Source organism: Nicotiana sylvestris, chromosome 5 (assembly GCF_000393655.2).
Source record: "Nicotiana sylvestris chromosome 5, ASM39365v2, whole genome shotgun sequence".
Taxonomy (NCBI): Eukaryota; Viridiplantae; Streptophyta; class Magnoliopsida; order Solanales; family Solanaceae; genus Nicotiana; species Nicotiana sylvestris.
In genome coordinates this window covers 3,133,841-3,205,929 of record NC_091061.1, presented here as the reverse complement: position 1 = coordinate 3,205,929, position 72,089 = coordinate 3,133,841, and the positions used below count along the sequence as shown (strand labels likewise).

Sequence of the window (72,089 nt, the reverse complement as noted above, 5' to 3'; positions counted from 1 at the left end):
GTAAACACAGAAAGAAATAAGGCTCAACACCAAAATAACAATTGGGGATCTCCCAGGATACCGTCCTGTAGTCCCAATTAAACATATTCAATGGATCTCCTGGGGTCCTGTCCCGTAGTCCAACTTATAGTGAGCGAGGATCTACCGGAATCCCGTTCCGTAGTCCCAAATGTAAATACCTAGTATTGGGGGAATCTACCGAGTGCAGTCCCGTAGTTCCATATAACCGTACAGGGGGATCTACCAGAATCCCACATCCATAGTCCCAAATAAACAGACAAGGGGGAGCTATCGGAATTCCATATCAAGACAAACAAGTAATTCTAGCCTAGCATGCTGCACGGAATTAAGGTAAAGTAGCTTGAGCAAATAAGGCAATTAAAACACTTAGACATGCTTTCCTAAGCTAACAACAGGCTTTAAATGTAGGTAATATAAATAGGAAAAGAAACATACTAGTAATTACTTAATGAAAATCGGATTTTCAACAATTAGCACAAGTACACAATCATCACCTCACGTACAAGGTATTTCAATTAACAGTAATACCAAATCCTAAGGGGAATGTCCTCTACACAAGGTTAGGCAAGCCACTTACCTTGAACCAGCTCAAATCAATCCGAAAACCACACTCTTGCCACGAGTACTCGACTCCAAATGGCCCAAATTTATTCAATTCAATTGCATAATGTAAATAACACTTTAAGTAACTGATTCTACAAAGAAATTCTAAGCTAATACGTGAAATTAGGTAAAATGACCAAAATTCCCCTCGGGCCCACATCTCAGAATCAGGTAAATTTTACATTTACAAAATCCTTACACTCTCACGAGTTCAGTCATACCAAAATACCAAAATCAGACCTCAATTGGTCCCTCAAATCATCACTCAAATGCCTCTAATTAGTCAACCCCTAACCCCCAAATTACCACTGATTTTCCTTAATATTTCATGCTTATAATGATAAAAATCACTCCAATAACGTGTTTAGGGACCAAATACCTTACCCCAATGAACTCCTCTAAAAATCCCTCTTGCAAAATGCTCCCCAAGCTCATTCCCGTTTGAAAAGAGGTGAAAAATAGCTAAATTTCGCGAAGGCAAGCATTTATATGTTTCTTCCCAGTGATTACTGCATCTGTGGTCAAGGGAGCACACCTGCGGTCCCGCACCTACGGAAGAATGCATCGCAGGTGAAAAACGTCACTTAACGGGCTGGGTCCGCATTTGCGATCGCTTGGCCGCATCTGTGACACCGTATTTACGAAAACCTAGCCGCACCTGCGGATCCTGGAGCCCTGGGTCAATCTCGCTTTTGCGGCCTCACAGCCTCTTTTGCGGCCTCATAGTCACTTTTGCGGCCTCATAGCCGCTTCTGCAGCGCCACACCTACGGTCCCACACTCGCAGGTGCGGTTATGACAAAAACCAGCAGCTGAAACTACAACTCCAAACTCCAAAATCCTTTCGTAAACCATCCAAAATCATCCTGAGGCCCCCGGGACCTCAACCAAAGGCACCAACAAGTAACATATTTGGTTTGAAGTGATTCCGACGTTTGGTTGTTAAAATTAAGGTTTTAAAGTTTTCTAGAAAATTTCATTTGATTTGGTATCTGATTCATAGCTCTAGGCGTTATTTTGGTATTTTGATCATGCGAATGAGTATGTAAGAGATTTTTGGACTTGTGTGCATAATTGGTTTTGAGCCCCGAAGGCTCGGGCGAATTTCGAATAAGCTACGGATGTTTTGAAACTTTGAAAATATGTTTTTTGGACTTCAGCTGGTGTTTGGTGTAATGTATTTCGCGACCGCGATACCATCACTGCGATCACGAAAGGGGAACTAGGCAGGGTAGATTTTTACCCTACACAAACGTGAATGGCTGTACGTGAACGCGAAGAGAGGGGTTGTCCTTCGCGAACGCGGGAAATGTATCGCGAACACATAGCATAAGGGACATGGGGGATGGGAACTGGCTATACTCTATGAACGCAAGCACTGGCTCACGAACGCGGAGGCTTGGGAGGAGTAGCCTTTGCGAACACGTGGGTTCACTAGCAAACGCGTAGGTCTTTTGACCGTTGCCTTTTGCGATCGCATCAGGCCCTTCGCAAACACGAAGAAGGCATGACGCCTAGTGATTAAAACAGAACCAGTTACAGGATTTTGCCATTCTTTTAAAATTTCAAAACTAGAAAACACTAAGAAATCTTAGATTAGAAACTGATACAAAGAACCCCTCCGTAATGTGCGACAAAATTAAACAGTAGTCCAGAACCGGTGATATGGCCACCACGCCACCGTCCGTCGGTGGAAAACCACCAGACTAACCTCAAAATACAGATCCTTCCACAACGCACAACCCGCAAATGGTTTCACATCCCAATTCGAACCCAGCTACCCCAAATATCCAAAATACAGTTGGGTTAAGTTTAGCAAATCTTAGCCAGGACATTTCAAAAAATACCCACCCCGAATTAGGGCCAAGTTTCACGATTCAAAGCAGCGGAGAGTGTTCTCCAAGTCAAATACCAGTTTCTAATCAAATTTCAGTCCCCCCACTATACCAATCGTCTTCCCAGATGCATCGCAATACTGTGCAATGCTCCAGATCACCGAAAATGTAGTTTCGGTGGACCAAATTGATAGCAATAAATGCAAACGGATTTCTGATGCTGTCGAGATTGTGTCTGATATCTCAAACCACAACATCAATAGCCCAATTGTACCAATTCTACAAAAGTCTATCTCTGTAGAGTCGAGCAAGTCAGGTGCTCGACAAAATGCCACAGCCGTCTCTAAGGTCCAAACTGTGGGGCAACCCTTTGTTCATGCTTCCAAAAGTCCTCCAAAAGATAGTCGTCAAGTCAATTTACAAGTACCAAATCAAAAAAAAATGATGATCATTTGTTGTCTTTTTCACCAGTTACACAAGGGGTCGACATTAGTGTCCCAATTGTCCAAGCTGAGAAAATCTAAAAGGATAGCTTTCCTGTTGCCACAACAAATGCTCTTGCCACTACTTCTAACCTCCACAAAGAAGCACAACTTCAAAACCCTCAACAATTGGCTGCGGGCAATAATACTATTCCGTCAGTTCCTATTGCAGTAGTGCAGTCCAACCGAGGTAATCAAAACCCCTCAAATGCTCAAAACTCCAATAAACTAATCTATACTCTATCCCTCAATGTGTATTCAAACTTTGAGAGACCAAACATTCCAAAAAGGAACCAAAAGAATAACACAGAACCACAGGAAAGAGTTGTGCAACCTTCCTAGGCCAGCATAACTATAGTCACCAATCCACAACCCAATACCTGCCAGAAGAAAAAACAAACAACCTACTAATATCCCAATCCATTACCACCAACAGTCACACACTCATATGTCAATAGGTTGAGAGCTAGGCATGAAGCAGAGATAGCCCTCATTGAATTCTCCCCTCCTATTATCACTACCAAGCAAGGCAAACCGGTAGTTATCTTCAAAAAAGAGGATTATATGGTGAAATTTGCTGACATATACAAATATACAGTAGTGGGCAAATTTGAAAACACCATGCCCAAGATGGAAGTGATCGGAAAAATTTTATAGCTCAAACTGAACTCAAAGGTGGTGTCAAAATAGATTATTTCAATGCAAAAACAATATACATTGACTTGGACAACAAATATGACAACTCCATAGTATGGACCAAGCAGTACATGTACATCCAAGGCCAGATGATAAATTGAAGCATGGAATCCAATGTTCAATCCTAACGAGGACTCCCCTATTCTTCCAGTATGGATTGTAATTCCTGAACTCCCCTGACACCTTTACTATATGGAGATACTCACCCCTTTGTTATCTCTTATTGGTAAGGATCTCTTTCTAGACTTGGCAACCTTTCAAAAAACAAGAGGTAGTGTGACCAAAGTAAAAATACAAATTGACCTCGCTAAAGAAAGACCTAGTCATGTTTGGCTAGGTTATGATGAAGACCAAGATGTTAATGGAGATGGTTAGTGGCTTGAAGTCAATGTTCCTGCATATTGTACCTACTATAGACACTAGGGACACTCTCTATATGCATGCTAAGTCAGAAGTAGAGATGAGGAAATGAAAAGAAGAAAGGAAGAAGAAGCTGCTGAAGTTAGTAAATACCAAATCAGCAACCAAAACAAGGCCAAAAAGGATGCAGATACTATCAAGAACCATAAGAAGATACAAGGAGAAAAATCAAAGGCAATTGCACAAGATCAAAACAAGCAAAATGCAACAGAGCACCAAAAGAAAACAAATCAATAGAATGCAGTTACTAAAATATCAAAAGATGAATGGCAAACCCAAAAGAAAAAGAATTTCAAAGGCACTAACCAAAGCAAGAAACAACAGCAGGCATACATACCAAAACAACCATCTCAATAGAAGGTTAGAAATGCATCCACCATGTAGAACAAGGAGTCAAATATGGCTTCTAGTTCTCAATTGGTAACTCCAGGTGTCCAGGAACAAGTCATCTAGGCTATTGATCAATTCATTATACCTAATGTTAATATGTCTAAAAGGATAGTCAAGGAGGAATGAAGTATTGTTAGGAGAAACTAATAGATAAACATGAAGGGGTACCATCGGGGGGTTGCGATTCCTCATGTTTTGCATGAGTGTGCTTATGCACAAGTGAATGACCATAGGATTGACCAATCAACTCCTGCCACCACAGTTCCAAATTCAAACAAACAAATGGCACAACAGTCAGAAAATGTGGATAATGAGGAGGGTTCTGAGAACTTCATCTCTAAAGAAGATCACTCTGCTCAAATGAGAGCCTTGCTTAAAGGAAAAGCTCATGCTATAGGTGATTTCCAAATTCAGCCACAAAAATCAAGGAACAAACCTAGTCAGAAAAGCTATGAGAAAACAGAATGCAGGAATCAATATTAACGAACCTCCTGAACCTCCTGATGTCAATCCTTTTTGAGCCCCGTTGCCCAGAAAAGATGTATCCTTGTTCCCAATGAATCAGAGGAAGCCCCTACTTACCAACATGTTGTAATTGCCAATTCTTCACTTTCCCAACCTCTCTTGTCCAAGAAAAGAACAACCTAAGGTGGACCAACCAACAATGATAACCACTCATCCAGAACACATAAAATCACTCATGCTCCCCTCAATAATCTCAAAGAAAGCCAACATCTGCATCCAGTGGAAAATGTCCTAGAGGAATGGCCACTCAGCAGCTATCCTCAACAGGAAGATGAATACAGGCCAATACAATCAGAAGATGACATAATGGGGAATCAAGATGATAAAAAAAGATCTGGTAAGGAAGATCATGAAGTAGAACTTCAATGTAATCTTCTGATTGCTGTAGTAAAGAGATATCCAAAGGAGGACACTATCGCACTTACAAGCATTCCAACTAGAAAGAGACCTTCACCAAAGATCACCAGAAGCAAAGCTACTAGGAGTAGCAGTGTCCCACCAACCCACAAAACCTTCTTCTTATTCCAATGATTAGTACAATCACTTGGAATGCAAAAGGCATTAGAACCTTTGGAGCTATTGAAAGGCCTAGAATTCTGAAACCTATTCATAAATTATCCTTTATTGCAGTCTTAGAACCTTTTCTTCAAACTCCATCTCTCCATATCAACCATTTTAAAATCCAACTCTCCATGCACCAAGCGGCACCCAATGTTAATAATAAAATCTAGGTTTTCTGGGACAAAGAGTTCACTGCCTCAGTGACTGATCATGACGAACAACAACTCACCCTAGAGATGAGACATGTTGAAAATAATAACTCTTTTTTCCTCATAGTAATCTATGCCAAATGTACTTCAATTCTGAGAAGACCTCTTTGGGAGGTGTTGAGGCACAAATTTGCCATCTATTACTCTCCATGGTGTGTAATTGGAGACTTCAATGGAATTTACTCAGTTGAAGAGAAGATAGGGGCATTCCATACTAAATGAGCAAGAGTATGGACTTTCTCTGCATGATTGAAGACTGTGGACTAGTCGATCTGGGGTTTTATGGTCTTAAATACACCTGGTCCAATGGTAGAGGGCAAGGCTCTATTGTTTGGAAAAGATTAGATAGAGGTCTTGTGAATGATCAATGGTTATCTGCATTTCCCTCTACATCTATCTCCCATTTAGTTTCAACTGGGTCAGACCAAATCTGCTTCTTATGGAAATCAATGTTAGACAGGACACTGGCAACAAGTACTTTAGATTTCTTAATTTCTGGGTTGATAATGTTAACTTCAAACAATTTGTTAAAGACATCTGGGACAAACAAGTGAATGGGAGTGCTATGTGGGTATTTCATCAAAAGCTTAAGGCATGATGTACTGGTCTAATAGATGGTAAAGACAAGAATATGATGACATCTTCCAAAAAGCAAAAGAATTTGAAGAACAAGTGAAGGTAGCAGAAATGTTTCTGCCTTAGACCAATGATGAACCTGATAGAATAACACTGCATGATATCAAAGCTCAGTATATCAGATACATGAAGTTAGATGAGAAATTCTTGAAACAAAAACACAACTTTAGTGGTTTAAAGAGGTGAGGCCAACTCTAAATACTTTCACAGTCTTATTAGAGGCAGAAGAAGAAAACTCTATATCCATAAAATCAAAGAAGAGAATAGACAGTGGATCCAAGGTGATGAGGTTATTGGTAAAGCAGAATGTGAATTTTACCAAGAACTTTTCACAAATCCAAGAAGAGCCATCAGGGAAAATCTACTGTCATGCATCCCCTCCATGATCACTCTTGAAGATAATACTATTTTGTCAGCAGACCCAACCTTCAGTAGTTCAAAGAAGGTGAAGCCAACTCTAAATACTTTCACAGTCTTATTAGAAGCAAAAGAAGGAAACTCTATATCCACAAAATCAAATAAGAGAATGGACAGTGGATCCAAAGTGATGAGTCTATTGGTAAATAAGCATATGAATTTTACCGTCATCAGGGAAGATCTACTGTCATGCATCCCCTCCATAATCACACCCGAAGATAATACTATTTTGTCAGCAGACCCAACCTTACAGGAGCTCAAAAAAGTTGTTTTCTCTATGAACACCACCAATGCTGTAAGGCTAGATGATTTCAATGGCAAATTTTACCAATCTTGATGGGACATCATTAAGAATGATCTTCTAAATATTGTATTAGCTTTCTTTGGCGGCTGCAATATGCCAAAATACATGACTAGTGCATGCTTGGTTCTTCTCCCCAAGGTGGAATTTCCAAATTCCCTATCGGAATTCAGACTCATCAGCCTCAACAATTTCATAAACAAGATCATCTCCAAAGTCTTAGGTACTAGACTAGGGCTTATACTTCCCAGAATCATCTCTGCTAACTATTCTGGTTTTGTAAAAGGAAGGAACATTTATGAGAATATCATGCTTTCTCAGGAAATTGTCTATGGCATCAAGAAACCAAATGAGGGATCCAATGTAGTCATCAAGTTAGATATGGCTAAAGCATATGATAGGGTCTCCTGGAGCTTTACTTGCATAATGTTGAGGAGAATGGGTTTTGGTGAGCTAGTCATTGATATGATATGGAGAACCATGTCCAACAACTGGTACTCAGTCATTGTAAATGGAACTAGGCATGGTTTCTTCCACTCTACAAGGGGATTAAAGTAAGGAGACCCACTTGATCCTTCTCTCTTCATCATTGGGGCTGCGCTTCTATCCACAATGCTTAACACCCTCACCCATAATTAGTTTTTCAATGGTTTTTATATGGAAAGAAGGGGCCATCAAGTCAATCACCTCAGCTTTGCAGATGATATCATCATATTTTTTTCTGGGAAAAGGTCATCACTTCAAAAAATCATGTGGATATTGAATAAGTACGAGGATACTTCTGGCCAACATATCAATAGGCACAAAATTCATTTCATGACCTCCCCCTATGCATTCCAGTCAGCAGTTAGAAGAACCCAAGCAGTTATAGGTTTCTCCAGGAAGCTATCCCATCTCACTTACCTTGGATGTCCATTGTATACTGGCAAGTTGAAAATCATCCACTTCAATAACCTAATCTCCAAAATTGTAGGAAGAATCAGGGGCTGGCATGGCAAAATGTTCACATGGAGGAAGGGCTATTCTGATAAAGCATGTTCTACAATCTATGCCAATCCATCTGCTGTCAGTAGTCTCTCCCCCTAAGGCAGTCATGAAACAAATTGAGAAGCTAGCAGCAAACTTCTTCTTGGGCATGGAAGATAATAAAAGGAATACTATTGGGCATCATGGCACAAGCTATGTTTCCCTGTGAATGAAACGGGTCTTGGATTCAGAACCATAGAAGATATTTGCAAATAAATGGAATATAAAAAATGGTGGCATTTCAGATCTACTCAATCCTTGTAGAGTAGCTTTCTTAAAGCCAAGTATTATCAAAGATCTAATCCCATCTACAAAAATGGGACACAAGACAATCACAAGCATGGAAAAGATTGATGGTTAACAAGATAGAAGCAGAAAAGAACATCCAATAGAGACTTCACTCTGGAAAGTGCAGTTTTTTGTGGGATAACTGGTTGGGGTCAGGCCCTCTAGCAGCTCATAGAAATGAAAGAGGCAGACCTAGGAATGTTTCTGCCTCCTATTTTTGGAACAATGGCTAGTGGAATCTTCAAAGACTCAATGAGAGTGAACCACCTCACATGATCCATTTGATCACTCAGATCCCTATCCTTTTCCATAACAACTTTCAAGATGAAATTATTTGGACCCCTACTACTGATGGTAGGTTCACTTGTGCTTCTGCATGGGAACTAATCAGGAAAAAAGAAGCAACCCAACCTCTCCAATAAGATGACATGGCACAAAAAGATTCTATTTAAATAATCCTTTTGTTTGTGGAGAGCCCTCAGAAATAAACTTCCAACTGATGACAGGGTGCTAGTTTTTAGCAATCCTACTATTTCTAGGTGTGTTTGTTGCTCTGTTCATTCCAATGAAATAATCGACCACCTCTTTAGTATGGGTAACTTTGCCAAAATTGTGGACAAAATTTGGAGGGCCGGTTGGAATTCAAACTGAAGACATGCCACTCAGAATACTTTTGAGGAAGTGATGGTTTCTCAATAGTCACAATAAAGTACAAAGACTCATCTTAAACACATCGCCTATCATAATATATTAGAATTTGTGGAAGAATAGGTGCAGTGCCAAATATGGAGCCAAATCATCCTCCTTGACCAGAGTTTTATTCTCCATTAACCATGACATCAACCTTTTGCTTCGAGCCAACTATACAGAAATCAAATGGCCTATCAGATGGTAGGATTTATACTTCTTCATTGAGAACCTCCAACATGAAACCATCTCCACCCAGGTAGCTTGGAAGAAACCAATCTATGGATTTGTGAAGATCAACAGTGATGGGAGTGCTCTCACAAACCCAGGAAAGATTGGTGCATGGGTGATTATTAGAGATTACAATTGTGCATTCATCCATGCCATTGCTGCTCCTCTAGGGAAAGACACCAACAACTCTGCTGAAACTGAAGTAGCTCTCTTAGGAATCCAATGCTGTTTGAATAATGGATTCACTAAGATTTGCCTTGAATCTGACTCTGCACTCCTAGTTCAGTGGCTAACCAATGGAAAAAATTTCCCATGGTCTTTGAAGATGAAACTTCAACAGCTTTCAACTCTAAGTAACTAATGTGAAAGCTTTAGATGTTCACACACATTAAGAGAGGCCAACTACGCTGCTGACTCACTGTCAAAGCTCAACCATGAACTTACAACTCTAACCAAATTCATCTCTGCTTCTGCACTTCAATCTCATATCAGAGGCCAAATCCTTCAGAATTATTTGGGTACCCCTGCATTTGGAAACAACAAAACCAGCAGGCTGCTGGTACCTTCCCATAATGCCAGTGTTTCTGCTTTATCTCATGGTTATTGATGAATTTATTTCAATGAGTGGGCACAATATCATTCCAAATGAGATACACTAAGCAACAGTTGGAGCCAATGCCTGCCCCTGCTAACCACTTTTTCTTTTTTGCAGGTACCATCCTTTTGGGATTTCACAACCCATTGGCCTCTCCTCAGAGTGTGGTATTAATAGCAATCCTATTCAATCTTATGAGGATTGATCAATAGACTGGAGCACATCTCAACAAACACCATGCAATCATGAACAAAAAAACACAATACCAGCTTCCACATCTGTAGGAAAAAAGGCATAAAAGTCCAAAAAGAAATGCAATCCAAAAATGCATCACCATACACCTTCTGCTCTATCCCTACATTTGTTCCGAGAACCCATAAGGACCTAGGAGAAAACCTCCCTAATCTGAAACACAAAAGCATGTATGCAAACAACAGAAGCAAGAATTTGGGCAGAAATGTTCATTTTTTCTCTAACTCTGTTTCCTTTTTAGCAGGTGTCACCCCATCCTTGATGCTCATTCAACTGATGTACTCCTAGAGAGTGGTATTAGCATCTATGATGCTCATTCTCTTGGAAGCATATCAGTTGGATGCAGTAGAAATTCTAGCTTCAGAATCCTGCTTTCTCAGCAGGCTAAGTAGACAACCCTTCACACTTACATGGTTTTGGGAACTCCAAGCTTCTGATTCCCATACCTTTCATACCTAGACACATATGTCCAAAAAAATACCCATTCAACACAACAAATGAAGCAGCAGATCCCAGTCCAAGTTGCACTCAATCATCCAATGACAACCACCACTGCTTCAATCACCACAAAAATCCTAACAACATGCTTTCTACATCCACATTCCCATGATACTACAATTCTAACAAACCTTCAGCAGTCACAACCCAAATCCCTCTGTTCACAATCCAAATTCCCATGATGCTACCAGAAAACACAAGAACCTGGAAGCAGAAATTCGTCTTTCACTAGGCTGTTACACTAGCTTTCATTTTTACAAGCCAACATCTCTCAACACCTAATTTCATACTCCCACTAAGGAGCTCTGCTCCTCACAACATGCTTTCTATCAGTGCTCCCAGTACACATAAGAACCTAGGAGCAAAAGGTTTTTCACTAATCTGTTTGTTTTCTTTTGCAGGTACCAAGGATGCTTAAAATATTGAGGCAATTGCAAGAAGTGGTATTAGCTTTTCAAATGCTCAACCTCCTGCAATTTTATCAATTTTTATGGGCCTATCACAGCTTACCTGCTAGAACCTGTAGGAACCATCACATGCTCACCTTCAGTTACAGACACAACAATACAAACACCATTAAAGATCCACATGGGACAACTCTGGAAGCATGCAACCACATCCACAGTAGCCCAATCTATCAGCAGCTACCACTTCACCTTTGAACCTCTCTGCAGCAAGCCAAGCAAATCATCACCTGCATAGATCATCAACAGCACACCTCTAAGGGCCCAGATGTAGTTCATCTGCTCAACTTTACCTTCAGTTCTTACCAACAAAGGAGAAAATATTGCATAAGTTTTAGCATCCAGAATCTACAAGTACAAACTGTGTGCTTCAAGCTTCACTAGATGCAACAAACATCCCAATGCTTACCCTCTTATGTCAGCAATAATATACATCAATTGTCACAATGTCTACTTTCTAGGATTTTCATGGTGAAAATTGGGGGTTTGGGTAGAATTAGAGATTTTTGTAAAATTAAAATTTAGACCTCAAATTGGGATCGGATTTCAAAATAAATTACATAATCGAGATCGATAGTTAATGGATAAATGGATTTGGGTCCGAACCTCAAGTTTTGACCAAGCGGGTCCGGGGTCGATTTTTGACTTTTTGGGGAAAAGTTTGAAAATTCTAAATTTATGCATTGTTAATGATCCTTTAGCAATATTTGATATTATTGAGTCAATTGTGGCTATATACGAGTGGCTTGGAGGCGGATTCTAGGGGAAAGGCCCCGATAGAGCTCTGAATTGACTGCGGAGTGAGGTAAGTGTTGAGTCTAACTTTGACTTGAAAAAATTATAAATCCTTAGACTATGTGCTATGTGAATTTCATGTGAGCTACATATATGCGAGGTGACGAGTGCTTATACGCTGCCAAATTACTTGTTTTCCCTGATTTTCTGCTGTTTTTTAATCATTTCCTTCCCTGTCTTAAATTTTATATGCCCTAAATGTTTTTCATGCTTATTTGCTACCTATTAATCAATGTCCTTTACTTTTAATGATGTTAGATCTTTTCATAGTTTCATGATTCCCTGCTATTTGCTTAAACTAGCTTACTTGCACCTTCTAATTGTGAATTACTGGGCTGGTCTCGCTATGTAGTACTCCCTCCGTTCTAATTTATGTGAACCTATTTTATTGGGCACAAAGTTTAAGAAAAAAAGATGACTTTTGAAATTTGTAGTCTTAAACAAGTCAAAAAGGGCTCCATAGTATTTGTGTGGTTACAAAAGTTTCTTATTAAGGATAGAATTGTAAGTTTAAGCTAAATTTTTTTCAAATTTAGAAAGGGCTCATTCTTTTTGGAACGAACCAAAAATGAAATAGGTTCACATAAATTAGAACAGAGGGAGTATTACTTATGTAGATTCCTATATTGTACAAGGTTTCCTTTTTGGTCCTTTTTGGTATTTATTGATTGTAAAAGTTTTCATGGTTTGAATTGTTAATTTAACTATGCACATTGAGTACTTGGTATTGGTATGGTGGGATCACATTGCATGCCGCAACAGGTGAAATAAGGGTGGATTGATATGGTGGAATAAGGGTGAATTTGTACTGTACGGTGGGATCGGGTTGCGCGCCACAATATATATATATATATATATATATATATATATATATATATATATTATTTACTATTGTTGATGTTATTATGGTAAAATAAGAGAGGAGTATGTGTTGTACGGTAGGATCGGGTTGCGCGTCGCAACAACCTATATGTTTTTATTCCTTGATTTGTGTGGGAACTCTAAGGATTTTGTAATTCTAAACAACACTGGCTTATTTCTTGAGGCCGTAACTATTATTTTCAGTTGACTGTCTTATTTTATTTCGTATTTCCATTTCTGTCTTTATTATATGCTACGTACAGTTTGTAGTGTAGGTGACTTACCTTAGCCTCATCACTACTTAGTCGAGGTTAAGCTCGACACTTACAAAGTACATGGGGTCAGTTGTACTCATACTACACTCTGTACTTCTTGTGCAGATTTTGGAGTCGGTCCCAGCGGCGGTTATTAGCGAACTCGGATTGGATAGCTTGCGGAGACTTGAGGTACGGCTGCTCAGCGCCCACAACTCCTGAAGTCCCCGTCTCTTTTTATTTAGTTGTGCACCTTCTTTTTAGATAGCTTTATGTTATTTCAGACCATTTTATGAACTATTCTAGTAGCTCGTGCACTTGTGACACCTGGTCCAAGGATTTTAGCAAACATTTGGCTATTTTAGCTTCCGAATTTTTACTTTGGATTTCTGCAATTATTTCAGTTCTTCTCTTTATTTAATTTACACTATTAAAAATGGATAAACTATTCTAACATTGGCTTTTCTAGCAAGTGAAATATTAGGCTCCGGTCCCGATGGTAGGAATTCTGGATTGGGACAAGTTTGTATCACAGCAGTAGGTTGAATAGGTCTCACGAGTCACGAGGAAACTTAGTAGAGTCTAGAGGATCAGTTTGGAGACGTCTGTACTTATCTTCAAGAGGCTATAGAGTTAGGAACAATTTCACTTCTTTTCTTCTCTATTGTACGATTTTATGCTATTATTGCTGATTGAACCCTTCTATTCTATTTTCTTGCGGATGTTGAGAATACGCACCGCATCTTCAGCTAGATAGTAGCAGATCCTACGAGGGGCAAAGGTCGAGGCCAAGGTCACACCAGAGGCCGAGGCAGGGGCAGAGCTCACCCCAGAGCTCGAGCAGCAGCACTAGCGGTGGAGCCTCAGGTGGAGTTTGATGAGGAGGCTCCATCCTAGATTGTGCCTGTCAAACTAGCTCAGGTCCCGGAGGGGTTAATCGCCACCTAGTGCATTAGGACGCTTTGGTCCGTTTGGTGGGCATTGTCGCACCTCCTTCTTCCGCCCCCGGGGGGGGGTGAAGGGAGTTTTTCCAATTAAAGGACAATCGAAACGGGATTTGTTTATTTATTTTTAGAGTCGCCACTTGGGAGATTTAGGGTGTCCCAAGTCACCAATTTTAATCCCTGAATCGAGGAGAATATGACTCTGTTTATTATTCTGCAAACCAGAAATCCTGAGTAGGGAATTCTGTTAATCCGGAAGAAGGTGTTAGGCATTTCCGAATTCCGTGGTTCTAGCACGGTCGCTTAACTGTTTTTATTCTTGGCTTAATTATCTCGATTTTACATTTTTATTGCATGATTTTGTTACCGCTTCTGTTTAGATTGTTTATAATTAAAGACCCTTCTTCGAATCGAATCACGCGTACGTGTATTCGTTTTATATATTATATATTTTTTAACGTGAGAAATCGTGTCACGCGTACGTGTACACAATGATATTGATAATATATTTATTATAAAAATAATTATTTTTTCGAAATTGTGTTTAAAAATAAAATTAAGAACATTCGCCTATCTTAAATAGTGAACCGCACATCTCGGGTTTTATAAAATTAATTTAATATCCCCCGACGAATTCAAATTTTGGCTCAAAGTTGCGCGAACGCATAATCCGAATTGCCTTTAGAAGTATAATCAAGTCACGCGAACGCATCCTTAATTATGCAAATATTCTTGACAGTAATATAAATTCTCTACAAATGTTTATTGCATCCATCTATTTTTAAATGTAAGAGTCATGAGAAATCACTATTTGAGATGCCTCTAAATTCCTTGAAAAGAATTCACAATTCATTAAGTGTTGACCGCAAATTATATTTTTACGTGTGAATTATATTCCTCAAAAACCATGAGTTTAAAGAGTAAAATAAAAATAAAATAAAAATAAACAACGTGTGATTAATACTACCATTTTTATGGTAAATACAATATTTATCTACCCAAAAAGCGAATTGCGTATAAAACTTAGGAAAACAATTGATTTAATAAATGAAGTAATATTTTTTTGAAGAATTTTCATTGTTATATTTGGAGCAAACGCTATTTACACATTTTTTGACTTAAAATGTTACAATCTATAAATCCCATCCTTCTTTTACACCACTTGTTTTTAGTCCGAGGTTATAATTGTTTGGTTAATTTTGCTTACGAAGATTGAGTTTGAGATAAATAAACCAATTCTTGTTCCTTGCTGACTATACCATTTGTATGTATTAGTCAGATCTTATCTTGGAAAGCTAATGGCCTATTTTGAAGTCATTTCCCACTGGTTCTGACCAAACAGACTCTACTGGGGAAATTTCTATGAAAGGAAAAGATAAAAGGGAACAGAATAAAAGACAACGGAAAAAGATGACTCTTTAACAAAAGAAACTATAAATAAAAACCTATCAAACGCAAATACCGACTCTAATGGTCATGACATGCACATGTGGCCTATCCTTCGTCATCAATCGTCTTTCGAGATCGTCCCTTGACTGGGCGATTCCCCATCTGATTCCCAATCTTATTCGACTTGTAGTGCCCGAAGGGTTTTCACTATCAAGCCTCTCTCATTTTGGTTTTTCTCTCAGCTTGCGTCGCCTTATGGTGTCCGTAAAGATTTTCACCGATAAGACTCTCTCATTTGTATCACTTTCCAGCTGGGGATTTGGAGTGTTGCCGGTATGACTCTCTCTGCTGGAGATTAGAGTCCTTTCTGCTGTGGAACAGAATGTTATGTTCGCCGGTAAGACTCTCATTTGTCTGACTTGGCATCTTTTGCAGACTGATCAGAAGGTCTTTCTTTGGACCGTAATGTGGGTTTTTTGGATAGGCTTAGAAATAAAGGGTATTAAAGGCTCAAAAACAAATCAATTTGGGGTTCAAAATTACAACCTTCGAAATCATATTTGTTTATAACAAGCGCAACCCTTGCCCCAGTTTCTTGCTTGGGGATTATTTATTTATTATATATATATTTTTAAATTTTTTGGTTACACTATGCATACTACGTACATTATGCGCACTATGCACCCTATGACCGAGCCGTGAAGCGCCTACGTATCCTCTTTGAGGAATCAGGTCAAACGTAGTTCCCAATTCTTTTTTTTCATTTGACTTTCTTTTGTTTTTTTTTTCATTTTTCTTTTTCTTTTTCGTTTTTTTTTTGATTTTTTCTTTACCTTCCAGGCTCGTATTTCCTAGTCATTGCTATTGATTCCGAACGAGGGTATGAAAGAAAATAAATAAGGCTCAAAAGGGGTAACGAAGGATAAAGTGTTTGGATAGTAGAACAAAATGCCTTCGTCATTCCAGCCTTTAAAACATGCCAAGTGCAAACAACACAATTGAACATAGATTTATAGTCTCTTCCGATGGTGCTGGACTTGACAATTATGTTAAACACTTGCTTTTTCATTTGTCATTTCTAAAGCACTGCTGGGCGACACTCTCACTCTCATGCACGACCCTCATGCCAATTTGGCGAATCTTGCATTTAACGGTTTTCTTTATGTTTTACTTGCCCCAGTTCCACATGACTCGGGCTTCAAATAATCTCAAACCGTTCTTATTTCCTTTAAATGCTTTGATCACCTTCCCAGGGTTTTATGATTAACTTTATAGACTAGGCCCAAACTGTGTGCGCATGTCATGTCCCTAGAATCGGCATTGAACGAAAATGACAAAAGGACTAAATAAAAAGATGACTGGAAATAATAAAAGACCGGCTTTTGTATTAGACTACTGGCGAAATGGTTTGAATAATAAAACAAACAAAACAAGCAGAATAAAATCCTAACACAGCCTTGACAAAACTTAAACAAACTGATATGACAAAATGGAAAGATAAGAAGGTTTGACACAAGACAATATTCGGATTACAACCCTAAGAATAATCCGGACAACAGAAATGACAACAAAATAAGCCACCACAAGCTTCTCTCTTGCTAACCAAGGAACGGAGCGTCCTCCCATTTTATCAAAATTGGCATCTTTAGCCACTGAGCTTTGCAGTATTGTCCAGACCATTTCCAACTTCGATATCATTATCATCAGTTAGCGGCTTTCCGGGATGACTCTAAAATCCCATGTTACCAGGCATCCTCCCCATAAAGTGTGCATCATGATGTGCAGGTAAAGGATTCTGCGCGATATTCTGGGTGTCATTACCTTGGATCACAATCAGATTTTCCTGGATCATCCTTTCTATTTCTTTTTTCAAATCCCGACAACTTTCAACATTGTGCCCCTGGGCATTGGAATGGTATTCACACCTTTTAGAAGGGTCAAAGCTTCTTGCACGTGGGTCCAGATGATTTGGAGGAATAGATGCAATCATGTCGTGATGCTTTAACCTCTCAAATAAGCTTTCATAGGACTCTCCTATTGGTGTAAAATTATCTTTCAACCTTCGTTCCCCTTTATACTTCTGGCTTGGATGTGGGTTATAGGGCACCTGAAAGTTATGTGGAGGCTTCTGGAGATTTTGTGACGCTCGTGCTCGCCTTCTGGGGCGTTTTGGTGGCCGGGCAACATACTGAGGTGGAACAATAGAGTGTTGTGGGTTCTGAGGGGGATAATATTGCTCAGGGGATTCATAGATAACTTTAGGAGGCTGCTCATACCTTCGAGATGTTCTCCTAGGACCTCTTCTTGACCCTGATGTCATCATGATTTCTTCAATCTTCTCATTTGTGTCGCAAAAATTATCAGACTCAACCCGGACAGCGTGAGTTGCAGCTTTAAAAACTGCTTGACTTATAATTTTTCCTGTCTTAAGACCATTCTCTATTATTTCTCCCATTTTGATTGCTTCCGAGAAGGATTTGCCAACTGCGGACATCATGTTCTGAAAGTAATCTGGCTCTTGCGCTTGAAGGAAGACAGTTATTAGCTCGTGGTCATCCATGGGTGGCTTAACTCGAGCTGCTTGCTCTCTCCATTTAATGGCATATTCCCTGAAACTTTCACTTGGTTTCTTTTTCAGGTTTGAAAGGGAAATGCGGTCTGGGGCAATGTCGACGCTGTATTGGAACTGTTTGACAAATGCTTGTGCCATGTCGTCCCAGACATACCAGCGAGACGTGTCTTGATCCATAAACCATTCGGAAGCTACTCCCGTAAGGCTTTCCACAAAATAAGCCATCAACAATTCTTCATTTCTTCCCGCACCTCTCAGTTGATTGCAATACCTTTTCAGGTGGGCAATGGGATCTCCATGTCCATCGTACTTTTCAAATTTGGGAGTCTTGAAACCAGGCGGCAAGTGGACATCGGGGAACATACATAGATCTTTGAAGGCAACACTCTTTTGACCAGACAACCCTTGCCTGTTTTTCAACCATTGTTCTAAGTTTTTCACTCTTTGGGTCATTTCTTCTTGTACCATCTTTCGGGCAGGCTCTTCAATCTTTGCAGGAAGATCAAACGAGTACGGGTGGTACTTAGGAGAGTGGTACTGCTCTTGTTGTGTCGCAAATTGTGACTCATGACGAGGCTGTCCTTGCCCACTGGCCCATGCTTGACACCCTCCGGTCATTTGCTGTTTCAGTATTCTATTTTTCCCGGCCCAGTAGACTCTTGTTGAACCCTCTGAACAAACCGACCAACTCAACTTTCTTCACAATTCAAAACAAAACATGTTAGAATGGACTCAGTCGGTTCTTATTACTAGCAACATCTTTTTACTTTTTTTTTTCGATTTTTTTTCAATTTTTTTTTCTCATTTTTTGTTGTGGTCGAATCTTATGGAGATTGCCTACATATCATGACCCCGCATGAATCAGACCTTGAGTAGTTCGGACCAATAAAAGATTAACAATACTAATCATTTTTTTCAATTTTCATATTAAAATAAACTGGGTTTCAATGGTTTGAAGATGACCTACAAACTCGAAAATCAAACAACCTACATATTTTAATCAAAAGATTTACAAACTCAAAAACAAACGGCCAGCTTCCTTTCCCCGTTTGACAAATGCAATCAAACGGCTATTTTTGCAAATGTGGCCCCTTCCAAATTTTGAGGCCGGAGAGGATTATTTTATGACACTTTAAAAACTTGTCCATTCTTTTACGAAAATAGCCTTTCGACAACTAAAAGATACTCTAAGGCTATTTCGGCAAGAACGGTTTAAGACACTGTCGAAGCTAGCTCGGCTTATTTTTTACTAAAAAAAAATTCACCTGACCGTTGACTCTTTGTTTTTTTTTTCAAATTACAATAAAAACCAGGTGGTGCAACACGGCCCTTCAGCGCCTCGGGACGAAGATTTTTTAAGGCTGTGTCGGTCAACTGAACCAAATTTTAAAAAATAACCCAAAGGTGGCTGTTTATGCAAAGTCAGCCTTCCAGCGTCCCTTTCGGGAACATTCGGCTATGTCTTGATAAAACAGCGTCACCCGACTTCTTTATGACAAAACTAAAATTTGACATATTTTTTTGGCTATTTTGTTTTAGCAAAAAGTGGAGGCTGGACACTGCCCGACTTATTTATGAAAAAAATTAAAATTTTGACATGTTTTTTATTTATTTATTGATTTTTGGCTATTTTAGCAAAAATGGGGGTTGGACCCGATGAGGGTTGCCTACGTATCTCACATCCGGTGAGAATCAAACCCGCGTAGTTCGGGCCGGCCATGAATAAAATAAGTAAACTAATTTTAAATTATTATTATTATTTGATTTTGTAAAAGAACTGCTTTAAAAAAAAAGGAAGTATATATATATATTTTTTTTTATTTTGGATTGATTTTCTTTTTGAAAGAAAGACTTCTAAGAATTCCTTTTCTTTTGATTTGAACTTTGAGAATTTCAAAAGTAAAAGGAAGATATTTTTTTTTTGTTTTTTCTTATTCTAAGAAGAAAGAAAATATTTTTTTTAGAAATTTTACCTTTAATAAAATAAATGCTTTCTAAAAAAAAATATTTTTTTGAATTTTGAATTTTCTTTTCAATTTTTAAAGAAGAAGGAAAATATTTTCGAATTTGTTTTATTTTATTATATATATATATATATTTTTTATAATTAAAAAGACTTTCTAAAGAAGTCAATAGTGGAAAATATTTTTGGATGTTTTGTTTTGAAAATTGAGAGTCTAAAAAAAACTTTTCTAGACTTTTTGGCAGGACAAATATTTTTGCAACAAATAAAGATATATATACATTTTTGGAAATAAAGAGAAACTTTTTGGATTTATATATATATATATATATATATATATATTTGCAACAAATAATAAAACCACTTTCAACGCGACTCTTTTTATTTTATTATTTTTATTTTTATTTTGGTATCTAAACAAATAAATAAATAAAAACCCATTTTAAAAACAAGACTCTTTTTCATTTTCATTTTTTATGGCAAGACAAACTATTTTTTCTTTTCTAATTTGTTTTTTTTTAAAAACAAGACAGAACAACGACTCTTTTTTTTTCTGTTTTTCCTTTGCTTTTAATAAAACAAACTAATAAAACATTTTTTTTCATTTTCTCAAAATTTCGGCAGAGTTTTGACAGTTATTTGGGCATTGGTTTTTTTTCAAAAATAAAAAGTCAATTCCCTAACCGCTATTTCTTTTTTTCAATTTTAAAATATTATTCCTGATATTCAAAAGTCAGTCAACACACAAATCCGGATCAAATAAATGCGCAAGTAGCAGCAAGTAAGATGCATCAGGATGGTCATTTTTTTTTGGTACACCTGTCCTAGACAGACCCAACCCCTGTGTTGAGTCTCCAAAGTCAAATGCACGTGATGCAAACAATCGCTCCTACTAGGGATCCGGCATGAAGCTGAGTTATTCTAAGTGAAAAAACCTGAGGCATATTGATCTAGCCCTGGCTTACCCAAACGGACAGTTTGAGCCGAAGCGGGGGCAACGTACCGGGAGCACGAAAGTCTACCCGGCCTAGTTACTTGTCCCAACTTCGTCTTATTTGGTATGACTTTAACAGAAAGGTGGGCCACGCGCACGTGTGCACCATAAATTTAGAAGACTCAGAAAGAAGGGGGTTTCGTAGCAGTTGTATATATTCATAATTCAAATAATATTAAAGCGGTAAAAGTGTCATTTAGCACATTGGGCATATATCATGTAAAAAAATCAGATAATAAATAAAGCCAACTATAACAATTATTTTAACCTCGAATTTCTAACCCTGAACCAGTGGTTCTGGGTTAGTTTTTTCCCCAGCAGAGTCGCCAGAGCTGTCGCACCTCCTTTTCGCCGCGCCCGCAGGGCGCGTGGGGAGTTTTCTCCAATTGAAGGACAGTCGAAACGGGATTTGTTTATTTGTTTTAGAGTCGCCACCTGGGAATTTTAAGGCGTCCCAAGTCACCAATTATAATCCCTGAATCGAGGAGAATATGACTCTGTTTATTATTCTGCGAACCAGAAATCCTGAGTAAGGAATTCTGTTAATCCGGAAGAAGGTGTTAGGCATTTCCGAATTCCGTGGTTCTAGCACGGTCGCTTAACTGTTTTTATTCTTGGCTTAATTATCTCGATTTTACATTTTTATTGCATGATTTTGTTATCGCTTCTGTTTAGATTGTTTATAATTAAAGACCCTTCTTCGAATCGAATCACGCGTACGTGTATTCGTTTTATATATTATATATTTTTTAACGTGAGAAATCGTGTCACGCGTACGTGTACACAATGATATTGATAATATATTTATTATAAAAATAATTATTTTTTTGAAATTGTGTTTAAAAATAAAATTAAGAACATTCGTGTATGATTAAATAGTGAACTGCACATCTCGGGTTATATGAAATTAATATTGATGATCTCCGAAGAACCCCTTTTTATTAAAAATTTGCTCGAAGTTGCGCGAACGCATAATCCGAATCGCCTTTAGAAGTATAATCAAGTCACGCGAACGCATCCTTAATTATGCAAATATTCTTGACAGTAATATAAATTCTCTACAAATGTTTATTGCATCCATCTATTTTTAAATGTAAGAGTCATGAGAAATCACTATTTGAGATGCCTCTAAATTCCTTGAAAAGAATTCACAATTCATTAAGTGTTGACCGCAAATTATATTTTTACGTGTGAATTATATTCCTCAAAAACCATGAGTTTAAAGAGTAAAATAAAAATAAAATAAAAATAAACAACGTGTGATTAATACTACCATTTTTATGGTAAATACAATATTTATCTACCCAAAAAGCGAATTGCGTATAAAACTTAGGAAAACAATTGATTTAATAAATGAAGTAATATTTTTTGAAGAATTTTCATTGTTATATTTGGAGCAAACGCTATTTACACATTTTTTGACTTAAAATGTTACAATCTATAAATCTCATCCTTCTTTTACACCACTTGTTTTTAGTCCGAGGTTATAATTGTTTGGTTAATTTTGCTTACGAAGATTGGGTTTGAGATAAATAAACCAATTCTTATATTCTGCCTATGCGAATATTTGCAAACACTAACTCTATATTTTGTAAAAAATCATTGACATTATTTCATATATTAAAAGAAATGAGTTGATCGCGTTCCTAAAATAACTAAGCCATTTGTTATTAAGAAAGAGAACTAATCTACCAATTGATTTAATACTATATTAACCAACTAAAACAAAACTGAAACTTAAACTAATAAAATTTAAATGAGTAGAAGACATCCTTATAATTCCAAACTTCATTTACTTGCCATGTTGAAGCTCTTCACAACATGAGTTTAAAAGATATGTACCTGATATTGGAAGCAAAAGAAAATGAAGATGAAAATCAGCAACAGTAATAACAGTGTAACAGCAACAACTGCCCAGCAACAGTAACAACCCAGTAACAGACCGGTGGAGTAGTAATCCCAAAAACAAAAGCTTTAAGCTTTGAATGAAACAACAACCATTAATACTAATTTCAAACAAAGAAAGAAAGCAGAAGATTTTTTAGTTTTTATTTTTATTTTGAAAGCTTAAATATTTTTCGGAATTTTTCTTTCTCTTAAATGTTCAGCCCTTTTTTCTCTCTTCTATTCTCTGTCCGTTTTTTTTCTCTCTATCTCGTGTATCTTTCTTCTCTCGTATCTTTTCTCTCTTTTTATCTTCTCCCTGTCTTGTGTTCAAGACTTCTTCTTATAACCCATCCCATAAACCTTTCAATTAATTAAAATCCATACTTTTTCTCTACCCAACCCATTATCTTTCCACTCATCCCCATTACATTAAATAAACATATCACACCACCCCATTATATTTTGTCCCCCATGCTTCATTTAAAATAATGCAAGATTCCCCCTTTAAATTAAATCTTGTCCCCCCTTTATATTAAACAACTATATCACAACCCACCCCATTTCATTTTGTCCCCCATGCTTCAAATAAACAATTTCAAAATGTACAATTCCTAAACTACCCCCTCCGACCTTACTAAAATTACCAAACTACCCCTGAACGTACTACAAATTTACCAAACTACCCATCAGCTATAACACATCAATTAATCAAACTTAACCAAAATATAGACAATATGATCAATTTCTAACAATGTTCAAACAACAATATGAACACGGATGAACATCATAACAACAATATCACATGAACACGATTTTAACAACATTTCAACAACAAATCACATGAACACAAATTGAACAACAAAGAACAACTAAAATTTGATTGAACAATATTTTAGCAACAAACAATCCTATTTTCGGATTCAACAACTACAACAAACAAGTATATTTAGATTTCTAACTTCAATCATATTGAACTTAAAATCAATTCTAACAACATTACAACCAACAATTCCTATATTAAACTTTATGAGACAAATTCAAGAAATAATCACAAATGGTAAACAAGAAATCAAGCTATACAAATTTCGGATTCAAGAACAATCAAACAAAGTATGAACATGAATTAAATCTATTTTAAACAACAAACATGATGGATTTAAACGATTAAACCAACATATTTCTCTAACACAACTAAATTCTTTAAACAAATAACAAGATCGACGAAGAAACAATTATGAACTTAAACTTGAACTTAACAATATTAACAATTTCTAACAATACATAAACACATGAAACAAATTGAAGAAATAGTTAATTAAATTTCAATTTGAATCTAACAAACATCAAACTAACAAATATTCATTTAAACAATAATACAAACATGAAATGAATATGAAAACAACTAATTAAACTTCTATTTTGAAATCTGAAAATTAATTTAACAAACAACATGAACATGAACAAAACCAAAAATCAAATATCTAACCATAGACATGAATAAAACAAACATTCGCCGATTTTAGATTCGAAAAATATCAAAACAAAATACGGACAAAATAAAATTCAAAAACTACTAACCGGATTGAAACAACGAATGACTAACCAACGACGAACGACATCGACCAAAACTCATCCGTGTATGCGAGGCCGAAGTGAAGAGGACGAAGGTGAGGCGGCATCGGGGGCAGCTGAAGCCACTGCCGCGACAAAGCAGCAGCGGCGACGACCTAGCAGCGGCGTCCAAAGCATCAACTCGGAGACGGCTTCCATGGGGACGCTCACTAAAGAAGACGAAGAAGAACAGCAGCAGCTGAGGCTTGTTTTGGCCTCAAACTACTCGACAGAAGCAGCTGGCCTCAAGCTCATCCATGGCGGAATGAGCTGGACGACGAAGGCAGCGACGGGCTTGGCCGTGACGAGCAGCGGCGATGGGAGCTTCGAACAACACCTGACTCGTCGAGGGCTGTGTTCGTTTGGTTGTTTGGTTGAGACACAGAAGCAGCATGGTCAGCCATGAGCGTCGAGCTCAAGCTTGAGCTCGACGAGCTTCGTCAATGGCGGATAGGGCTAGGAATTTCGGACGAAGAAGAAGATGAAGACGATGTAGCCATGGTTGGTCGGAGAGCAGCTTTGTTGCTACGTCAACTGTTGGACGGTGGTCGACGGGCGGACATGGGAGGGTAACTTGGAACTTGAGGAAGAAGAAGAAGATAGGAGGGTGGCGGATGATTTTGCAATTTTTAGGGTTTTCTTCATTTTGTTTTTTTTTGTTTTGTTTTGTAAAATGTAAGACAAAGGGGTTTGGGTCTTTTGGGTTATGGACTGGGTCGACCCAGTTCGAAATGGACTGGGTCGTAGGGAAGATTGGGCCATTTTTTGGGCCTATGGCTTGAAATTGAAGAAGAGGCCCAATTCCGACTTTCTTTATATTTTCGCTCTTTTTTCTTCTTTTATTTCTCTAAAACTAAATTATAAAAATACTTAAACTATTATTAAGAATTAAATTAAGTTATAAAAGCGCAAATTAACTCCCAATAACAATTAACGCACAATTAAGTAATAATTAAGCATAAAATTGTATATTTGGACATTAAATGCTAAAAATGCAAACGATGCCTATTTTTGTAATTTTTTAATTTTTGTAAAACAAATTTAATTACTAACAATTGTAGAATTAAATCCTACATGCAAAATGCAACATATTTTTTGTATTTTTCATTAATTTAGCAAATAAGCAAACACAGAAAAATAATTATCCAAAAATATCACAAAAATACTCAAAATTGCACACCAAGGAAAAATCATTTGATTTTGAATTTTTTGGGAGTAATTCTCATATAGGGCAAAAATCACGTGCTTACAGGCATTATGGAGAGCGTGGCCCAGGACGGTACATTTCCTATGGCACCAGCCATCTCTCAGGCTAGGGGAGGAGCACAGACTCCTGCTACTCACACTCCAGAGCAGATGGATCCCCATTATCAGACTCCAGCAGCCCCGCCAGTTAGGGTAGTTCAGCAGTTGTTGCGACACAGGCCGGTTATGGACATGCCATGTCTTCTTAGGGTTTATTGAGATTGGAAAAGTTTACCAAGCTTTTCCAAGATTACTTCAGTAGAGCACCTTCTGAGGACCCAAAGGATTATCTTGATCGTTGCCATGAGGTGTTGTAGAACATGGGTATAGTTGAGACCAATGAGGTTGATTTTGCTATTTTTCAGACAACGGGTTCCACAAAGAGATAGTGGAAGGATTATGTATCTACCAGACCAGCTGGGTCTTCTGCTCTTACTTGGGACTAGTTCTCTTAGTTATTTCTTGAGAAGTTCCTCCCTATCACATTGAAAGAGAGTTATCGCAGGCAGTTTGAGCGTCTCCAACAAGGCAGTATGTCAGTCACGCAGTATGAGACCCGTTTTGTAGATCTAGCCCATTATGCTTTTCTTCTGCTTCCTACCAAAAGAGAGAGAGAGAAGCTTTATTGAGGGACTCACTCACCATATCAATCTTCAGATGGCCAAGGAGACTGGGTGTGAGATTTCTTTTCAGATGGTCGCTAGGCAGATTGAGAATGTTCTTTCACATGAGAGAGGGCAGGGGTTTGATAAGAGGCCTCATCATTTCGGAGGTTTTAATGGTCACTCATCTGGAGGCAGGGGTACTTTTGGTAGGGCCCATCCTCCCAGGCCATTTTAGTCAGCACTTCAGGCATCCCACAGTACTTTAGGGAGTCGTGGTCCTTATATGCCTCATTCTGGGCAGCTAGAGGTGGAGGTCAGGCCGTTAAAGGTAGAGGTCACACCACTAGAGGTGGACGCCAGCCATATAAAGGTCGTCCTAGGGATATGATTCAGAGTGGTGGGGCATATCCCCGATGTTATGCTTTTCTAGTCTTGCTTGAGGTTGAGTCATCAGACGCTTTTATCACAAGAATTGTTTCAGTTTTCCATAGAAATATTTCAGTACTCTTTGATCCGGGCCCTATTTATTCCTATATGTCATCCTATTTTGCTTCATATTTGGTTGTGACCCATGATTCTTTGAGTGCTCATGTGTATGTGTCCACACCTGTGGGAGATTCTATTAATGTAGATTGTGTCTATCGTTTGTGTGTGGTTACTATTGAGAGTCTTGAGACTAGCTAGATTTTTTACTTTTCGATATGGTTGATTTTGATGTCATTTTGGGTATGGACTGGCTGTCACCTTATCATGCTATATTGGATTGTCATGCCAAGACGATTACTTTACCCATTGCCGAGGTTTCCTCGATTAGAGTGGAGAGGAACTCCTAGATATTCTACCAACAAGGTTAACTCTTATGTGAAGGCTCGACATATGATCGAGAAGGGTTGTATAGCTTATTTAGCTTATGTCCATGATTCCAGTGCGGAGGTTTCTTTCATGGATTCAGTACCAGTTGTTCGTGAGTTTCCAGAGATGCTTCCTGTAGACCTATTGGGGATGCCACCTGACAGAGATATTGAATTCTGTATTGATTTGGCTTCGAGAACTCAGCCCATTTCTATTTTTCCATACCGTATTTCCCTGCCAGATTTGAAAGAATTAAAGGAGTAGTTGTATGATTTTCTTGATAAGGGCTTCATTAGACCCGGTGTCTCGCCTTGGGGTGCGCCTGTGTTGTTCGTGAAGAAGAAGGATGGATCGATAAGGATGTGAATAGATTACAGGCAATTGAACAAAGTGACCATCAAGAACAAGTATCCATTGCCAATGATTGATGACTTATTTAATTAGCTTCAGGGTGCCAAAGTGTTTTCGAAGATTGATTTGAGGTCTAGCTACCATCAGTTGAGGATGTGGGCATCCGATGTCCCTAAAAAAGCTTTTCGGACTTGGTATGGGCATTATGAGTTTCTAGTAATGTCATTCGGGCTGAGAAATTCCCCGGCAACATTTATGGATTTGATGAACCGAGTGTTCAAGCCCTATCTGGATTCTTTTGTGATTGTGTTTATAGATGATATCTTGATCTACTCCCGTAGCGGAGAGGAGCATGAGAAGCATCTTTAGATCGTACTTTAGACTCTGAGAGACAGCTAGTTGTATGCTATGTTTTCAAAATGCGAGTTTTTGTTGGACTCGGTTGCTTTATTAGGGCACGTTGTATCAGCATGAGGCATTCAAGTGGATCCTAAGAAGATTGAGGTAGTTCAGAACTGGCCTAAACCCATTTTAGATATGGAGATACGGAGTTTTTTGGGTTTGGCGGGTTATTATCATCGGTTCATGAAGGGGTTTTAATTTATAGCAAACCCATTGACCAAGTTGACCTAGAAGGGTGCCCCGTTCAGATGGTCAGACGAGTGTGAGACGAGCCTTCAAAAGCAAAATACTGCTTTGACTATAGCGCCGGTGTTGGTGTTGCCCACAGGTTCAGGATCTTATACGGTATATTGTGATGCCTCTCATATTGGACTTGGTGAAGTATTGATGTAGGATGGCAAAGTGATTGTATATGCGTCGCGGTATATGAAGGTTTATGAGAATAATTACCTTGTTCATGACTTAGAGTTGGCAACCATTGTTTATGCGTAGAAGATTTGGAGGCACTATCTTTACGGTGTGTCGTATGAGGTATTCACAGATCATTGGAGCTTGCAGTATTTTTTCAAACAAAAGGAGCTCAATTTTATGTAGAGGAGGTGGTTGGAGCTATTGAAAGACTATGATATCACCATCTTGTATCATCTCGAGAAGACCAATGTGGTGATCGATGCCTTGAGTAGAAAGTCAGTGAGTATGGGCAGCCCTGCGTATATTCCAATCGGTGAGAGGCCTCTTGCATTAGATGTTCAGGCTTTGGACAATCATTTCGTGAGGTTGGATGTTTCTGAGCTCATTCGTGTTCTAGATTGTACAGTCATTGGGTCATCCTTGTTTGAGCGCATCAGGGAGCGACAGCATGATGACCCTTATTTGCTTGTCCTTAGGGATACAGTGCGGCATGGTGATGCCAAATAGGTTACTGTTGGAGATGATGGAGTTTTGAGGATGCATGGTCGTGTTTGTGTGCCTGATGTAGATGGAATACATGAGTTGATTCTTAGGGAGACCCACAGTTACCGATATTCTATTCATTCGGGCGCCGCCAAGATGTATCAGGACTTGTGGCAGCATTATTGGTGGAGAAGGATATAGTTGCATATGTAACTCGATGTCTAAATTATCAACAAGTAAAGAATGAGCATCACAGACCTGGTGGTTTGCTTCAGAAGTTAGATATTCCTGACTGGAAGTGCGAGTGTATCACTATAGATTTCTTTGTTGGACTCCCACGGACTTAGAGAAAGTTTGATGCAGTTTGGGTCATTGTGGACAGGCTGACCAAGTCAGCGCATTTCATTTCCGAGAAGTTGGCTTAGATTTACATATGCGAGATCGTCTGTCTTCACAGTGTGCCTGTGTCTATCATTTTTGATCGAGGTACACAGTTCACCTTGCATTTATGGAGGGCAGTACAGCGTGAGGTACGCACGCAGGTTGAGTTGAGCACAACATTTCATCCCCAGACAGATGGACAATGTGAGTGCATTATACAAATATTGGAGGATATGCTACGCGCTTGTGTTATAGACTTTGGAGGTTATTGGGATCGGTTCTTGCCACTCGTGGAGTTTGGGATCAGTTCAGTTGTTAAAATTGAAGTTTTAAAGTTTTTTTTGAAAATTTTATTTGATTTGGTGTCCGATTCATAGATCTAGGCATTATTTTGGTGTTTTGATCGTGAGAGCGAGTTCGCATAAGGTTTTTGGACTTGTGTGCACAATTTGTTTTGACCCCGAGGGCTCGGGTGATTTTGGAATATGCTACGGATGTTTGGAAACTTAGAAAATTTGGTTTTTTGGACTTCAGCTGGTGTCTGGTGTAATGTACTTCGCGATCGCGAAGGGGGAACTGACAAGGGAGATTTTTTTCTCTACGCGAATGCAAAGTGAAGGGGGTTGTCCTTCGCGAACATGGGCATTGTATCGCGTAAGGGACATTGGGGAGGGGAACTGGATATACCCCAATTTGTTGGTAAGTGATTCTAACCTAGTTTCTTTCAATTACTCATTACATTTCATAAGTTTTCAACCTAAAATCTAGGATTTTCATGGTGGAAATTAGGGGTTTGGGTAGAATTAGGGATTTTTGTAAAATTGGAATTTAGACCTCAAATTAAGGTCAAATTTCGAAACAAATTATATAATCGGGGTCGCAGGTGAATGGATAAATGAATTTTGATTCGAACCTCGGATTTTGATCAAGCGAACCCGGGGTCGACTTTTGAATTTTTTGGGGGAAGTTTGGAAATTCTAAATTTATGCATTGTAAATGATTCCTTTAGCAATATTTGATAATATTGAGTCAATTGTGGCTAGATATGAGTGGTTTGGAGGCGGATTCAAGGGGAAAGGCCCCGGTAGAGCTCTGAATTGACTGCGGAGTAAGGTAAGTGTTGAGTCTAACCTTCGCTTGAGGATATTAGGAATCCTCAGACTATGTGCTATGTGAATTTCATATGAGCGAAGTATATGCGAGGTGACGAGTGCTTATACGACGCCAAATTACTTATTTTCGCTGATTTTCCATTGTTCTTTAATCATCTCCTTCCATGTCTTAAATGTTATATACCCTAAATGCTTTCCATGCCTATTTGCTACCTGTTAATCAATGTCCTTTCCTGTTAATGATGTTAGATCTTTTCATAGTTTCATGATTCCCTACTATTTGCTTAAACTGACTTACTTGCACCTTCTAATTGTCAATTACTGGACTGGTCTCGCTGTGCAGTATTACTTATGTAGATTCCTATATTGTACAAGGTTTCTTTTTTTGTCCAGTTTGGTATTTATTTATCGTAAAGGTTTTGTCACGACCCAAAATCCACTAGTCCTGATGACACCTAACCCAACCCGCTAAGTAAGCCAACTAATAACTATCTAATTTCATTAAAGTCAACCAACAATTAAATACAGAAGTTAACTGCATTTTATACATTCCCCAAGGACTGGTAGTACAAATCATGAGCTTCTAAGAATAGAGTTCACAAAGCCTATATGAAGAAAATACATCTTTTGTTTGAAAAGTACATAAACATAGTTTTATAAAGCTATGGCTACCATAAACAAGAGGAAACTACATCAAAGACGCAGGTACACCTTTAAATCCAGCAATCATCGAACGCAGCAACATCGACATTCGGGATCTGCACGCAATGTGCAGGAAGTGCAGTATGAGTACAACCGACCCTATGTACTCAAAAAGTAACAAACCTAACCTTAGATTGAAAGCAGTGATGAGCTGGAACATAGGTCGGGTCCAACACCAATATCCAATAACAATTCATAACAATGTAAAGCATATAAATAAGGAAGTCACTCATAGATGAATCATGCGCACACACTCTCAGAGTACTCAACCTCACTGCATCACACCTTTTACCCTTCATAATCAATCATTTGGTAATGTATATTGCCCATACGGCTCAGGGAAGATCCATCCCGGAATATATAATCACTGACTATAAGTCACCCAATACCGAGGAAACAGGCCAATCCAGCCTCATGGTTTATTCCATTTGTTCCATTTATAATTGAAGAAACGACGTCGAAACATAAGAAAAATGAGCGCAACACAACATAAACCTATCCGAAACTCACTTGAGCCACTCGGGACCCTATATAAACATACCAAAAAGTTTCATATCATAATACGGACTTACTCCAGGACTCAAAACATACATAACAATATCGAAACGATGAAATGCACCTCAAATCAAACTTAATGAACTTTCAAACTTTCGCCTTCCAAAACTCACGCCAAAACATATCAAATCAACTCGGAATGAACCCAAATTTTGCACAAAAATCCTAATACATTATACGGAGCTACTCGAGCCCTCAAACTACCGAGAGAAGTGCAAATGCTCAAAACGACTGATCGGGTCGTTACATTCTCCCCCACTTAAACATACGTTCGTCCTCGAACGTGCCCAAAGTTGTTCCAAAAGTCATCAAATCGCCGTGTAACCTCACTATGCACATACCCGGGAGTGATCCCATGTTATCCTATCCATATAGATCTGATAACATAATATGACTGAAATTTCTTGATCCCACCTAGCCCATAAGACATAGAATCCAATTTCCACATCCGAAATTTTCTATAAGATCGGAATCTCGCATTTACACACTGTATAAGTCTGAACAAGCTGTATCAAGCAATAGACATAACTCAAGATGAAATCACATGATATACCATATAACTCAAACACTCATAGCGATAACTTCTAATCACAACAGCTTCTCAAAACAACCCAAGACCGGTAATAAACCTCTTATCAAATAAAGTCTCATTCTAACACCTTCATATAATGCCAATAATGAAAGAAACACGCAGAAACTCATAACCATACATCACATTAACAAGTTGTGGAACTCCCACTCCTTCGATAAGAACAATAGCAAATTTCTAAGCCGATCAGCAACAACATCCTTCTAAATATACCACAATCAGATTCGATAGCACCCATTCTAGGTACGATGACCTCATCACATCCAACACGACCACTCTAGTGACATGATACATCAATACAATCCAAATCCATAACCTATGCAATTCGTGCACCCAATAGCAATATCCCAAATGTACTCAATCATGGAAAATGACATCAAACAAGAGAACCTTTCCGCAATCTCAACGGTATCACCACGACCCAATGCTAAGAACCCATCACACACCGCAGAACCAAAACTCATGAATCTATCACAAAGGGTCATACCTCTACATAACTCCACTACAATGTGTGATCCCATCCAAAAGCTGGTATGTATTATATACCTCGAGCCACCCTACTCAAAACCCATAACCATTCAAAATTCGATATCAAGAACCCAAAGTGCATTACCAAAACCACGGAGAGAAAATAACACAATGCCACCATCCAAAAAGAATATAGACAACGCGCAATCAATCACGCAATACCCGAATACTCATCTTGCTCAAATTCCCGCTATAAGCCCAAATAGAACTGCACCATGTGTGCATATAACCAACGATTCACAACTCCTCGTAATATAGAAGGGTAACTCACATATCATTTCAGAACACAAATAAGTACAACAACAACTGAATGACACCTCCCTCAACAATAGTAGTTCAGAGTCAACTAATGGACCCCCAAATCAACTCTAGTCATCCACAAATAGATAAATAATCCTCTGAAAGTCCACAATGACTGAATCATAACACATACTATCACCTGGCTAGCTTCGGCCACACTTCATAATCCACAACCATGCAACAATCTGCTCATAAGAGCTCCTAGTCTCCAAATCCATAGAACACATGAATCACCATATCTAATCTCAACTCCACCGCCTAAATGTCTAACGCATCTCTCATACACGATCATCACGCGAGGAATACTTCTATGCCACAAAGCAAAATTTAAACACCAGCAGTCGATCAACTAGGAGAGTGCCGCAATACCAATGAAGTATCCATAAATCAAAACACATCCCCCCTTCTGAAATGTATACTCTCATCAAGCCATACCAAATACTAATGTTATTTACCTAGTCATCTGAAACTGTCCATGTTGCCTAAGAACTTATGACCTCCCCTTCAAAACTGAACCGCGATCTTACACATGCAAATATCAATCCTACACAACACACCATATAATATGCCATCATACGAAAAATAAGAAAACTTCATAATCCACTCCGAGTCACAAGCAACTACTCACTCAATTAGTCAAAAACTTTCCATTTGATTTAATACGGAGAAAATCACTATACATCACATGCTCCTCACGCCAGTAGAAAATATACATCTCAAATTATGGTAGAAACCATCGAGAACTCTCCGAAACCCATTTGCACATAATTAAACCATTATAAATGAATTTTTCTAACTCAACCAAGCCACGCAGACCACCAAAACCCAAGAGTATCGCCACAAAACACATATAGAAACTCACTACCTTATAAGGACCAAAAGAGCCAATCGTATCCATTACCATGCCGATCCAACCTATTACCAAGTTGTCCTATTTATCCTAGTTCCTTCTGAATTACCTTCAAGTTGATACTTCTCTTTGCCATAATACCACAAGTCAACCAAGACTCACCACACGAGACCCTAGCATAAACCACACAGCCCTAAGGCTCATAAGCCGTTGAATGCTCTTTTAATCACCCCAAGTACCATAACGGAGATACCCACTCTGAAAAGACCTTCTGTGAATTTAAAGTTGTTCATTGTACCTTCCTGATACTGAATGTAGAATTCGTAATAATATAAAATACTACGAGTCTCGACACCATCCAATGTAACTCTCTGATTCTAGCCATGTACAAATCTGCAAAATTCTAAATTGCCACATTTAGATCTTGCATCCATTAGAACCATTCTTGAGAGTCTTCCACTCTACTCAGATTTCAATTAAACAGATAAAACAAACCGAACGACCTGTGCCCCATTAACACAACAACACCCAAGGAAGTAATCCACTCTTTTAAACAACCGAGTAAATCCCTACTTCATGCACGCTACATCCTTTACAAATAACAACTCAATCATCCAATGTTTCTCATATACCCATAAAGCATAACACAACCCTTATCCAAAATTTCATTTATTCGAGTCATCCTCGATCTCAACCTTTGTAAGCCATAACTGATTCACCTGTATACCTCAAACTGAAACCAATACAACACATAACCGTGCAAGCAACTTGTCGATAGCAAACTCCCCCACTTGGCTCAAAGATAAGGAAAAAAAATATGATAACATACAATAGCCACCCCATACTGGTATAACACCGCAATAGGATTCAACTAAATCTTTCCTAAGCTCATATAACACAAACCATATAATACCTCAAATCATTTGCAAATCTCATATTCATCCTCGTAACAGTCAAGCCAACTTTCACAAGTGATCCAAACTCAAATTGCACTGCATATAATTCACTGCTAAGAGAGAACTCTCAACAAAACAACATAGGGATTACACAACCTCAGGACATCCCGTAGGAGATAACCTTCCTGCTTAGCCTTAAACTGACATCTTTCTATACTCTTCCACAATCATAACTATTATGCAACCACTTAATCTTCCTGAGTCTGAACTCATGTTACAACATGAAAATCTACTCCACTCCTCAAGACTATACGTCAAATAAAGATGGAAATGAAGCACCAAATAGTTCTTTCTACACCTCAAGCAAACCATCTCGTCACATTCAAATCATATGAACACATCTCGCAGTCATATCATACTCATCAGGTAGCCATCTAGACACAAATTTCACTAATAGGGACACTTCCGGACATATAAATCCAAAAGCACATGCTCACACAATCAACACCTCAGTGCTCAAGCTATAGTCAAAACCCAGTCTCAAGTCTTCCAAACTGGCCCATCATCAGTATGCCGAAATTACATCTCGCACCTCTTCCATAGAATCACAAGCCGTCGATGTACAATTGATACTGAGTGCTCATATGCACATACGAATGCGTGGAAGGAATTCAAAGAGTTACGCTTCAAGATGAATCAATGTTGCACGATAAGGAAAGAAAGATGGGAAGTATATCCTAAATGTCTTGTAGCCTCCGAAGATAGATATGGACGTCATCATAGCTATCCACAAGACTCTACTAGACACTTGCTCATGACTTGTAGAACCTATGAACCTAGAGCTCTGATACCAATCTATCACAACCCAAAATCCACTAGTCGTGATGGCACCTAACCCAACCCGCTAATTAAGCCAACTAATAAATATCTAATTCCATTAAAATCAACAAAAAAATTAAATAAAGAAGTTAACTGAATTTTACACATTCCCCAAGGACTAGTAGTACAAATCATGAGCTTCCAAGAATAGAGTTCACAAAGTCGATATGAAGAAAATACTTCTTCTGTTTGAAAAGAACATAAATAGAGTTTTATAAAGCTAAGGCTACCATGAATAAGAGGCAACTACATCAAGGACACAGGTACACCTTCAAATCCAGCAACCATCGAACATAGCAACATCGAAATCTGGGATCTGCACGCAATGTGCAGGAAGTACAGTATGAGTACAACCGACCCCATGTACTCAAAAAGTAATAAACCTAACCTTACATTGAAAGCAATGCCGAGCTGGAACATAGGTCGGGTCCAACACTAATATCCAATAATAGTTCATAACAATGTAAAGCATATAAATAAGGAAGTAACTTAGAGATAAAGTGTTCATCTTTTCAACAGTTTTCCCAAAATAGTTCTGCCTTTCAAGAGTATTAGTGAAAACTCAAATTCTTTACCATAAACGTCGTGAAATATGAGATAGTTTAAAAAACTGTATTTCTTTTCCAAAACCCCTTTTCACAATAAATAAGATGTTTTATTTTCTTACCAGATAGCAAGTGTGAGATACCTCTCTATGACCACATATCAATGTGTGTAAAATGTCATGAATGACGGGATACCATACAACATGAGGAAAATGTACCTCTATGCATGTATGTCATGTATCTCATAGATGAATCATGTACACACACTCTCAGATGACTCAACCTCACTGTATCACACCTTTCACTCATCATAATCAACCACTCGGTACTGTATATTGCCCATACTGCTAAGGGAAATCCATCTTGGAATATATACATCACTGACTATAAGTCACCCAGTACCGAGGAAACAGGCTAATCCAGACTCATGGAGAAGATCTATCTCCATACCAAGGGAAGATCCATCCCTGAATGTAATCAAGTGCTTCGGACAAATCCATTTCCAGGTAAATCCATCCCTCAATAATATCATCTGCACTCACTGAGGGTGTGTAGACTCCGGAGGGGCTCCTTCAGCCCAAGAGCTATAACAAGCCAACGAAGGTATAATCAATAATCTTCTACGGTGTGCAGCCCAATCCCATAACTGTCACTCATAATCAGGCCATCGGCCTCACTCAGTCAACAATCTCTCCAGTCTCACCCACGGGCTCACAATGCATGAATGTGACTGAATATGAAATATCAATGAATTCAATGAGATGACAACAAGAAGCGACCACTATGGGTCCCAACATTATCAGCATAAAGCCTAAACATGATATCTAGCATGATGTACAACTCATTTATCTTATCACATGGCGAAACACAGATATTAATAAAATAGGGCCACTATTCTATGCCCTAGAAACAACGGAATCACAACTCACAAGGTGAACGTCCACACGCCCATCACCTAGCATGTGCGTCACCTCAACACCAATCACATAGCATATAATTTGGGGTTTTATACCCTCAGCACTAAGTTTAGAAGAGTTACTTTTCTTAAACAAGCCAATTCTGACACCGAGCAAGCCAAGCCATGCTCTTAGAATCCCATCACGCGTGTTCTGGCCTTCGAATGGCTCAAAACTAATCAAAAACAACTCAAATACATCAAACAATGCTAAAGGAACCAATCCTAATCGAAAAAGGTCGAATCTTTAATCAAAAGCCCAAAATCGGCAAAAACGCCCAACTCGGGCCCATACCTTGAAACCCAAAAAAGACTCACAAAATCCTTCAATCCATTCAATTACGAGTTCAACCATACTAGTTTCACTCAAATCTGATTCTAAATCGGTGTTCAAAACTCAAAAATTCATATGATGAAACTTTAGGTCAAAACCCCCAATTTCTTTTTTAACATTCATCAACTGAAAGCTAAAATCGAAGATAGATTCATGAAATATAATCAAAACCTAGTAGAGAAAACTTACCCCAATTCATATGATGAAAAACGCCTCAAAAAATTGTCCAATTTCGAGCTCCCCAATTCAAAATACATTAAATGCACAAAATCCTCATTTTTAACACTATTTTGCCTCGTTTCTTGTGCCAAAAGATCTCATAAACTCACTTTTGATGATTCCTTGGGAAATTCTAGTTAATTTAGGCTCTTGAATCACTTTATTTGACCTTATATTGAAGGAGATATGTTGGTTTCAATATTTGAAAATAGTGCAGATTTTTAAATACGCTGTAGTGGCAATTTCGTAAATAATATGAAAAATTTGGCAACCCAATTCTTAGTAAAAATGATCATAAAATCGTCATACGATGTCCAAATTTGACGATTCTTTCTGCTATGGCTCCGTAATTACGATACAGATCTAATGCTTTAATAAAAATAGAAATCAGAGCTCATTTGTTTAATGTGGTACCTGATGACGTCCAAATTCACTACTAAAATGTAAATGGACACGGTAACATGCAATAATATACCCAACTATGAGCCGAGGTTGAATCCCATAGAGAACAATATGTAGGCGATTAGGAATGTAAGAGAATTATCACTTGTTATGCAATGTCAAACACTAAGAATTATTTTGAGAAAATATTTATACCTAAATGCGAATATGTAAACTAACATAAAAAGCAAGTAAAATGATCAATGGCTACAAGTATGGATGCATCGGGTATTACGCTCAATTAACGATGCAATGTATTTCACGATTTTACAAATATGAGCGAGTTTATGTTAATTAGTCACTGGTAATAATTCCATATTAGCTTCTTCCAAAGACTAACAAGACTTCCCAATTGAATTATCCCTAAAACAATTAAGAGATTAAGCACACCCGGATATGGCTACAAGTAGTTCAATCCTATCCCTAGGTAGAATCTATAAAATGAGGGTTAAAGCCTCAAATTCTTGTTAATTAATCTTTCCCAACCCCAAATAATCTTTTCCAAAATTAATTCGGAGTTAATGGGCGAGTCTTAGGGTTAGCTAATTCCTTTGAAAACATTAAAGAACAAGAATAATTAAAGTAACAATAACTCACTTCATAAAAGAATAAACATCATTCAATACATAAGCACAACAAGGTATTTAATCCACACTTTAAATATGAATACTTCCATAAACAAGATTCAAGTGTTGGATACAATACTACACACTTAGATAATCAATACAATGTAAGAAAATAAAGAAATGAATACAAATGAGTAAGAAATTCTTAACCACAATCTTCAAATCTTCAAGACCCAAGTGTAAGTGCATAAACCCTAGCTTCCAACCTTGTTCTCTCTAGTGTTTAGAACTTAAAATATGCCAAAAGATATCTTACAAATGAGCTAAGTTGCACATTAAATGGTTTGGGGCCAAAAAATGGGAGATTACATAATTGCCCAGAACTGAAGCACGATGTTCGCATTTGCAAACACAAGTTTGCATTTGCGAACTATGACCATACTGTTGACTTTTGCATTTGCAAAGAGGACTTCGCATTTGCGAAGGTTGACTGCCCTGGTTGACTTCGTATTTGTGAAGTCTTCTTTGCATTTGCGAAGACTGCCTGATCGGTATTCCTTCGCAATTGTGAAGGTCCACTCGCAATTCCCATGGCTGCTTTGTTCGCATTTCCCATATATATGACGCAATTGTGACAACTGAGGCCCCTTTCCAGATTTTTTTCTTTTTAGCTTCTTTTTGACTCGTTTCACTTGGTTTCTTCAAGATCACTTCTAAATCACATAGAACCTGTAATATAGAAGTAAATCATTAAACACATGATTTTATCACTCAAACATAGCAAAAATGTAGGCTTAAAAACAAGATAAGTTGGTATACCATTTGTGATTGAAGAAACGACGTCGAAACATAAGAAAAACGAGCACAACACAATCCAAACATATCTGAAACTCACCGAGCTACTCGGGACCCCGTCTAAACATACCAAAAAGTTCTGTAGCATAATACGGACCAACTTCAGGCCTCAAAACACACATAACAATATCGAAACGACGAAATGCACCTCAAATAAAACTTAATGAACTTTCGAACTTTCGCCTTCCAAAACTCATGCCGAAACATATCAAATCAACTCAGAATGAACCCAAATTTGCACACAAGTCATAATACATCATACGGAGCTATGCGTACCCCCAAACTACCGAGCAAAGTGCAAATGCTCAAAATGACTGATCGGGTCGTTACAGGTTTTCGTGGTTTGAATTGTTAATTTGACTGTGCACATTGAGTATTTGGTACTGATATGGTGGGATCAAGTCGCACGCTATAACAGATGAAATAAGGGTGGATTGATATGGTGGAATAAGGGTGAATTTATACTGTACGGTAGGATCGGGTTGCACACCGCAACAAGTGGAATAAGGGTAGATTGATATGATAAAATAAGGGTGAATTATGATACTGATATTGATATATGGATGGATCAGGTTGCGCTCCACAACATATATATATTATTTACTGTTTTTGATGTTATTACGGTGAAATAAGGGAGAATTATGTGTTGTACAATAGGATTGGGTTGCGCGCCGCAACAAACTATATGTTTTTATTCCTTGAGTTGTGTGGGTTTTCGGTATTTTCCTTTGGAACTATAAGGATTTGGTAATTCTAAATGACACTGGCTTATGTCTTAAGGCTGTAACTATTATTTTTAGTTGACTGTCTTATTTCGTTCTGTATTTTTATTTTTCTCTTTATTATATGTTGCGTACAGGTTGTAGTGTAGGTGACCTGCCTTAGCCTCGTCACTACTTCGTCGAGGTTAGGATCGGCACTTACAGAGTATATGGGGTAGGTTGTACTCATACTACACTCTGCACTTCTTGTGCATATTTTGGAGTCGATCCCAACGGTAGTTATTAGTGAGTTTGGATTGGACAAAATTGAGGTACAACTGATCAGCACCCGCAACTACTGGAGTCCCCTTCTCTTTTTATTTAGCTATTTACCTTCTTTTCAGACAACTTTATGTTATTTCATATCCTTAAATGTACTATTCTAGTAGCTCGTGCACTTGTGATACCGGGTCCAAAGATTTTAGCAGTTGTTTGGCTGTTATAGCTTCCACATTTTTACTTTGGATTTCTGCAATTATTTCAGTTCTTCTCTTCATTTAATTTACACTGTTAAAAATGGATAAACTGTTCTATCGTTGGCTTTCCTAGCACGTGAAATGTTAGGCGCCATCACGATCCCGACGATGGGAATTCCATGTCGTGATAAGAGGAACAACTCCAACAAAGGGGATCAAAGAGGAATCAAAGGAAATGGAAGTAAAAAATATATTAAATCAAAAACATACGATTATGTGAAATTGAAATGACCATTTAAAAAAAAATCACATTAGTAGTTGAAAAGATAATAACTATTGAGTGTGCGAATAAATTCCCACATTAGTAGTTGAAAAGATTATGAGCCTCCTTATAAGGTGAAATAATTTCTTGTTGGTGTGAGGTCTTTTAGGAAAAATTGTTTGGCTTGACCCAAAGCGAAAAATATCACACCACTTCGAGCTAATTGAGCTCAACAATTGATATTAGAGCCCAGGTTCAGTGAGACAAGTATGACAATAGCAGAGTGATGGTCCTGGCTCCTTTTGCTTACCCTTACGAGCTTAGAGATAGGCACACAAAAAAAGCTAGTTGCGGTTTTTGATTGCCATAAATCCTCTAACAATGTGGGTGGCACATAATGAATCTCGAAAATTAACCTGTAGATTGCCACGTGGAACTTAGTTTGAATGAGCGATTGTTGGGTGTGCAAATAAAGTCTCGCATTAATAGCTGAAAAGATTGAAAGCTTACACATAAAGTGTAAAGATCTATTAATGGTATGAGGCTTTTTAGAAAAAATAATGTGAGCTTGACCCAAAGAAGACAATATCACTATGATATTAGGTTGACTTAGCCCAACAATATCGAATGTTAAATCGGCCTTGATATAAGAAAAGTTTATTTAGTACAGCAAAAAAGGTGACTATTTTTTCCTTGAGGAATTTTTATAAAATGCTATAATTTAGAGCGTAGTAACTATCGTTTACCTAATTACCATTCATATTTACAATTCAATTATTACTAACTTGTATAACTTGTATTCAAACACGCAGCGAATATAACTTGTGTCAACCGTATTCGTTTGTGCAATTGTATTCATTCGCGCAACGAATACAACATATAGCAACTGTAAACAATGCAAATACACGTGTGTATACAAAAAATACAAGTTATATATGCCAGGGTGTATCGACTGTATTCGTTGCGTATACAACCAAGGTAAAATAAAGAAATACATAAAAAAATATAAAATGCTCTTGTTGAAAATTGAACTCAAGACTTCCGCTAACTTAGCGAGCGCTTTAACCAACTGAGTTGCATGAGCTTGTTGCTCTTTTGTTTCAGTTCAAAACAATTAATCTCTTATATCATGAATTTGCTATAAAATTCAAATATATCTACGAATGATAAAAAATTTCTTAAAGTATAGCCACGAATGATAAATACAATATATATATTTGATGTGTCAGCATAATTGTTTTCCTCTTTTTCTTTTAGGTTATAGTTTGGAATCCATACCTCCGAATTTGCTGGAATAATAGATGTGTTGTTTTCCCCTTTTCCTCTCAAATTTTTTGGCTTCACTAATTAAAAGCCCCAATAAATAAAGAAAACATTTTGATCAGGATTCTTATCCCTTGGAATCCAGAGGTCTTTTAGGCTTTTGTGGTGATAAAGGACATCCTTTTTCATCTATTCATATGATTCATAGAATAGCATATGTGGTTTTAAAGAAAGAGGCATCGTTTTTCATGTTTAACTTAAAAAACTCGTAGCATATGTAGTATATCTTCTGCATTTTGGGCTGATTTACTGTATAGATTTTGACTTTATAAAAAGAGTCCAAATATATCTCTTGAAAAATTATTCCTTTCCGAGAATGTTAGATTCTTATCGCTCATATAATTTTCAGTTTGAAGTCTAATATTTGCAATAACTTATAAAATGTTAGATTGTGATCTAACATTTTCTCGTAAGATTTTTAGTTTGTTCAAAAAAAATATTTAGATTGCAGTCTAAAGGTTCATCAATCGCAAGAAAAATAATAATAATAAAAAAAGAATTATTCACTAAACAAACTGATACAAAAAGAAACACCCGACAATAATAAGAGAGTATTTTGCTCATTCATCATCTTTCACACCCCAAAAATGCAATAGGTTAAGAGAAGCCTAGATCTAGATATCATATTTTCGAACAAAGATTTCATAATTTCGTTTGTTTAAAATATAATTAAGTAATAAAAAGTATGTGCTCTCGTACAAACTTAAACTTTAAGAAGAGATGATGACACACTCTTTAGAGCTCATGCCTAGCACCTTAATTCGGTTTTATTATAGAAGAACTTAGACTATTTAAATTGGTTATAAACCAACAAATTTAATTTTGGCAGTTACAAATTATAAAAGTAATAATATATATCACTTAATCATGATTAAGCAAATAAATATCCGAATGAGAGACAAATTTTTCATTCATTAGCTCAGTGTAAATATCACTAAACATCAGGGGTGAGTTTTTTATAGAATGAGTGACATGAGATCTTTACACAAATAGCCGGCCAGATTTACCGTTTACTTTTCCGAACTAGAATATACAACAACAAAGTACAAACTCAGTGCAATCCCATACGTGTTGTTTGAGGAGGGCAGTGTGTGTGCAGACCTTACTCCTACCTTATGAAAATAGAGAAGTTATTTGCGGTAATACACATATTATACACCGATTATAAACAGTTATATACAAATTATACACGAATTATATATATTACACATCCGCCAGTTGGATGAACGGCTATCTAAGTTAGTTATTCTTTCTAGGGAGGCTGTTATTACCATAATCCATGCATGGCTAAAGGTTCTGTCTATTTTTGCAACTCGTAGTTGATCAGAATATGATTTTTCCATAAGAGAAAAGCTTTAAAAAGTTTAGATTCTTATGATTGTAAAAAAAGACATAACATATATAAATAGCAATAGCTACCTCCTCCTATACTCATGTAAGAGAAAAATTGAGATAAATTTGTAAAAAATTCCACACCATCAAAATGTCAAGACTAGATCCTTTAATAGTATCTGGTGTTATAGGAGATGTATTGGATCCATTTACAAGGTCTATAGACTTTAATGTTGTTTACAATAATAGGATGCAAGTCTACAATGGCTGTGGTTTGAGGCCTTCACAAATTGTCCACCAACCTAGGGTTGACGTGGGAGGAGATGATCTTCGCACTTTTTACACTCTGGTAAAGTTCTTTTCTTTCTTCTTCCTGTTTCGCCGTAATTGATAAAGTTGATACCATATGACCTCACGGGTTCGAGCTGCGGAAATCGTCTCTTAAAGAAATGCAGGGTAAGGCTGCTTATAATAGACCTTTGAGGTCTGACCCTTCCTCGGACTCCGTTCATTGCGGGAGCTTAGTACTGCTCTTTAGTCTTAGAATAACGTGTTTCCTGTAACCTATATGGATCACGAGTTTGAGCCATGAAATTAGTCACCGATCGTTGTACCAGAGTGCCACCTCCTTGGGGTGTGAGCCTTCTGCGTACCCTGCGTAAACGAGGAATGCTTTGTACACCAGATTGTACTTTATTCTGTCTCTTCTTCCTTACTAGCTACTCCATAAGTGAATATAGTACTCCTTTTGTTTCAATTTATATGTCGTAAAGTTCTTTTCTTTCTTCTTGCTTTTTGTCTCTTTTTTTTCCGGGAGTCTTGGAATAAGTTACTATATAACCTATATGATTTATGAATCACGAGTTTAAAAGGCTAGCCCGGTGCACAAGGCATTCCGTGTTTATACAGGGCCCGGGGAAGGACCACACCCAAGAGATGTGATGTAGACAACCTAACACAAGGCATCACGCGTTCATGCAGTTCTTTTCTTTCTTCTTGTTTGTCTCTTCTTTGACGGATTGGAATCTTGAAACGACGGTAAAGTTGTTTACATGTAACCTACATGGATCACAAGTTTGAGCCATGAAATTAGTCACTGATCCTTAAGGAGGTAGCTACTCCTTGGGGCGTGAGTCTTCTTCAAGCTCTGCGTAAATGAGGAATGCTTTGGGCACCATATTGTACTTTTTTTGTCTCTTCTTCCTTACTAGCTACTCCATAAGTGAATATAGTACTCCTTCTATTCCAATTTATGTATCGTACTTTTCTTTTTAGTCTGTTCCCAAAAGAATGTCATACTTTTTTATTTAGAAATAATTTAATTTTAAACTTCTGACTTTACCCTTAATGAAAGAATTTACAATCACATAAATATTTATATGGTTTATATTTTAAACCATAAGTTTTAAAAGTCTTCATTTGCTTCTTAAACTTCGTATCAAGTCAAGCAACACCAAAAAAATCAGAACAGAGGGAGTAAAATTATTTTGATAAACAATATAATGGTGCTTAGATTCCCCCTTTTAAATTTAGATTTAGATATATATAATGGAGTATATGCAGAAAGTCGAAGTATTTTTACACTATCAGTTCACGTAAAATATATTTATAGATAACCATCCGTACATGCATAATAGAGAAATCCTTAATGTATTTTTACACCTTAATTCTTAATTTGGTGTTGGTTTCAAGATACTTGAAATCCTCTATGTTTTTTTTGGAAGGTTATGGTGGATCCAGATGCTCCAACCCCGAGCAATCCAAACCAGAGGGAGTATCTCCACTGGTAAAATTATGATCCATCTTTTATTTTTTCTTTTCTTTTTGTTAAAAGAGAAAAATATTCTCTCCTTTCCAATTTACGTGATAGTGTATAACTTCGCATGAAGTTTAAGAAAAATAAAATAAAATTGTCGTCGAAAATAAGTCATAGAATTTTTGTGACTATAAATCGTCATAGAATAAAATACACGTTTAAAATTAAATTAATATTAAATATAAATATAATTTAAAAAGCTCCAAACTTATTTGGGATTAAGACATAGTCATAGTAGTAGTAGTTGTTATCGTATTAAAAATAAAATATTATTTTTTTTGCATGTGCTAAAAAGGAAAAAATTATCAAGAGAATAATATTCTTAGCTTTGGAATGAATCACACTTTAAATTAAATGTACTTCACTGAGAATAATATCCAAACCTTTACAGTTGTACTTCACTGAGAATAATATCCAAACTTTTACAGTTAAACTTCACTGAGAATAATATCCAAAATTTTGCGTAGGTGTATTATTACATGCAAACCTTCAAACAAATGTATTATAAAATTTTGGCTGAGTTTGGTAATTAGTTGTAAAAAATTTGAACTTTTTATATATGATCTAGTGCTTCATTTTAAAGATTATTAAGTCTTACTATATGTGAAAAAGAAAAAAGAATATTAATCATGACTTTCGTTTATTAATTTTGCTTAGGCTGGTCACAAATATCCCAGCAACCACAGGAGCACACTTCGGTAAGTTTTCTTACACAAAAGATTAATCATGAATCATGTTCAGTCCTAAAATATTTGTAAATTTTTTATCTATATTCAATATTTACGACCAATTAATAAATAATTAAAGACATTAAGCGGATTTTTCTCAGATAAAGTATAATTTATAATACCCGGTAATTACAAGATGGTGGAGGTAGGATATTAACTAGGGGTATTATTACTTTTAGCCCGTGCCAAAAATTATTTACATTCAGTAGCCGAAAAGTATATAAAATTTGTATAATTTTTATATATAACACACATACTGTATAGATATACAAAAAATATTAAAAAAAAATCGGTTATTGTTTCGAAAGCGGCTATACAGTGTCATTTTTCCAAATTTTTATTACTTGGTTCATTATATATATATATATATATATATATATATATATATATATCATTCAGTTTCTTTAATGTAAATAGTTTTATAAATTTACTCTTATAGTAGGAGTGAGATTATTAGTGATTCTATTGTTATACTCGGTTATTTTAATATAACAAAACAATAATTTTATGACTCTTGTTATAATTCCTAACCATGAGTGAATTTAACCGGCATTTCTATTTTCGGACAAGAAATATGTTACATATATGTTTATATCTAACCAAAAAATGGGGAGAGGCAGCAAAAGAGATTAATTTTGCATATATGTACATACAAAAAAAGATCTTTAAACAAATAACCGTCGGATTTATTGTATACAATATATATATGTCGACTATTTTTAGTTTATGGTGGATACTGCACTACAGGGAATGAAATTATACAATACGAGAGTCCACGACCTTCATTGGGAATTCATCGCTATATTTTTGTGCTGTTTCGACAATTGACTCGAGATGTTGTGAATGCTCCTGATATAATTGATTCTCGTGAGAATTTTAACACAAGAGACTTTGCAAGGTTTTACGATCTCAATTCGCCTGTTGCTGCTATGTACTTCAATAGCAATAGGGAAAGTGGTACTGGTGGCCGTCACATATAAATAAGTTTAACTTATATATATCGCTAGTGTACGGAATTTTACACTATCGAGTCACATTTATGGTTCAATTAAATCTCATATTTTAAAGAAATATTTTGGGTGATTTGATAGTGTAAAAATATCTTATACTGACGGTATATATAATTTAAATTCAAAAAGAAATAATGTTTTAATAATATGTCCCCTCAAAAAGAAATAATGTCTAAGTAATAAGTCTCCTCAAAATTTTACTGGATGTCAACATGAGGAGTTTACGTGTTACAAAGTTACATGTAAAAGTATTGATGCTCATATTTATTTTTAATTAAAGGTGTATCTTATTATAGAACTATACTTCAGTTATTCAATTTTACGTCTTAACTTTTATGTTTCTCGGTGGTTTTGATTAAACTTTGGAGGCTTGAATAGAGTACTTTATTTTTCTCTATTTCTTGATTTCTATCCTTTATTTGATTAAATAAATTGTTGGTATTTTCGTGCCATGAGAAACTCTATATAATGTGTTACGATCCGAAAATTTCATTCGTAGGATGTCGTGATGGCGCCTAGTCTTATGGACTAGGTAAGCCTAGCACTTACTGAATTAGTGGCAATTCAACATATTTTCTTTTTCAAATATGAAATAGAAGTTTTCTACAATTCCAAAATCAGTAGTACAAGCCACAAGCTCTACAAAGTTTACTAGAAAATCTCTAAATACAACTGTTCCAAAGTAGAATCAATAGTGCAAGAAAATATCAGAAGATGACTCCAAAACCTACGAACGCGACAACAGGTAAACCTTGAGTCTCCACAACAATGCTCGATCAACTAAGAAGAATATATCAAAAACTCTGGGGGTATCTGGATCTGCACAAAAGATATGCAGAAGCGTAGCATGAGTACATCGCATTGATACCCAGTAAGTATCAAGCCTAATCTCCGTAGACGTAGAGTAGTGATGAGGCCAGGTCAGAATACCTACCAAACATATGAAATTGTACAATATGTTACATGAAGCTAACCATGAAAAAGTATCAGTGTAAGGCCAATAATAGAAGGATTTCTAATACAAATCAACAATAAAAATACGGAAAAGGGCCTAAAATGCCCCTAAACTATCCGTTTTGGTACAATAATGCCCTCCATCCACCTATTGGGCTAAATATGCCCTTCCGTTAATGTTTTTGGCTCACAAATGCCCTTTGAGTTAACGGAGGACCGTGTCATCCTCCTGTTGGCCCATTCCAAATATTTCTTAATTAATCAAAAAGACCCAGTATTCATACCCGAAAAATAATTTTCTAAAGCAATTTTTCTAAAACTTTTTTTTACTAAAAACTGAAGAAAAAAAAGGAATTATTTTTACAGTTTTTACAAAAAAATAGATTTTTTTACTAAAATAATGTTTTTGTAAAAAAAAATCTAAAAAGCAATTTTCTAAAGCAATATTTTTGAAAAAACTGGAAAAAAGTAGATATTTTTTGCTAAAATCAAAAATAAATAAAAAAATCCAGTTTTTAGAAAAATATTTCTTTAAAAAACTGGAAAAAAAATCCATGTTTTTTGATGTGCATTGGTCCTATGTTAACCATTTATATACACAGATTACAAGCTTCCATAAAAGCAGAAAACGATTCTATAATGTTTGTTCTTTTGGTTCAATATTTTCACGTTATGGCTTCCAAAAAAAATCCAACTTCGCAAAAAAGTGGATTTTTTTTTTATTTTGATTTTTGCAAAAAACATCTACTTTTTTACATCTACTGATTATTTTAGTAAAAAAATCTATTTTTTTTTTGTAAAAACTGAAAAAAATATCCTTTTTTTTTCTTCAGTTTTTAGTAAAAAAAAGTTTAAGAAAAATTGCTTTAGAAAATTATTTTTCGGGTATGAATAATGGGTCTTTTTAATTAATTAAGAAATATTTAGAATGGGCCAACAGGAGGATGACATGTGTCCCTCCGTTAACTCAAAGGGCATTTGTGAGCCAAAAACATTAACGAAAGGGCATATTTGGCCCAATAGGTGGATGGAGGGCATTATTGTACCAAAACGGATAGTTCAGGGGCATTTTAGGCCCTTTTCCGATAAAAATAATGAGAACACGGATGACATCGAGCAAACAATCAATCAATTGAGCAACAACACATTCAGAGTAATAATATAATACAAAAATGGAACGGCATCACCCTCGTGCTTTTACTCTCATCCTTACCATGAAATGATGAATAATTTAAATACAATTAAGCACAATTCCAACTTGAACATAGCAAAATGTCAAATGAGTTATTAAGACAATTTAGGATTTAAATAAGGTAAAATAGTGGAGAGGTTGTGAAAATAGAATATTAATTGAGTTTAGTTTAGAAGTTTATGAGATCCAATATAATATATTGTATTTATACAAATTAAGACATTTAATCAAATTTTAACGAGATAAATATAAAATTTATTAAAGTAAAAAGTAATAATAAATTTTCACATAAATTACACGACAATAAAATAATAAGTTGAGGTATCAATTAGAGTAAAAGTATATGTCATGACCCAATTCAATTATAGGCAATGAGAGGGCCCAACACCATTGTTAGACAAGCGAACACTAATCAAACTAGTGATTTCCCATTTAAATAAATTACTAAGTGCATAACATGTCCTCATCTATTTAAAGATTTGCAAACATAATATAATTAAACGGAAGCAAGTGAGTACAAATCGAAATCATGTAAACAAATCCAAAACTATAAGTCTACTAGTGTGTGTGTCAAGACCTGATGTCACAAGTATGTGGAAATCTAGTAGAATATATAAAAGAATTCCAGTCTACTGTCTGAAAGAAAATATAGAGAAAAATATAACATAAAGAAGACTACTGCTACAGAACGGTTCAGAAGGTAGCTCACCGTGAAGTCTCGAAATGGAGATCAAATCTGCGCGCCAGACTGGTGACTAGATGCACCTGCCTCAAATCATGTACAATTAAGTACAAAAGTGTAGTGTGAGTACATAAAAATATGTACCCAATGAGTATCTAGTCTAACCTCGAAGAAGTAGTGACGAGGGGTCGATTCCGACAGTTACTAAGGGCCAACAATATGATAATATGAAATTCTAATTAAGCATGATATATAATAATAACAATAAAACTCAGAACAAGAAATAATTGAACAATTCTTTCACCATATTATGAAACCAAATCACTTCCTTCATTTAAATAAATGATCTGTCAAACCATGAATTTAGACAAATTATAGAAAGAGACTTCTAGCTCTATTATCACACATGAATTCCGCCGAGGACGTTCGACTCGATCAAACATAAATGTAAACTGTGCACTGCCGAGGATCGAACGACACGAACCATAGATGCATCTATTAACCTGCTGAGGCGAACGACCTGCTCCCATGAGAGTAGTAGAAAGAATTACCCTGCTCACAAAATTTACTTGTGACGCAGTCAAATATAATTTATCAATAAATGATAACCCTTTCTTGATTCTTTTCAAAATAAAGACAATTCAACTTGAAGTTTTTAAATTCTTAAAAATCCTCAATTTAGTTCCATTTTATACAATTAACGAATATAATCAAATAACAGTGTCCACAAAGCATGGTGCAAATCTATGATTACCCGGACATAAACAGGAATAGTAGCTACGTACGGACTCTCGTCATTTCGTGCGTACGTAGCCCCCACAAATAATAAAACATTTTTAATTAATTTCACCTATGGGGTAAATTTCCTCTTACAAGGTTAGAAAAGAAACTTACCTCGTATCAAAGCCTACATCCAAATTCAAGAATGCGCTCAAACCATCAAATCGGAGCCGAACAATCCAAAACTATTCAAATAGTGTAAAAATTAATCAATATATGTTCAAAAGTTTATATCCTAACTATTTAAGTGATTACCCAACCCTAAATTTAAGGTTTCTAAAATTCACCCTCGGGCCCACGTGCCTGTATTCCAGAAATATTTCAAGAAAGTTGATACCCATAACTTTAGGAACATAAATATATAGTTTTCACTAAGTTTCATAATCATTTTCGTGGTAAAATCTCGTTTTTATCAAAACCCTAGGTTTTTACCTAAACCCCTTATTTTCACTAATTTACACATTATAATCTACCCATAAACTATGTATTTAACTCACATTGTATAGGAATGTCACGATCCCTAACCCGGACCCGGTCGTGATGGCGCCCCTCGTGAAGACAAGGTCAGCCGACACTTCCCATTTTCCAATTTATTAACAGTTAAGTATTTAAGAAACAGTCTAAACATGATAAACTAAATCCAATAATAACAACGATAACATGAATACGCGGAAGAAACACCCATACACAGCCCTAACCTAGGTGTCACTAGTCATGAGCATCTATAAGTCATAATACAATACTGCTAAATCCATAGCTAGTACAACAGTCTGAAAGGAAATAGAAGCGATAAAGAAGTAGAGACACGGGGCTGTGGACGTCAACAGCTACCTCGTAATCTCCGAAAGTCCGAATGAAGCTGGAGGAATCAGCACTCGGGAGCAGAACCAGCTACGCCTGAATCTGCACACAGGGTTGAAGGGAGTAAAGTGAGTACTCCAACTCAGTGAATAACAAATGTAAATAACAACTGAGAGTAAAAAAACACGTAAGGCACAAGGAATTCCATAATGAAGTAGTAAAACCGTTTAAAAGCAGTAAAACAGTGAAAAGCCAAGAAAAATCCTCTTTCAACAAGTAAACAAGTAATTGACAGTCAATTATGGAAAGTAAACACATAAAGGTTCGCCTCTCGGGCACAATATCACCATATCCGCCCCTCAGGCAACATTTCAGAACAATAACAGCCCCTCAGGCTCAATCTCACATCACAATGGGTACCCGCGCTCACTGGGGGTGTTCAGACTCCTAGAGGGTCCCCTTACGGCCCGAGCGCAATATCAAGCCATCTCGTGGCATCAAAACTAGGCCCTCGGTCTCATATCAATCAAGCCACCTTGTGGAGTACATATCTCAGACCCTCAGCCTCATATAGGTATCAGTGTTTCCTCACAACATAGGCTCTCGGCCTTACTTAGTCAAAAATTATCACAAGCCTATCGGGCAATAGTAAAACAATGTTTCTCAGCTCAAACATCATTTAAAATGTCATTTAAGCATTAAATCTGAGTAAACACTGCTGAGTAGTAAAATAGTGTAAAATAACATGACTGAGCTCAAGTATAAAGTCAAAATAGTGAAGAATTATCAATACAAATCCCTGAAGGGTTCAAATAGTTGGCACTAAGCCCAAATATGGCATTTAGCCCAAATAATGATGATAGCAAATAAGTTTCAGTCAAATACGCGGTAAAAATCATCAACCGGGACGGACCAAGTCACAATCCCCAATAGTGCATGACCCCACGCTCGTCATCAAGCGTGTATCTCACCTCAATATAGCACTATGATGTGGAATCCGGGGTTTCAAACTCTCAGAACATCATTTACAATCATTACTCACCTCGAACCGGCTAAATCTCTAGCTCGCGACGCCTTTGCCCCTCGAATCAGCCTTCACACGCGTCAAATCCAAACCAAAATGAGCACGTTAAAATATGCTAAGGGAACGAAGCCCAAGTGAAAACAATCAATAAAGGGCACAAATCCCGAAATTACCAAAACCTGACCCCGGGGCCCACGTCTCGAAATTCAGAAATTTTTATACCAATAGGTTCCTTATCTTCCCACGAGTTCATACATATAAAAAGTTCTCAAATCCGACCCTAAATGGTCCTTCAAACCCACAATTAAAGGACTAAGTTCTCAAGCCTTAGTTTCCCCAATTTTCACCCTTAATTCCCATGATTTCTAGCTCTAATACATGAAATAACAGCATAGGAACGAGTTTTAGGTCCACAATCCTTACCTCAATGAAGTCTCCTTGAATTCCCTCTCTCAAATTGCCCAAAAAGCTCCAAGGCCGAAGTCAAAAATGGTGAAATAGCTCAATTTTGCGAAATGAAATAACTTATATGTTCTGCCCAGGCCTTTCCGCATCTGCGGTCCAAAACCTGCTTCTGTGGTACCGCATGTGCGGTCTAATCCTCCGCTTCTGTGGAATTCACTTACCGGGCCAAATACCACTTCTGCGGTCCACTCGCCACATCTGCGACTCTACAGGTGCGGTCCCTCTACCACATCTGCGCTTCCTGACTCTACCTCTCCATTCCGCATTTGCGAGCCTATTTCTGCATCTGCGATTCTGCAGATGCGATCCTATTAGCCGCTTCTGCGGTTTCCTATTCCTCAAGCCTCTCCCGCTTCTACGGCCAAATATCCTCTTATGCGGTGCCGCACCTGCGGCCCCTAAACCGCAGGTGCGAAAACACCAGAAACAGCAATATCAGCTGCTGCAACAAGATTCCAACCTCTCCGTTAACCATCCGAAATCACCCCGAGGCCCCCGGGACCTTAACCTAAAGCACAAACATAACCCAACACCATATACAAACTTGTTCCAATCATCAAAACACCTCAAACAACATTAAATCACCCAAAATACATCAGATTCAAGCCAAACTTTCTAAAATCTTCCAAATTACGCTTTCGATCAAAAACCCAACCAAACCACGTCCGAATGACCTAAAATTTTGCACACACATCCCAAATGACACAAAGAAACTACTGCAACTCTCGGAATTCCATTCCGATCCCTATATCAAAATCTCGCCTATCAACCGGAAATCACCAAAATATCAACTTTGCCAATTCAAGCGTAAACCTACTACGAACCTCTAAAATTCATTCTGATCACACTCCTAAGTCATAAATCACCTCCCGAAGCTAACCAAACCATCAGAACTCACATCCGATCCCTCTAACTCATAAGTCAATGTACAGTTGACTTTTCCAACTTAAACTTCCTTAAAAGAGAATAAGTGTCTCAAACCTTACCAACTGCAAGAGGTATCTCCCCAACTGGAATATATGCCAAACTTCCCATACTCACTGCCTTTCGGCTCAAAGAATTGGCCACCACATTGGCCTTTCCCGGATGGTACAATATAGTGATATCATAATCCTTAAGCAACTCCAACCATCTTCGCTGCCTAAAATTAAGGTCCTTTTGCTTGAACAAATGCTGAAGACTGCGATGGTCAGTGAACACCTCACAAGATACGCCATACAAGTAATGCCTCCAAATCTTCAACACGTGAATTATGGCGGCCAACTCTAAATCGTGAACGGGGTAGTTCTTCTCATGGGGCTTCAACTAACGAGAAGCATAAGCAATAACTCTACCCTCCTGCATCAACACACAACCAATCCCAACTCTCAAAGCATCACAATACATGGTATATGAACCTAAAGCTGATGGCAAAACTAACACTGGAGCTGTGGTCAAAGTTGTCTTGAGCTTCTGAAAGCTCTACTCAGACTCATCCGACCATACAAATGAAGCACCCTTCTGAGTCAACTTGGTCAAGGGCGATGCGATAGATGAGAATCCCTTAACAAAACGGCGATAATAGCCTGCCAAACCAAGAAAGCTGCGAATCTCTAGGGCTGAGGATGGTCTGGGCCAACTCTGAACTGCCTCTATCTTCTTCGGATCCACCTGAATACCCTCGTTGGACACCACGTGCCCAAAGAAATCCACTAAACTGAGCCAAAACTCACACTTGGAGAATTTTGCATAAAGCTTCTCCTCCCTCAATCTCTGCAACACAACTCCCAAATGCTCTGCGTGCTCCTCCTGACTACGCGAATACACCAGAATATCATCAATGAAGATTATGACAAACGAATTGAGATAAGGCCGGAAAACGTTGTTCATCAAATGTATGAACGTTGCTGGGGCATTGGTCAGCCCAAAAGACATCACCAAGAACTCATAATGACCATATCGGTCCCTGAAAGCTGTTTTAAGAATATCCGAGTCCGTGATCTTCAACTAGTGATAACCTGAACGGAGATCAATCTTGGAGAACACTTGCTCCTTGAAGCTGGTTGAACAAATCATCAATGCGAGGCAAATGATACTTGTTCTTAATTATTACCTTGTTCAATTGCCTATAATCAATGCACATTCTCATTGAGCTATCCTTCTTCTTCACAAACAGAACCAGTGCACCCCAAGGTGACACACTAGGCCAAATTAACCATTTATCAAGGAGCTCCTGAAGTTGTTCTTTTAATTCCTTCAACTCCGCTGGTGCCATATGATACGACGGAATAGAAATGGGCTGAGTGCCCGGCAGCAGGTCAATACCAAAATCAATATCCTTGTCCGAAGGCGTGCCCGACAGGTCTGCAGGAAACACATTGGGAAAATCCCTCACAACTGGGACAGAATCAATACTGGGAGCCTCAGCTCCGACAACCCTCACAAACGATAGATATGAAAGACAACCCTTCCTAACCATATGCTTGGCTTTTAAGAATGAGATCACTCTACTGGGAACATAATCAGTCACACCTCGCTACTCAATCCGTGGAACACCCGGTATAGCCAACGTAACTCTCTTAGCATGACAGTCCAGAATAGCACGACACGGAGATAACCAATCAATGCCCAAAATGACATCAAAATCCACCATGCTCAATAGTAATAGATCCACTCAGGTCTCCAGACCCCCAATAGTCACGACACACGACCGGTACACACGGTCTACAATAACAGTATCGCCCACCGGTATAGATACATGAACATGTAAAGCAAGAAACTCATGGGGCGTACCCAAATAATGAGCAAAGTATGATGACACATAAGAAAAGGTGGAACCAGGATCAAATAATAAAGAGGCATCTCTGTGGCAGACTGAAACAATACCTGTAATGACAATATCTGAAGTAATAGCATCAGGTCTGCCTGGGAGTGCATAGAAATGGGCCTGACTACCCCCTAATCGACCTCCCCTTCTGGGGCGACCCCTAGCTGACTGACCTCCACCCCTAGCTAGCTGAGCGGGTGGTGGTGAAGAAACTGGCACTGAAGCCGATGACTGACTCATCTACTAGGACAAACTAGCAACACGACTAGGACACTCCCTCCACATGTGGCCCATCTCACCACACACATAACAACTCCTAGGTGTTGGAGAAGGGACTGAAGGGAATCCCTCACACTGAAGTGACTAGCAGATGTACTCGGCATAGAAGAGCCCTGAGCTGATGGAGCACAGGATGAACTCTGAGCTGGAAGGGCATTGAGTGATGACTGGCCCTGCTGAGATCCATGATAACCATGACCCGAAGATGCCCCACGATAACCTGGGCGAGTTGGCTGAGCAGACTTGAATGAACGGCCTCTGTCGTGCTGAAACTAACCCCTCGAAGGAGAACCACTATAACTGCCAGATCCTCGAGGCCTCTTGGCCTCCCTCTCCTCTCGCTCCTGGCGACGAACAAACTCAATCTCACGGGCAATATCCATAACCTCCTCGAAAGTAGCACCAGTCACCCTCTCTCTGGTCATGAGAATACGAAGCTGATAAGTAAAACCATCAACAAACCTCATAATCCTCGCTCTATCTGTCGGGACCAACCAGATGGCATAACGAGCCAACTCAGAAAAACTCAACTCATACTGCGACACAATCATATCCTCCTGACGCAACCACTCAAACTGCCTTACCAGCTCCTCTCTACGAGACTGAGGCACATACTTCTCTAGAAAGATAATGGAGAACTGTTGCCAGGTAAGAGGTGCTGCACCAACAAGCCTACGCCTCTCAAAATCCTTTCACCAAGTGAAAGCAGCTCCTGAAAACTGATAAGTAGTAAAAACGATCTCGCTAGTTTCCAGAATACCTGTTGTACGAAACATCCTGTGGCACATCCAAGAAACCATGGGCATCCTCACCCTCTGCACCACTAAATGACGGAGGATGAAGTCTACCAAACCTCTCCAACTTACGCTGCTCGTCCTCCGGCATGGCAGGAACTACATAGCCCTGAGCAGTTGTAATCGACTGGGTTAGATGTGCCATCGAGGTCTAAAGTCCCTGCATGACCTGCTCAGGTCTGCGAGCGATGAGAGTCTGATTGCCTCCCCAGGCCTGAGAAGTAGCTGCGGTTGTAGTGGCTGAAACCGCCTGAGCTAGGACATTGCAAACTGATAAGATCTGAGCCAAGGCCTCCTGAAGACCCGGAATCACAATGGTCACAGCTCGTGCCTGAGCTGGTGCTACTAGAGCGTCCATAGCTGGGACCTGGTCCTTAACTGGGGAAGTTGGTGGATCTACAAGTGCTGCCCTCGCTGCTCTGCCTCTACCACGACCACGTCCTCGGCCTCTGGTGGCCATAGTTGGTGGCACTGGTGGTCGTCCACCCTATCCGGTAGCACGTGTCCTCACCATCTGTGAGGGAGTAGAACAAAAGAAGTTTAGTTCTTAGATCAACAAGTTCACACGACAAGAATTTCAAGAATATGAAGTTTTTCCTAAAGGTTCTGCAGCCTCTTGAGGATAAATACAGACGTTTCCGTACCTATCCACGAGACTCTACTAAACCTGCTTATGACTCGTGAGACCTATGTAACCTAGGCTCTGATACTAACTTGTCATGACCCCTAACCCGGATACGGTCGTGATGGCGACCCTCGTGAAGACAAGGCCAGCTGACACTTCCCGTTTTCCAATTTATTAGCAGTTAAGCATTTAAGAAATGATCTAAACATGATAAAATAAATCCAACAATAAAAATGATAACACGAATACGTGGAAGACACACCCATACACAGCCTTAACCGGGGTGTCACAAGTCATGAGCATCTATACGTCATAATATAATCCCGCTAAATCCATAGCTAGTACAACTATCTGAAAGGAAATAGAAGCAATCAAGAAGTAGAGACATGGGGCTGCAGACGTCAACCACTACCTCGTAATCTCCGAAAGCCCGCCTGAAGTTGGAGGAATCAACACTCGAGAGTGGAACCAGCTACGCCTGAATCTGCACACAGGGGTGCAGGGAGTAAAGTGAGTACTCCAACTCAGTGAGTAACAAATATAAATAACGACTCAGAGTAAAAAACACGTAAGGCATAAGGCATTCCATAATGAAGCAGTAAAACCGTTTAAAAGCAGTAAAATAGTGAAAAGCCAAGAAAAATCCGCTTTCAACAAGTAAAGAAGTAATTAACAGTCAATTATGGAAAGTAAACATATGAAGGTTCACCTCTCGGGCACAGTATCACCACATCCGCCCCTCGGGCAACATCTCAGAACAATAACAGCCCCTCGGGCTCAATCTCACATCACAATGGGCACCCGCGCTCACTGGGGATGTGCAGACTCCTGGAGGGGCCCCTTACGGCCCAAGCGAAATATCAAGCCATCTCGTGGCATCAAAACTAGGCCCTCGGCCTCATATCAATCAAGTCACCTCATGGCGTACATATCTCAGGCCCTCGGCCTCATATTAGTATCAGTGTTTCCTCTCAACATAGGCCCTTAACCTTACTCAGTCAAAAATCATCACAAGCCTCTCGGGCAATAGTAAAACATTGTTTCTCATCCCAAACATCATTTAAAATGTCATTTAAGTATTAAATCTGAGTAAACATGGCTGAGTAGTAAAATAGTAGAAAATAACATGATTGAGTTAAGTGTAAAGTCAAAAAAGTGAGGAATTATCAATAAAAATCCTTGAAGGGTTCAAATAGTTGGCACTATGCCCAAATATGGCATTCAACCCAAATAATGATGATAGCAAATAAGTTTCAGTCAAATATGCTGTAAATATCATCTACCGGGACGGACCAAGTCACAATCCCCAATAGTACATGACCCCACACTCGCCATCAAGCGTGTGTCTCACCTCAATATAGCACTAGGATGTGCAATCCGTGGTTTCAAACCCTCATAACATCATTTACAATCATTACTCACCTCGAACCGGCTAAATCTCTAGCTCGCGATGCCTTTGCCCCTCGAATCGGCCTCGACGAGTGCCAAATCTATCGCAAACCAGAACGAGGACGTCAAAATATGCTAATGGAACGAAGCCTAAGCAAAAACAATCAATAAAGGTCACAAATCTCGAAATTACCAAAACCGGTCCCTCGGGACCACGTCTCGAAATTCAAAAATTTTTACACTAATAGGTTCCTTATCTCCCCACGAATTCATACATATCAAAAGTTCTCAAATCCAACCCCAAATGGTCCTTCAAACCCACACTTAAAGGCCTAAGTTCTCAAGCCCTAGTTTCCCCAATTTTCACCCTTAATTCCCATGATTTCTAGCTTTAATCCATGAAATAACAGCATAGGAACGAGTTTTAGGTCCACAATCCTTACCTCAATGAAGTTTCCTTGAATTCCCTCTCTCAATCACCCAAAAATCTCCAAGGCCGAAGTCAAAAATGGTGAAATAACTCAATTCGCAAAATGAAATAACTTATATGTTCTGCCCAGGCCTTTCCGCATCTGCTATCCAAAACCCGCTTTTACGGTACCGCATATGCGGTCTAATCCTCCGCTTCTGCAGAATTCACTTACCGGACCAAATACCGCTTCTGCGGTCCACTCTCCGCATATGCGACTTCGTAGGTGCGGTCCCTCTACCGCATCTGCGGTTCCTGACTCTACCTCTCCATTCCGCATCTGCGAGCCTATTTCTGCATCTACGATTCCGCAGATGTGAACCCATTAGCCGCTTCTGCGATTTCCTGTTCCTCAAGCCTCTCCCTCTTCTGCGGCCAAATATCTGCTTATGCGGCGCCGCACTTGCTGCCCCTAAACCCCAGGTGCGAAAACACCAGAAGCAGCAATATCAGCTGCTGCAACAAGATTCCAACCTCTCCTTTAACCATCCAAAATCACCCCGAGGCCCCCGAGACCTCAACCAAAAGCACAAACATAACCAAACACCTTATACAAACTTGTTCCAATCATCAAAACACCTCAAACAACATTAAATCACCCAAAACACATCGGATTCAAGCCAACCTTTCTAAAATCTTTCAAATTACGCTTTCGATCGAAAACCCAACCAAACCATGTCCGAATGACCTAAAATTTTGCACAAACATCCCAAATGACACAACAAAACTACTGCAACTCTCATAATTCCATTCCGACCCCTATATCAAAATCTCGCCTATTAACCGGAATTCGCCAAAATATCAACTTCGCCAATTCAAGCCTAAACCTACTACGAATCTCCAAAATTCATTCTGATCACACTCCTAAGTCATAAATCACCTCCCGAAGCTAACCGAACCGTCAAAACTCACATCCGAGCCCTCTAACTTATAAGTCAATGTTTGGTTGACTTTTCAAACTTAAACTTCCTTAAAAGAGACTAAGTGTCTCAAACCTTACCAAATTCATTCCGGATTCGATCCGACCAACCCGGTACCACATAACACGGATAAATAAAGCATAACGCAGTAGCAATGGGGTAAACGGAGTGTTAACTGATGAGACAACTGGCCGGGTCATCATATTGAATTACTCACCTTAAAGTGTTTAGTGAAATCCCCTTTCTAAGAGCTCCAAGAATCGCCCAAGTGCAAGAAAATGTGATAAAAATGGACGAAGTTCGTATTAAGTGAACCCCTCACTGCCCAACGACATTCGCACTGCAGTGCATTGGCCGCATCTGCAGTCCCACATATGCGGCAAGACCTTCGCAAGTGTGCCTTTTCCTCACCTGGCTGGGCTCCGCATCTGCGATCCCTTTCCACTTTTGCGACCATAGTGCTCGCAGGTGCGTAAATTTCTCTACACCTGCGGTGCCCGAGCTTACTTCGCATTTTCGCTTCTGCGGCTCATGGCTCGCTCCTGTGGTTGGCCAAGTGCAGGTGCAGTTATGACAGAGCTGGAGCTTCAGCAGCTTCTCCCAACTTCTAATTTAGTTTGAGCCTCATCCGATTGACACCCGGGTACACTAGGGCCCCGTCCGAGCATACCCACAAGTTTGAAATCATAAAACGGACTCGCCCAAACTCATGGAATGACCGAAAAAACATTAACACTAAGAATTTCACCCCACAACTAATTGATTCAAAATTATGAACTTCAAGTTCTTCTATTCGCTCGCCGAAATGTACTTAGACTAATCGGGTTGACACCAAATTTTGTGTGCAAGGATTAAGTTACATTATGGAACTTTTCCCAGCCTCAGAATTTCATTTGAACTTCGATATCACCAAAATTCGCTCTAAACCAAATATAAAAAACTTCTAAAACCTTCAAGAACCAACTTTCACTTTTAAGCGCCAAATTGCTCCCGGGTCATCCAAAACCCAATACGAACATATGCCCAAGTCTGAAATCATCATACGAACCTATTGGAACCATCAAATCCCGATTCCGAGGTCGTTTTCTCAAAATATTGACCAAAGTCAAACTTGGCCTTTTAAGCCAACCTTAAGGAACCAATTATTCCAATTTCAACCCGAACTCTTCCAAATACCAAATTAACCGTCCCTGCAAGTCATAAAATAGTAAAAACAAGTACGCGGAGTCTTATTTAGGGGAACAGGGTTCTAGAAAGCAAAATGACCGGTCAGGTCATGACATTCTCCACCCCTAAAATAAACATTCGTCCTCGAACAGGTTTAGATTCATAACTGAGGTGCTGAATAAGTGTGGATATCTGCCCCGCATGTCCTCCTCAGACTCCAGGTTGCCTCCTTGACTGGTTGGCCCCTCTACTAAACCTTTACTGTGAAAATTCTCTTTGATCTCAACTGGCGATCATGTCTAACAACAATGACAACTGGCTCATCCTTATAACCCACTCATCTAGCTGAATAGTGCTGAAGTCTAACACATGCGACAAGTCGTCGTGATACCTCCGGAGCATAGACACGTGAAAAATTGGATGGACCCTTGATAGGTTGGGAGGTTATAGAAAAAATAAGCAACCTCCCCAACTCACCTCAACACCTCAAATGGGCCTATAAACCTTGAGCTCAACTTGCTCTTCTTTCCGAATCTCATAATCCCCTTCATCGGCGAGACTTTCAAGAGAACCTTCTTGCCTACCATAAATGATACATCACGCACCTTTTGATATGCGTAACTCTTCTGTCTAGACTGTGTTCTGCGAAGTCGCTTCTTCTTTTTCCTTGTTCAAGAAAGATGGTGGTCTGGGGTGCTACAAATACTGCATCAAACAAGAATGTAGATGAGTATCCAGCAGGTCATGTAATGAATATAAGCACGTTCCTTCCAAAAAATAGGCACAACCAAGCAGAGAACACCTTTGGAAAGATTTCTAGTTTCGCCACTGAGTCAATAGGGGATTGCTCATATGCAAAGACGAATAATTTTTTTAAGTTTATCAGTACCTACAGAAATCTCAAGTTAATATATAATAATAATTGGATTAACGAATTGGGTTCCAAGCTAAATATTCTTATATATTTAATACATTTAGTGGTTCATTTCAAGTATATCAAGATTCTCTTGACAATAGTCAAGTGAGACGCTTTTGGATTTACTTGAAATCGAGCACAAAGGCCTACACTGAAAAATAATATCAGGTCTGTTGGCAGTGAGATATAACATACAACTTCTGATCAACAGATGAACCAGGTTCATCTATATACAATTTTGTGGCTGTTGTTATAGGACTGTCTGTTTCTTTGGAATCTGCCATTTTAAATATTTTAAGAAACTCTTTCACATACTTCTGCTAATGGATCATAGTTTCATTTGAGTTTTGTTTAACTTGTAAGCCTAAAAAGAAATTAAGCTCACATATCATACTCATTTCAAATTCATTCCTCATTAGTTTAGAAAATTCTTTACTTAACTTCTCAGTGGTTGCTCCAAAGATTATATCATCAACATATATCTGAACTACCAAGCAATCTTTACTTTTTTCTTTCAAGAATAAAGTATTATCAATTTTACCTCTCTTATAGTCATGCTCAAGCAAGAATATTGATAGTCTTTTATACTATGCTCTTGGAGCCTGCTTGAGCCCATAAAGTGACTTGTCAAGCTTGTACACATGATTAGGACATTTCCTGCTTTCCAAGCCCGGAGGTTTCTTGACAAACACTTCTTCCTTTAGATAGACATTGAGGAAGGCACTCTGGACATCCATCTAATGGAGAGTGAATTCCATGTAAGAAACAAAGGCTATAAGAAGTCTAATTGCTTCCAATCTTGCAACTGGAGCAAAAATCTCATCATAGCCTATGCCCTCCTCTTGACTATATCCTTGAACCACTAATCTTGCCTTGTTCCTTGTAACTGTTCAATCTTCATCAAGTTTATTTCTGAAGACCATTTAGTGGCAATTACTAATTTGTACCAGATGCCAAACTTGACTTCTCTCAAATTAGCTGAGTTTATCCGGCATTTCATTCACCCAGTCTGCTTCCTGTAAATCCTCAGCAATATTTTTCGGTTCAATAAGAGATAGAAAAGTATCAAAAGCAAAAATATTCCTTAAAGATGATTTGGTGTTGATTCCATAGGTTGGATCAGTAATTATGTTCTCAATGGGATAAGAACTTTGGTACTTATAAGGTTTCACAACCATATGGTTTTCCCTAGATGTTCCTTTAGTGTATTGTTGCTAAGGAACAGGTTCCCTCAAGATATAAGGATCAGTTCTTCTTTGTTCAGTTCCCCTTGTTAGGTTGACCTGGGTAGAAGAACATGTTCCTTCTTCTGGTGCAACTTCGGTCTGGGTTGTTGTGGTTTCATTTGAGTTTCTTACCAGCCCAATTTCTTCATCTTCATGTTCATGTCTCTCAGAAAGAATGTTAGTTCCATCAAAAATCACATGTATACTTTCTTCTACACACATAGTTCTTTGTTATAGATCTTATAAGCTTTACTATGTGAAAAGTATCCAAAGAATACTCCCTCATTACTTTTGGGATCAAACTTACCTAGGGAGTCTTTACCATTATTGTGCACAAAATACTTGCATCCAAATGCCCTAATATGAGATATATTTGACTTTATCCCTTTAAGTAACTCATAGGGAGTCTTCTCAACAAGAGGTATAGTCATGCACCTATTTATGATGTAACATGAAGTGTTCACAGCTTCTTCCCAGAAACTATAAGGCCGTTTACTCGAAAGAAGGATAGTTGTAGATATTTCTTCCAATGTCCTATTTAATGTAGCCTTTTTAGGCTCCGTTGATAGTCCTCGAGGGTTGAGTTTCCTTGATCATCTAAATTTTTAAGATAGCTTTTAGGCCTTGCACATAGTACCCGAGTGAGAGTTTGCTTAAACTTGGGTGGCCTCCAACTGAGCGAAAATTGGTCTTGAGCTTAAAATAAAGATAGGCTTAAGGCGTTATAGATAGTTCCTGAGCAAGGATGCATTCGAACTCGGGTGGCCCTCGGGCTTAAAAATAATCAAGAGAGCGGTCAAATTGACCTTTGAGATGTAGGTAGCTCTGGTACTTTGTGAATAATCCTCGAGTGAGAATTGGCTCAAACTCGGGTAGCCCTTGGGCTTAAAAGTCGAGAAGGCATTGGTTTGGGCTCAAAATAGAGATAGCCCCGAGGATTTATGAATAACCCTAATGAGAACTGATTTGGGCTCAGGTAGCCCAGGGGCCAAAGAATCGGGTGAATTACCCGCACTTGCAATAGCAGAGATCCTCGATATCGGGCACCATTTTGAAGCTGGATTGATGCCGATAGCTTATTAGAGCCCAATTATATTTCGATGGAGATCCTTGAGATCGAGCACCATCTCGAGGCTAGTTTTGTGTTGATGGATCCTTAGAGCTCATCGTTATGGTAATAAAGATCCTCGAGATTGGGCACCATCTCGAGGCTAGACTGACATGGGAACCTTTTACCCCTCAAACGTTGTACGACAGCGTCATTCGTATGGCTTGACTATGAAGTGACCGAGATGGTCCCGTCGGTACACTTCCGCGAAAGTGATAATGGGATAGCTAAAATTAATTGGCCTTGAAAGTAGGCGGATATCCGCCGCTTTGTCTATATATGAGTTTGCTCTCCCTTATTTGAGGATTCCGCTACTTTGAGCAGATATACTTTTTATAGAGTTCTCTTTCCTTGCGTTAGCTCTTTTATCATTTTAATTCAAAGTTTTCGTCTAAGTTTTAATTTCCCTTATCTTGTTCTACCACAGTTATGGCTGCCACGCCCAAACCTATTCACCCAGAAGAGGAGAGTTCTGCCTCCGTTTCCCGCTCGGTTGGTGATACGCCACCGGAGTCCAGTGAGCTAACCCCGAGAGATTTGGTATCGAGGAGGGACTTTATGTTGGAGAGACCTCTCAACGTTCAGGGCCATTGGGAGTATACATCGAGGTTTGTTTCCTCAATAGAAGAGGGACATCTCGAGGCAGTAAGGAGAGACTGCGGATGGGAGAAAAGGTGGTGTTGCAGGTATCTTCCCTGGAAGAGAGCATCCTTGCTCACGTAGAGAGGTTTCTGAACGTATACACATACCCCTTTACATTGGGCCCTCTTGATAGAGTCGTGCTTGACTTCTGTCGAAAATATTAGGCTACCCTAGCACAGGTTCACCGATCGTTCTGGAGGGTAGTATTGATGGTGAAGTTCTTTGTAGAGGAAGTCGTGCTTGTGTTCACCCTTAGCCATCTCATTAGGATGTATCGGCCCTTTAATCACTAAGGCTTGATAACTTTGTGATGTCGATCTACCAGGCCCATTATTGTTGATGATGAAATTGATGTGGACCAAGGATGGATGAATTGATTTGTCCGAGTACGGACTGTCGATATTATCCCCGTGGAGTTTCTTTCATTTTCTGAGAAATGGAATTTCACACGTAAGTGGTAAACTTGTGTTTTTATCATTTTTGCTCATGGTGAAGGCGGATTCTGTAAAAACGCTTTACTTTTCTTTTTTGCAGTAGTCCCATGGATGCCATACGAGATCCCCAACTTGACGGATTGCGCTTGGAAGCTGGCATCCCGCTCGACCTATGATGAGTGTAAGTGGAGAGATCTGTCCAAGGGTAGATGGGAGGTAAAACAACATGGTACGTGTTGTGTGGTTTGCTTTCTTTGAAAGGTAATTTCTTTTATATGTACTAACTCCGTCATCACATGCATTGGGGAATTTTCTAAGATGAGACCATGCCCCCTCGGAGAGGAGCAAGAATCTTCGGCTTCAGGACCGAGGAATAATAACAAACAGAAGGAACCCTTGCAGGGTAAAGGTGCTCATAGCGAGACAAGTCCTGCCCGGAGGCCTAGAGAAGATGTATCAGTTGAGCATGTAGTACCCGAGGCTTCTGGCCTTAGAAAAATGATTCCTCCTTTGCCACCGTCTTCTTTTCTCATCAAAGGTACTTCGAGGGACAAGGATTTTCTATCACCGTCTTCTTTTCCTATCGAAGGTACTTCAAGGGATCCTCGACTATAGGGAGCGGTTCTACCGGGGCCGATAAGACCAGGCCAGTAAATGTGCGCTTAACCTTTGAGGAGGCTCAGCGGCTTTGTTCTATGGTGAGTTTTGGTCAATTGTATTGGCTTTTCAGTTTTGCACTTTCATTTTCTTATTGAGCTCCTTTTTCGTAGGCCTTTGACAAGCTTAAGTCTGAGATGTTTCGCCATGAAGCAAGGTTGCAAAAAACCTTGGACGAGGAGAAATCCCTCACACTTCTTTGTGACAAAATGGGAGAGGAGTTGGTATACCTGTGGTACTAGGTGAGTCAGAGCCATAACTACAAAAGCTACCTCGAAGGACAGGTCACCTCTGCTTCGAGGGGGTGTATGCTTCTTATTCTATCCTCTAAGATTAATATTTTGATACTTCAGCTGCAGAGAAATATGGAGGACTTGGAACGCCTTTGGGGAGAAGTTGGTCAGACCAAGTGTGAGCGTGACGAGCTAAAGGCTCAAGCAGATGCCCAAGTTGTGGCCAAGAAGAATGCTTTGGCCAAGGCTTCTGCCCTCGAGGTGCATCTCCGGAATGTTCGTGAAAATAGCTTGGTCCAAACGAGCATGACTGCAAGGCTCGAGTCTGAGATTTTGAAGATGAATTCCAAGGCCGTGGACGCACGAGCTGAAGCAGAAGAGATTCGAGCTAAGGCTACAAGAAAGTGGCCATCTATTTAAAAGACGTTACCGATGCTCGGGCTGAGTTGAGAGGGGCTTTCGATAGAGAGAGTAGAAGCAATGAGTATGCCCGGTGCAAATCTCGGAGGGGGACCCTCGAAGAGATCCACACTAGGGGCTTCGATCTCTCTAAAGAGATAACACAGGCCAAGGCGGATAAATACGATGCCAAGTTCCTCGTATCCGATGCCGAAGATAATGGAGAAGAGGCCGATGGGGATGCAGTCCCCGAGGGAAAAATAAACTAGGCTTTTTTCTTTTTGATTCTTTGTACGGTGTTCTTAGAGAACTTTGTAAATTAAGCTTTGTATTTTTTCACATATATGCATAAAGGGAAGCCTTTTGGTTTCATCTTTCATGCATTTCCCTTTGCTTGTGTATGTCTTTCTTTGTTTTGAATTTATACGTTTGTCGATGTTTAGATAGGTGAATTGGACTTCGAGGAAAAAACCCATAGGTTTATAAATCGGCCTTGAGGCTTGTTGGGTTGGCTTGTAGGCTCTTACGCATTTGCCCTTAAGCATTTTTCTAGTTAACTATTTCGGGATCAGTGTTCGAGTTGGATTTCGATTCGAGCTTATTGACCCTTACGTTTTTGAGTTTTAAGCTGGCTTTTAGGCTATTACGTATTGGGTCGGTACGACCTTTAATATGGGTTGGCGATAGTGGCTCTTATGTGTTGGGTCGGTACAACCTTTAATATGGGCTGGCGATAGTGGCTCTTACGTGTTGGGTCGGTACGACCTCTAATGTAGGCTTTATTTTTCCCTTGTTAAAAGTTTTTGTGTTTGCCCGACTCTTCGACAGTTCGATAAGAACCTTGATTGTGAGCATTTATGCAGCAATAAATGAGCACCTCAGGAGGTTTCGCTCGATGGATGCATTGTTTTGAAGCCTGTTGTTTGGAGCTAATATGATCGAATCTCTTTTGCTTATGCCGAGGGTAGCCTGATTAACCGGTTCTTTTCGAAGTATTTTCAAAGTAATTTGAAGGCCTGTGTTTTTATAGCGATAGTCGGGTGTCCTCGAGTCGCGTTAGTTTGGCTGTAGTCTTTTGGTCCCCGAGTGAAGTAGTTTCGGTGTTTATATCGAGGGTATGCCTTTTTAGGGGTCTTATAAGTTTGAATATATAGCCTTAACTTTAAGATCAGGATTATGCCTTTTGTAAGCCCTTATAAATTTTAACATGCCTTACTTGAGGTCTTACAAATTTGGTTACTTGGTACAAGTATAATTCATGCCTTGCTTGAGGTCTTACAGATTTGGTATTGCCTTATGAAGGTCTTTTGAGCTCGAGGTTGCCCGCATGGGGTCTTATAGCCTTGAGTTTTCGACAAATCGATGGAGTGATAGTTGGCGACAATCCCCAAGACATCGAAAGTTTTTTGGCTTTGGAGACATTATTTGTAAACTTGGTGTTGCCTCATTGATGGCATACGAGTTCGAAGTTTCTGACCCGGATGTCATATGGCTTCGAGTTTTTGACGTCAGACCCCGGGTGTTCGGGAATTTTCTGGCTCTGGAGCTGTTTCTTGTAAAATTAGCAGAATTATTTTGAAGCACAAAGTGTTTTATGGAGCAAAACATATTATTTGATTACTTGGCACAATTATACTTGTTATTGTTGTCGAGGTCTTGGTTCTTCTATACGGACACGGTTCATTCGATTGTTTGGCCCGGTATATCATTTCCCTATTGATAGCCTTTTTGGATCATCTTTAATTCTTCGAGGAGGTGATCTTTCGGGGGGATACCCCCAGTGTTCGAGGTTGATTGAAGAGAAGCCTTGAATACTTTTTAAGTTCTCCTTAGGTAGCATATGGATGTTGCCTCGTTAAAAACCTTGCCGGTAAAACCTTTTTAGGGATAAAATCCGATCGAAGGAAAAGAGCGCAATGCATGCTTTAAAACCTAAGGTCTTTAAGATGGAACGTTCTTCGATTGTTATGGTCGGACACCTACACATAGTTTAGTGTAAGATGTAAATAAAAAGGGAGATGACTATACCTTAGTGGTGATGGCGCTTCGATCCTCGACATGCTTCATCAGTTTGCTCCAGGGACGCGGTACGATCCTTTGCTCATTTAGTTAGTTCTAGCCGAGAATGTATCTCGTGATTGCCACTTCACTATTTGCTTATTCTTTGGCTCCTTCGATGTTAAAGGCATTGACGCTGGTGCCACATCGTGCACCGTGAACATCTCTCTTGCTGCATGCTGTTCTCCGTACACAGTTGTTATTCCATCCTTTGTCGGAAACTTCATCAATTGATGAAGAGTGGATGGTACTGCTTTCATCCAGTGTATCTATGGCCTTCTGAGTAAGTCGTTGTACCTCATGTCTCCTTAGATAACATGAAACTTGACATTCTAGGTTGTGCCGACCACGTTGACGGGGAGAGTGATATCCCCTTTGTTTTTTCACTCACCATGTTGAATCCGTTGAGGACTTGAGAGGCGGGCATGATCTGGTCGAGCAGTCCAAACTGCTCTACCACTCTTGACCTGATAATGTTGGTCGAGCTACCTGGATCCACAAGCACATGCTTAATTTGAAATGTATTCACGGGAAAAGAAATTACCAAGGCATTGTTGTGAGGCTGAGACAGGGCCCCGATGTCCTCATCGCTGAATGTGAGAGCATTATTGGGTATGTAACCCCAAGTTTGCTTCTCTCTAGTGATGGATATTTTTGTTCTTTTGACAATGGGTTATTGTGGGATGTCGATTCCTCCAACGATCATGTGAATGACAAGTTGTGGCTTATCTATTTCATTTTTCATGTTTGCCTCTCTTTCTCGGAACTGAATTTTGGTTTGGTCGCTAAGGAACTCTTGGAGGTGCCCTTTGCTGAGTAGTCAAGCTACTTCTTCTTGGAGCTGTCTGCAATATTTGATCCTATGACTGTGTGTGACGTGAAATTCACACACTAAGTTAGGGTTCCTCTACGACGGATCCGATAGTATAGGTCTTGGCCACCTGGAGTCCCTAATTTTACCGATGGCAGATATGATGTCCAAAATGTTAATGTTGAAGTTGTATTCAGACAAGCAGGGTGCCTCCGTCGGCCCTGTGTGTCTATAGAATCCGGCTCTGCTCATGAGTTCCCGAGGATTCTAACCTCGGTCTGTCCTTTAGTTGTTCCGAGGTATGTTACAACTTGGGGTGTTTCTTCGATCTTCAGTGTATGGTTGGTACCTTTCTTTGTTTGGTTTTGGCTCTTTTGCCAGGAGCCTTCTAGGATATACAGAGCCTGAGGGGGCTCCCAGTTGGTCTTCCTCGACCCTAATCTTTGATTGATATCGGTTGTGTACATCCGACCAAGTCACGGCGGGATATTCAACCAAGTTCAGCTTTAACTGCTTCGAAGCCACCGAGATTCGTTCGTTCAAACATTGGGTGAAGGTATGCACTGCCCAATCATCGAAGACTGGTGGTAATTCCATTCCTTCCATTTGAAAGCGAGATACGAACTCCCGCAACATCTCGTTTTCTCTTTGTTTGATTTTGTAGACGTCTGATTTCTGTGTAGCCACCTTGATGGCGCCGGCATGTGCCTTTATAAAAGAATCTGCCAGCATGGTGAACGAGTCTATCGAATTTCGGGATAGGTTGTGATACCACATTATGGCCCCTTTTGAAAGTGTTTCCCCAAATTTCTTCAACAGGACAAATTCAATTTCGTCGTCCTTCAGGTCATTTCCCTTTATGGCACAAGTGTAGGCAGTGACGTGCTCGTTGGGATCTGAGGTTGTGTTGTACTTAAGGAGATTGGGCATTCTGAATTTCTTGGGGATGGGTTTCAAAGCCGCACTTGATGGGAATGGCTTTTGTACGAATTTCATTGAATCAACACCCTTCTGGACCTGGGGTGCGCCCGGGATCTGATCGACCATCGAATTGTAGGTCTCCACCTTTTTGTAATTAGCTTCTATCATCTTTTCACCCAACTTAATCCTCTTCTTATGGTCCTCGAGCATCTTTATAATAGCGGGGTCAGCTGCTGACCCGTTGTTGCTCGATCATTCCGGTACCTGTTCGGCTCGATGAGCCATTTCTGGTGTTCCTATGCTTGGAGTGTTTTGGTGGATTTTCAGTTGAGAACTCGCTAGCTACTGTGCCCGCAACATTTCAAAAATGACATGAAGGCTAACCTCTTGTTCCTCCCCAATTGGGGTTTTTTGAGCCTTTTGTTGGACTTCTTGGAATATACTCCTGTTAGTGTGGGAGATTATATCGACATGTTGGGCATTGCATGAGACCACATCCACGGGGATTGGCTCTGGTGTGTCCTCAGGGTTTTGTAGTGGCACACTGACGCCTAAAACAACTACACCATTCTCTCCATGGTCTTCAAGACCGTCGTTTTCATATGCATTCTGTGAGTTAGACATTTTGACCTGAAATCAAAGATTTTTGGGCAAGAAAAAGCATGAAGAATAACTTGCGTTATGTAGTAAACCAGCAAGAAAACAATCACTATTATTTTTAGCCCAATGGTGGGCGCCAAACTATTTACCCTGAAAATGGTAATTATAATTAGATTTGATTTTATAGTTCTAAAAATACGTGATTTAATTTTATGAGTTGTTAGGCAGTAGATGCTAAGCGTGAGATTAGGAAATAAGATAAGAGTTAGAAGGTAGCATGTCAAGCAAACCGAGTGGCTAAGGATCAGGGCCTCGAGTTGGCTTATACGGGGCCTCGAGGTCGAGTTAAGCGTTAGGCTACATCCGGTTGATGAAAGACTAATAGTTTTGAGGGCTTTGATGAAGGATCTGTATGATCAATGATGAGTAATAAATTAAAAATAATCAATGAAAACACGATAAATGCAAGTAATGTAATAAATGTAAGCAATAGAATCAAGGGAGAATGTGTTTAAGTTAGAAAGCAGAGAATGTTCTTGTTCTTGTATTGAATATTGTATCCTACAAAATGATAATGATCCCCTTTATATATGAGGGGGAATCCCAACATAGTACAAATGCATTTAT

At 38.8% G+C, this 72,089-nt stretch overlaps 2 protein-coding genes across 2 annotated transcripts; one reads left to right on the top strand and one right to left on the bottom strand.

The window, feature by feature from the left end:
* The first annotated feature begins 43,632 nt into the window (after positions 1-43,632).
* Positions 43,633-47,451, top strand: LOC104222479 (protein VERNALIZATION 3-like). Its single transcript, XM_009773706.2, has 4 exons — positions 43,633-43,905; positions 45,281-45,342; positions 46,030-46,070; positions 46,848-47,451. The coding sequence occupies exons 1-4, from the start codon at positions 43,708-43,710 to the stop codon at positions 47,078-47,080; spliced, it is 534 nt and encodes a 177-aa protein (XP_009772008.1). The 5' UTR covers positions 43,633-43,707; the 3' UTR covers positions 47,081-47,451.
* A 21,778-nt stretch (positions 47,452-69,229) lies between these two features.
* LOC138868195 (uncharacterized) lies at positions 69,230-71,072 on the bottom strand. Its single transcript, XM_070145596.1, has 2 exons — positions 70,291-71,072; positions 69,230-69,437 (listed from the first exon to the last, which is right to left on the bottom strand). Exons 1-2 carry the CDS (start codon positions 71,070-71,072, stop codon positions 69,230-69,232), a joined length of 990 nt encoding a protein of 329 aa, XP_070001697.1.
* Between the last annotated feature and the right edge of the window lie 1,017 nt (positions 71,073-72,089).

Excerpts from the sequence above, each read along its gene's own strand:
- LOC104222479 (XM_009773706.2), top strand. The coding sequence starts at position 43,708 with ATGTCAAGACTAGATCCTTTAATAGTATCTGGTGTTATAGGAGATGTA. Across the intron at positions 43,906-45,280 it reads TTCGCACTTTTTACACTCTG|GTTATGGTGGATCCAGATGC; the intron begins GTAAAGTTCTTT and ends TTTTTTTGGAAG. Across the intron at positions 46,071-46,847 it reads AACCACAGGAGCACACTTCG|GGAATGAAATTATACAATAC; the intron begins GTAAGTTTTCTT and ends ACTGCACTACAG.
- LOC138868195 (XM_070145596.1), bottom strand. The coding sequence starts at position 71,072 with ATGCTCGAGGACCATAAGAAGAGGATTAAGTTGGGTGAAAAGATGATA. Across the intron at positions 69,438-70,290 it reads CCAAAACCAAACAAAGAAAG|GAGACATGAGGTACAACGAC; the intron begins GTACCAACCATA and ends ATGTTATCTAAG.